The 71,787-nt window shown below is 45.7% G+C and overlaps 1 protein-coding gene across 1 annotated transcript; it reads left to right on the forward strand.

The window, feature by feature from the left end:
* Nucleotides 1-8,203: 8,203 nt before the first annotated feature.
* PROSER2 (proline and serine rich 2) lies at nt 8,204-52,934 on the forward strand. The gene is made up of 4 exons (XM_032349393.1): nt 8,204-8,437; nt 28,366-28,570; nt 47,755-47,995; nt 49,659-52,934. The coding sequence occupies exons 2-4, from the start codon at nt 28,433-28,435 to the stop codon at nt 50,663-50,665; spliced, it is 1,386 nt and encodes a 461-aa protein (XP_032205284.1). The 5' UTR covers nt 8,204-8,437; nt 28,366-28,432; the 3' UTR covers nt 50,666-52,934.
* The last annotated feature ends 18,853 nt before the right edge of the window (nt 52,935-71,787 follow it).

Below are 71,787 nucleotides of genomic sequence, written 5' to 3' on the forward strand. Positions count from 1 at the left end.
GTCTAGAACACCCTCCTCTACTTCTCTAACATATTCAATGGCACAGGGCTTTGCTTTCTTACCCATACTGCAGCTGACTTCCTGCTGCCCTCTGACTCCAAACCAGTACACCTGGCTATATTTCACTTCTCTTTACTTCCCTGAAAATCATGAGCTATGATCCTTTTCATTCCCCCTAAGAACCACTGGTGTTAGGAGATTTGGGAGTAGCAGAGGGAATGCCACACAATTAGTAAACACTTTAGACTTTACTGTCGACATCACTTTCCCAAAGTCCCATCATTCCCACATACAGAATGTTCACTATCTATGTCTCTCCATAGGGCCTGCGCTTCCATCATGTCATCAGCTAGCCCTCCCTGCTTCCCACCCCTCCTGACCCTTCCATTTCCTCTTTTAGGATCCCAATCTCCTTCTTGAGATGCCAGTGGATTACTCCTGTTTCCCATCATGCGGAATGATTTAACTGGGTGTATGTGTGTCTATACTTCTCCCAGCTCAAGCAGTCTAAGGAGGGAGGTTGGCCTTTCACAACCAAGACAGGGTGATGGTGAATGAATTTAATGAATGAGATGCCCAGCACACAGTTTAAAGCAAGGCTCCCAACTGAAACCAGAGTAGCCACTCAGCTTGTTAAGTGGAATGAATAATGCCCAGAGGGGGAGTTTTCCAGATCATCGTCATAGAATATGTGAGGTCAGGCTGATGAATGTCTTTCTTTCCCCAAGGAAAGCAGTGTGAACTCTGATGAAGACTCAACTTTAGGAAAAATATGTAGATTTAATGGGTGATCCCAACCGCCAGAGATTGAAAGCCAGGATGAAAACCAAGAGGACACAGCTTCAGAATGGTCCCCAAGGAAAGCAGTGTGAACTCTGATGAAGACTCAACTTTAGGAAAAATATGTAGATTTAATGGGTGATCCCAACCGCCAGAGATTGAAAGCCAGGATGGAAACCAAGAGGACTCAGCTTCAGAATGGTTGTGGTATTAGAACCCAGATGGTAAAGGTTGAAGAAATGAATGGGACATGAAACGATGAGGGTCATACATATGCGTAGCCTGCTACATTCTTATGTGAATCATTCACATAAGACTTGGAGTAAGCTGCCTGCCACGGGGCCAGTAAGCCAGGGTATGGCTTACTGGCCATATGCGTAGCCTGCTACATTCTTATGTGAATCATTTTCAAAATTAGTACACATTTTAAGAAAAAGCCAAGGAGGAAGAAAAATATTTTTCACCTACTTCTTTGTTCCTGACTGGTCTATTCAGGAGTCTCAACATGTTGGGGCATAAGCATCAATCAGTTTTACTGCTATCAGTATCTGCCCCGAGCTGTTCTCTGTGAAATTCCCATTTTCCACAGACCAGCAGGACATCAGGAATCAGACTGGCCAGGTTTAATAAACTCCCTAACAGTTTTGGTTATTAAACCAGTCTCATTTTAAGATTCAGTTCCGGGCGCCTGGGTGGCTCAGTGGTTAAGCCGCTGCCTTCAGCTCAGGTCATGATCTCAGGGTCCTGGGATCGAGTCCCGCATCGGGCTCTCTGCTCAGCAGGGAGCCTGCTTTCTCCTCTCTCTCTCTCTCTGCCTGCCTCTCTGCCTACTTGTGATTTCTCTCTGTCAAATAAATAAATAAAATCTTTAAAAAAAAAAAGATTCAGTTCCAATTATTACAAAGAGAAAGCAACAAGAGCTGGTGAGGATGTGAAGAAACTGGAACTCACATAGGCACGGCTGGTGGGAATGTACCATGGCACAGCCACTGTGGAAAGCAATATGGCAGTCTGTCAAAATGTCAAACATGGAGTCACAGTATGATTCAGCAATTCCTCTTCTGGGTGAATACACAAAACCATTCAAAGCAGAGGCTTGAACAGATACTTGTGCACCTGTATTCACTGCAGCCTTAGTCACAATAGCCAAAAGGTGGAAGCGACTCAAGTGTTTATAGACAGATGAACAAATAAACGAAGTGTGGTCTATCCATACAACGGAATATTATTCAGTCTTAAGAGGGAAGGAGTTTTTAATATATGTTTCAACATGAATGAACTTGAAAACATATGCTAAGCGAAATAAGCCAGATAAAAAAGGCAAATGTATGATTCCCCATATATGAAGTACCTAGAACAGGCAAATTCATAGAGACAGAAAGAATGGTGATTGCCAGAGGCTGGGAGAGGGCACAATAGGGAGTTAGTGTTTAATGGGGACAAAGATGAAAAAGTCCTGAAGATAGAGAGTGATGATGGTTATACAACACTGTGAATGTACTTAATGCCACTAAATTGTACTTTCAAAAATGATTAAACTGATACATTTAAAAATAAAATAAAATGATAAATTTTATTTTACCACAATAAAAAGAATTTTTTTAAAAAAGATTTAGTCCTAGGCATTTAGAAACTTCCATCTTAAACTCAGCTGCCTGGTTTACTGGCCCCGTGGCAGGCAGCTTACTCCAAGTCTGTCTCTTAGATCATTTCTGTGTTCCTTCAAGTAGAGGCCCAGAAACTGAGAGGTCCTGTCAGTAAATCCTGAAGAGATAGTTCGCTGTTAGTTCCTGGTGATGTCTTGAATTTGAAACGTACGAGATGTTGAGAATTGTCCGCCCTCAGCTGCCATTTGAGGACAAAGGAAACACATCCCCCAACATATTATTACTCACGGTGAATGGTAGCGTGTGGTGCGGTTTCCCTTTTCTTTTCCTGTTGTGATTCCCCATAGGAAGAGTGGTTGTTGTTGTTGTTTTCAATCCTATTAAACAATCTGGATATTGAATTAAAATATTTTAAGCTTATCAAAGGATGGCCGGTAAGATTTCCCCCAACCTCCCCTCCACCAATATTGCAGCTTGGAAATGCAATGGGGACTCAGGGCCTGAAAGCCTGGTGATGCCCAGGTCTGTAAAGCTGGTGGCCAGACCAAGACTTCGCAGCCCCGTTAAGTAATCACGAATCCTGCTGGGTGATTCCTTCCTCCTCACTCTGACTGCAACACTAGGAAAGAGATCACTCACAATTCAGGGAATTCACATCTTCAAGTTCAGGGTCAGATCAAAGAGGAAGTTCTGTTTCAGGTTACAGTGGAATTGTATTTAAAAAGCCCTCAAACTCAGAAATCTGGCATAATGAACTATTTTGACTGAAATGGGCTTATGAAAGCTCAATGTAGCGGAAGCAGAAAACTCCACACACACAGCACTCCACCCACTAGACTCATCTGTCCTTCCAAAAGTGGTACTTGCTTTATCTGTGACAAAAACCAGATTGAGTCTTGCCAAGTCCTGCTCTTACCAGACACTCATCTGAGGCTGGTGTTGGCCCGTGTTCAACTCCTGACACCAAAAGCCCTCAGGAGGAAGCGGGGAGTTCGTGAAGGTTTGGTGGGAAGAGGGTGAGGGTTAACAGACACCTTGTCAGGGAAATCTCCTGAGACTTTTCCTTGAAAAGTCCTTCCCTCAGCAGCTGCCCTACCCCCAGTCTCCTCAGAAACAAGCCATTCCCAAACGCTGTCAGAGCTGTGTCCTCCACCCGTAAACTGAAAACTAGCCGGACACAGATCGGCAGCAGCAAAACAAGCTCTCCTCAGTCAAATTTTAACCACCAATTATGCCTCAGGCTTATCTCTGGCAGCGGGGGAAATGTAGTTCAGCTGGCTACTGTTTTTATTTACAGAATCACCTGTGGATTAACAGACTGTTCGTGATTAACCATTTTTTCACCTGAGTCCTGTCTTTGTCTCTCCAAGTCCTCCCAGACTGTAAATTCCTTGGAGGTGGGGAATTTATCTCTACTCTTCACTGTTGTATCTCCTAGACCTTACCACTGTGGGCTTGCCACAGAAAAGACCACAAAGAATTTTCGGATGAAGTATGGGTAGGCGCCTGACATCCTCTTTCCGTGTTTGGACCTCATTCCCTGGCAGGTCCTAACGCTTGCCTGAGCAGCACTGTTGTTCACCAGGCATCTTCTGGAGACTTGCTTCTCTTCCAGAATGCTTACCATTAAAGCTTAGTAGTAACTTGTTTACTGTTTGCTTCCATAATTGTTTCTTTCACATGTTTCTCCTTCAAAATACTGCCCTGGAATATGGACATCATCTACCTGCTTTCAGGAAATGTGAAACCATTCCACCACATTTTTCCTAGTCTTCCTCTAAATGTGTCACCAAAAAACCTCCAGGTCATAAGTTCTTCATTTGCAGAAGTAGAATAATTATTCATTTTTTTAAAAAAAAATTCTTTTTTTGAATCAAGAAACTTCACCAGGAAATCATACTTGAAGTACATCAATGTCCTTCTTCTCCTCCTGTTGTCTAGCAAATATTTATTGAATGTTTGATGGAAGCCAGGCTCAATGCTATGCACATTGGCATTTACTGTCCCATATAGACATAAAATATCTACTCGTTTTTGTTGATGTATAAAAGTAATAAGAGAAAAAAGTCATAGAAAAAGTCACAACAGAAAATTTGGAACATATACAGTTATCATAAAAAAGAATCACATAATCAGAGATGGAAACACAAACTGCCATCAATTTGACAGATTTCCTTCTAACTTTTCCATACATACATGCATTTTCTACGTATGTGGAAATATATTTCCATGAAATAATAATTTATATACAATTTTGTAATGTCCCCCCCAACCATATATTTAGATATTTTCTTGAGGCCACTAAAAATTCCTCATTTCAAAAAGCTGCACGATAATTTATTTCTCCCTAATTTTAGATATGTGGTTGGTTCTAATTTTCTGACATTTTAAAAAGGGACAATATATATCTTTATGCATTATTTTTGTGATCGGTTTTTACTATTTCTATAGAATCCACAGATATGGAATTATAGGATCAAAATGTATAAACATTTTTAAAGCTGGGAAATATTCTTATAAAATTGTTTTCCAGTAAAGTTATATCATTTTATGCTCCCATTGATAGTATATAAAATGTCCCATTTATTTGCGTTCCTGTCAGTATTAAACATTAGAATTTAAGAAAATATTTTCTACTAGATATATTAGGTATTATTTTAAATTTTTACTTTCCCATTACTAGGTAGTTCAAACGCTTAAAAATATAACAAACAGCAAGAGAGCTAATTACCATTTTTTGAGGTAATTTTCCCATTGAGTTATTGGAGTTTTCATATCAACTTAAGGATATTCTTGCATTGAGGATAAAATTAACTGCCAGATTTGTTCTGCACAGTACTGTAGGGTCTTTTTTTCCTTTCAAATTTTGTTCAGAATATTTTTAGTTCTCAGGATTTAAAATTTTTATGTAATCTAGTCTAATGTTCATTTCATCTATGATTTTTCCACTTCTTTTCTTCCCTCATCTTGAGGTCACATAAATGCCTAAATTTTCTCCTAGCTTTAAAATTTCTTAATGTATCTGAAATTTGTTTTAGCACATAATGGAAGGGTTCTACATCGAGTATTTTTTCAAATTACTAGTTTTCTCAAACCTATTTATCGAGAATCCGCCCCTTTTTCATTTATTTTAGATGACTCTCTTCATCACATCTCAAAGTCTACACTATGTCAATATTATCTTTTTCTGGATTATTGATTCCATTCTACTTTCTCTATTATTCAATATCTGTTGCCATTCTATCATGATACTTTTAAATTATTATAGTCTTGTACTATGTTTCAATTCAAAACAGTGCAATTTGCTATATTTTTCTCCATTTTCGCAATTTTCTTAACTCTTCTCATCTGCCGTGTATTCAGATAAATGTAAAAATAATTCCATTTTAGCCTCCAAGGGTAGGTGTTAATAGCTTCACTGTACAGATGAGGAACTGAGTCTCAAAAAGGATAAGCAGCTCAAAATCATATATGTGGAAGAGGCATAAAATAAATCATTTCTTTTAATCTCTTTCAGCTCTGCCATGCTATAGTTTTTCAGCAAAGGAAACGTGAAAATCATTAGCCCTCCTTCTTTCCTGTGTGCCTCCTCTAGTGGCCAAAACAGATACTGCAGTTTATCAAGCCAATGTTCTACAGTAATTATAAAACATTCCTGTGCCTTTAGCTTAATTTTTAAAATTCACTTTAAAATTAATTTACACAAAGTTCATGATATTATTTGTCTCCAATTTGGGGATCATGTAGTGCCAGGATTTTCTTAACGAAGAGCAGCCTTGGAAGACGTTGATTAAAAACTCAAGTAAATATAAAGTAGAAGTTTGTAAATTCCATGGGTTTTAAAGGAATAAAGATGGTAGATAGAAAGACCCTCCAGATGTTTCTTTGTTTCTTTTTTCCTTCCTTGACGTCATGTTAAGTACTTTTATGAATAACTATTTTTCAATTACCCCTCTAAGCCATTTCTTGTTTTTTTCCCTTCTTGTTGTTCTAGTTCCTCTGTGTTAATGAGTGGCACAAAGGTCCCTCGACAGGGGTGCAGTGGGGAGGGGAAGCCAGCCTGTGTTCAGGTAGTCACTCTGGGGCCTTGGCTAGGTCTACACCAGCCCAGAGGAAGGTCCACCTGTTTGTAATTCCCACAGAGCTCTGGGGTGTGCTAACCTGGGGCTGCTTCACGGCCCCACAGCCATCTGGTTGAAACCTGTCTCACCTTCTTCCCTGTTCATTCTCTGTTTTTTTGATGGCAGTGGTGGTGTTTGGGATTTTTTTTCTTTTTGCCTTTTTCTTTTCTCCTTCTTCCTTCCCAATCCCAACATCCTTCAATTTCTTCTTTCTTATCTCTTCTTCACCTGTAAGAAACATAGTAAAATTTAGTGCTTACTTACTAATAAGTAAAGATAATGTGTAAATCAGAAATTTTAAATAAACTTTAAAGATTAAGCCAAACATATGTGTTTATACATCATGAAAACCCAAACAAGCAAATAGCACAATAATAAAAAGGAAAAAAAATTCTGGAAAGCACTTGACAAAATGCTTTATCTGAAATGCTAAAGAAAATGCTGAAATCCTTAAAGATAGGGTTGTCTATTTTACCTCTCACCTGCGGGTGTTTAATAGTCTCTTTTAGTAAGCCCATTCATGCTAAATGAATTAGTATCACAATTTGGAAAAAAAAAAACATAAACAGCAGAAAGATTAGGCCCATTATTCAACAGAAATTAAGGACTGACAATATTGATTCTCTCCTGGATTTGGTTCAGAAAGAGGGGGTAATAATACTTGCCTAATTAACCAGCATGTTGGGTAGATTAAAGTACTTTGTAAACATTAATTAAAGATGCAGGGAGTTAGATCAGGCCAGTGTGTTATTAGTGAAAAAGGTCTCTCCTTTAATCAGGTATGCCTTCCTGGGCAGGACAAAGAAATGAGCTAAGGACTAAGGTATTGGGGCTCAGCCCTGAGCGCCGCCCGTGACTCAGCCCTGCGGTGCCTCCATCCACTTCCTTCCTCAGTTTTCTGTAAAATGGGGATACGCCACACGTAGCCTTTTGGAATGCAGGTTTTGTAATGTCTGCCAGCGGAGTCCCCAACAAACCCTACAATTAATAAAGCCCGTAACTCTTGCTTTCTCCCTCCCTCCGGACCTGTGCCGCCCGGTGGAAACACTGGTCCCATTAGCTCTCAACAACTTGATGAAAGCCTTCCACAACCGGCTATTAACCTCAGTCGGTATTTCCACCGCGATGGAGAAAAGAAGAAAACAGCACCCAGCAGTGGGGTCAGGAGCTCCGGGAGAAGGTTCGTCGCCTCTCTGAACCACGGGTTTCCTTCCCTCAGTGAGAAACGGCGCGCAGAATCAGAGGCTAGTTCTACGGGTTACGTGAAATAATGGGTATGTTCCATGTCTTTTCCGAGGGTAATAAAAATCCTATGTTTGGGAGTTATTATCACTAAAAATAAAAAGCTGACGATGCGGCGGTGAGGGGGAACAAGCCCCGTCTCCCTCAGAGTTCCAGACGCAAACCCCTGCTGCTCTTCTCGGCGGCTGTTAACTCGGGGAGGGTGCAATGGAGTCCCCAACTCAGACCTCGCGCGGAGACCGAGGACACCCCCCTCCAGAGGCGGCCTCCGGGCAGCAGTGGCGTGGGTGGGGGGCTGTCCCTTTAAATGCCCAGGGCGCGCGCTGTGCGTTTTAGGGGGCTGAGCCCTGGCGGGTAGCGCGCGGCAGGACTGTGCAGCGCGCAGAAGCGGACGCGCTGCGTGTGGGGGAGGGGTGCGGGCGCGGACTGGAGGTGCGGACGCCGGCGCGGTTGCGAGCGCGGGGCGGGGAGCGCGCGGCGGCGGTGCGAGCGCCGGGTAGGCTGGGAGCGCGCGGCAAGGAGTAAGCGGCAGCCGTGGGAGCGCGCGGCGGGGAGCGCGCGGCGGAGCGGCCTGGGACTGTACGCCAGGCGCGCGCGCGCGGGCTGACTGGAGAGCAGGCGGCGTGAGGGCTCTGGGTCGCCGTCCCGGTGGGCACCTGCGGTCCCGGGCGCGGGGGCTCCTTCCAGGTAAGTATGGACTTTGGGATCGCGGACTGGGTCAGGGAGGCGGTGAGCGGGGCGGTGTTTAGAGCCTGTAGAGGGAGGCTTGGGCTCGGGTGGGTTTCGGATAGGCAAGGGTGACCCCCTTTTCTTGTGGCCCGGCTGTGTGCACGTCCCACGCTTCCCTGCCGGCGCCCAGGTTGTGTGGATCTCTTCTCGCTCGCCAGTGTCCTCCACATCGCTCGCCCAGCCTCTTGAAAGTTAGGAAAGACGCGCAATCCGAGGGACCGTGGTCAACCTGGGGGCCTCACCTACGGGAAACCCAGTGCTTCCTTTGGGATTTCAGGGGTACGCCTGCGCCCCAGGTCGGGGAGGTAGGGAGAACGCGGCGATTTTCGGCTCCGAGGTTATCCTATTGGGGGCTGCGAGGTGGTCCGAGGCACGTGTTTAACTTGGGGGCTCAGAGCGGTTACACGGCTCTTCCCGGAGTCCTTCTAGACTCGTCGCCTGACTCGTCGCCACTGCCCTCGAACTCCCGGGAGCTCTGCCTAACACTACGGAGAGGAGGGTGGGAGACGTTCATATTGACAGGAGGTAGCCAAAGCCACCTGTTAAACTTGGTGCAAAGTGACCACGAGATTTTCTCCCTCACCTCCGCTCCCCAACCCCCAATCACCGGCAGGTAGCTGAATCAAGTGGGCATGTGTAGGATCAGCAGTGAATCGAGGCCGGGAGGGATTAAAAAAGAGAAGAAAATGTGACCGATGTGATGCAGTTTAACGAAAGGCAATACAATAAACTCCAGTATTTCTCTGAGGCTTTGAAAGTTTCCCAGTATTGTTTTACGGAGTCTAAATTTAAGCATCTAGCTTTTTTTTTTTTTTTTTAAACCGCAGGAACTAACCTCAGAAAATTCTTAACTCTTTGCGGGGCAGGATAGTGGTACAGAGCAGAAAACTTAAACAGTGAGTAAAAGAAAGTCGTTTTTTGTGCCTCGCCCACTCCCGGCTACCCTCCCCAAAGAAAGTAAAACGAACGTTCAGGTCTGTTGCAGGGAGATTGTAGGAAGAAAGTTCCTTCTGGCTCCAATTTTAATGGAAAACTTTTTTTTTAGATCTGCATTTCTGAAAGACACAGAAACATCAAGCCAGGTATAAGTGTAGACTTGAGAAAGATGCTCACCAGAGAAATGTTTATTAAAGATAATTTTCTACTTTTTTTTTTTTTAAAGCACTGAATACCTAGGGCTCTAGCATACACTAAAAAGTTAGTCCTCAAAGTTCCATGCCTGAATGTTACAGATTGTTTTTCTAGGTGGAGGAGGTATTTCGTTCATGAGGCCAATGTGGAAATACAAACAAATGCCCTGTTTACTTGGGATTGGGTGGGAAGGACGGAAGTTGTCTAAAATCTCTCTTGCCAAACTTGACAGTGTATGTATGGAATCTTGTGTGTTTTCTTGCCCAGACCAATAAGAGCCATTTTTAACTGACTGGATAGGTTCCTTGGTAACAGCATTTCAAGTGAGCTTTTCTTTGAAAATTTTGGACATTGATAATCTAGAAGCAACACATTTTCTCCATTACTAAAAATCAGGAAGCCAAAAATTAGAGTAACATAGGCTAGTAATAATTTAAAGATTAGAAAGATGAGAGATGCTTTTAAGATTTGAGTGTGTCAGGCAGGATGACATCCTTAAGTGGTACAGACTGAGTGCTCTTTAACTTGTGCAGCAATATTTGGGGATTGACCACCTACACCACGCTGAGTACTGAGTTCATCTTTGGGCACACAAGCATATCTAGATATCAGCCATATGGCCCAAACTGACTGAAATCAGATCAAGTAAGCCTTCATCAGGAGCTGAAGATAACACCTGGCCGCCGTTCCAAAGTTCTCAGACACCTAAGGAGTCTAGAGTTGGCACTCTGTGTTGATTTTAAAGATCATCTCAAGTAACTAAATGCATCGAGTAGAAGCCTAGAGGGAGAGAGGTGAAAGGTTTTGGTAGAGCTGAGCTAAGAGCAAGGGAGCCTCTGGAACAAAAGTTCAGGTGCATCTTATCTACGTGTTTGTGGGACAGCCGCCAGGGCACAGAGGCCATTCAGGGGTAGGTGCTAGGGAATCCTAGGAGCATCCCAGAACTTGAGCTCTCTGCTTTGCTGAAGGGCAGCATTGCATTTCAGTTTCCACTGGTGGTAATGCTGGTGGCTTCTGAGCTGATGGCCTGCTCTAAGGAATGATGCATCTTGCCACCCTTTGATACATTGTAGCACATCTGTCCCTCTTGAATTTTGAATGGTCTGCTGACCATTGCAGAGAAAACTCTGTCCACACTGACACAGGAGGGTCAGCGTGGAATCCCTGATAGTACTCTGTCTGCGGAGAGCCACAGTGATGCCCTTGTCCCCCTTCTAGACTCACAGCATTCATATTGAAACCTATTTTAAGAAAGTAAGTGCTGGTTTTATAATCCATGCGGTCAGGATTGGTGGCAAAGAAACTTGTAGGGCAGAACAGTCTTCTTTGTTGGAGAGAGACGGGATAGTGCTTTATGAATGCAGAGCTTCAGACTGGATCTTTGCAAAGATCCTAGCACTCCAAAGACTTGAATCTCTTCATTTTTGTTTTTAAATTGGAGTTAAATATATATAACATCAAATTTATCATTTTAAAGTATACAAATCAGTAGCATTAAGTACATTCACATTCTACATGTTTGAGAATGTTTTCTCTAATTTTTTTTCTGTAGAGGTCTGCAGATATCCATTAAATGAAACTTATTAATTGAATTATTCCTAAGTTTGTGTCTGCTCAAGATGTTAATAATTGAGAGAGGTACAGATTGTCCCCCACTTGACGATTTTTAAACTTTATAAAGCGTATAGATTCAGTAGAAACAGTACTTAGGATTTTGAAGTTGGATCTTGTCCTGGGCCAGCAATGTGTGGTCAGTCCTCTCTCGGACGCTGGGCAGTGAGCTGCAGCTCCCAGGCAGCCAGCGATCATGAGGGCGGGTGGGCCATTCCGACAACCATTCTGTACCCATCACCACTCTAGTCTTCAGGTCCGGCGTTCGGTACATTACATGGGATGATCCACAGTTTATTATCAAATAGGTTTTGTGTTAGAGGATTTTTCCCAACTGTAGGCTAATGTGAGTGTTCTGAATACATTAAAAGTTGGCTAGGCTAAGCTTTGATGTTCAGTAGATTATGTGTATGAAATGCATTTTCAACCTAACATAGATTTATCGGGATGTAACCCTCTCATAAGTCAAGGAAGATCTGTATATTGAAAGATAACACTGCAATGGGGGATTTGTCACTCTCTCTTTGTATTTTGAGCTAGAAAGTATTCTCAGACTTTGTGCATACGTCTTTATATGTGAATACCTAAAAATGTGCATCTGTAAGTATATATTGGTAGATGTACAGTGTCTAATAAGAATTGAGCTTTTATTATTACTTGATTACTCTCATCATTAATGAGGATTTTTGCCTTAAAATCTATTGTGCTTTATGTAATACAGCCAGAAGAGATCCTCTCATTGTTGCTGTTGTGAATACTGGCTTGATCTTACCTTTTCTCATTTTTATTTTCTTCTACATGTCTTTCCTGAGTTATAATAGACATTCAATAAACTGCACATATTTAAAGCGTTAAAAAAGAAAAAAAGGTACATTCACCATGTTGTGCAACCATCACCACTATCTAGTTCCAGAACTTTTTCATCACCCTGAAGGGAAACCCCATTCCCATTAAAGAGTCACTCCCCTTTTCCTCCCACTCCAGCCTCTGGCAACCACTAATCTGCTTTCTTTCTCTATGGATTTCCCTGTTCTGGCTTTTTCATGTCAATGGAATCATACAGCATGCGGTTCTTTGCAGCTGGCTTCTTCCACTTAGCAGTGTTTTCAAGATTCATCCATGTGAGAGCAACCAATGTGAAAGTGTACATCAGTACTTAATCCCTTTTTTATTATTTATTTATTTTAAAAGATTTTTTTATTTATTTGAGAGAGAAAGAGAAAATGAGGGAGCCCACAAACAGCGAGGAGGGGCAGACAGAGGGAGAAGCAGACTCCCTGCTGAGCAAGGAGCCCAACCCAGGGCTGATCCCAGGACCCCCAGATCACGGCCTGAGCCAAAGGCAGATGCTTAACTGACTGAGTCACCCAGGTGCTGCACTTCATCCCTTGAAAGGCTGAATATTTCCTCGGATAGACCACAATTTGCTTATCCATTTATCAGTTCATATACGTTTGGGTCATTTCCACCTTTTGGCTTCTGTGGGTAGTGCTGCTATGAACACCCATGTACAAGTTTTTGTTTGAAAACTTGTTTTAAATGTTTTGGGGTCTGTTCCTAAGAGTTGAATTCCTGAGTAATACGGTAATGTGGTGTGTAACCTGTCAAGGAATCACCAGACTGTTTTCTTCAGCAGCTGCACCATTTTACACATTCTCACCAGCAATGTATGAGGGCTCCAGTTCCTCCACATCCTGTCAACACTTGTGTGTGTGTGTGTGTGTGTGTTTAAATTGCCATCCTAGTGGACATGAAGTGGTATCTCACTGTGGTTTTAATTTGCAGTTCCCTAATGACTAATAGTGTTGAACATCTTTTCATGTGCTTGCTAGCCACTTAGAGGTCTTCTTTGGAGAAATAACAATTCAAGGACGCAGTTCTCTTTTGTATTTGCTTTTGTATTGCCAAAATCTTGCATGTGAGCAAGTGTAGTTATTTTTATAGGGCTTGGTTTGTCTATTATGTTCCTTCTCAAACCTTCGTTCTGTTGTTTAGGGGGTTTTCCCCCTGCTTTCTTTTTTAGACATCAGCTGCTCCTCCTAGGAGACTAATTATCTGACTAGTGCTTTGAAATATTTCATATTCTGCCTATTTTAGGTATTGATTGTTCCAAAGGCCTGCGTTGTTCCTTTGTTCATTCAGCAGTATTTGAAGATTGGCCACCAGCATTGTCTTGTGCACTGAGCTAGTCACTGGGTATACAAACATACCAGTCTTCATGGGCTTCTCTTTTTGATGTCTGTAGATATCTTTTTTTTTTTTTTTTTAAAGATATTAGTAGAGCTTGGCATAGGGAAAAAGAAGAGCACTCAGCTGGAGGTGAGGGAGTCTGCCTCATGTGTTGCAGGGTTCACCAACTTGCATTTCTGGAACTTAGTTTCCTGGTCTGTGAAATTTGGGGTAGGAAATTTGGGGTATGATTTCTCAGACCCCTCTGACCTTGAAACTGATTATTGTAAGTTAAGGATTCAAGACAGTTTTCTTTTGCACACCTAATTCTGTGAAGGTATGGAAAATAGTTTATGTTGCACAGTACACTTAAAGGAACTATCTTGTGTGGGGGGAAAAAAAGAAAGAAGAAGCAGCTTGTGCTCCTTTCCACTAGATGACAAAGGTGGGTTTGGTTGATTGCTTCCTTCCAAGATGGGGCAGTTGGTATTTTCTGTAAAGATTCAGAGGGTTTGAAGAGCTTCCGTGAGCATTTAAGTTCCTACCATGGTAGGCACAACTAGGAATGTAGACATGGATAAGGGGTGGAACTTGCTTTTGAGAAATTCATGATCTAATAAAGGAGATAGGATATATGTCATCGGAGTCCATAGCAGCGACCTTCTGCTCTCTTTTGGGAGCAGAAGACATAGATATTCTTTCCTTCAGGGCATCAGAACATCTCTTGGAGAATGTGATGTTGAAGCTGGATCAACAACGGGAGAATACTGGAAAATCAGAGTAGTAGAATGGTGGCTTGGATTAGAAGGCGGAGGAGGTTAGTCTTTTATCTGGGGGGAATTAACCATGGAAGACTAGGTCTTATCTTCTGGCTTCACTGTAGAATAGACTTTTGTATACACAGGGAGTAACTTGACATTGAATGGGATATTCATTGTTGAGGAGGGAGGATAGAAATATGAGATAAGATGGTACAAACAGGGGAGTTGGCACTGAAAATGTCAAATCTTGATTAGATGTTTTGGTGCAAGAAGTGGTTTTTTTTTAATTTTTATTTTTTAAAGATTTTACCTGTTTATTTGACAGGCAGAGATCACAAGTAGACAGAGAGGCAGGCAGAGAGAGAGGGAAGCAGGCTCCTCACTGAGCAGAGAGCCCGATGCAGAACTCGATCCCAAGACCTTGAGATCATGACCTGAGCCGAAGGCAGCGGCCCAACCCACTGAGCCACCCAGGCGCCCACAAGAAGTGTTTTAAAAAAAGCATTATTCTTAAGTGGAGAACTAGGGATCTAGACCCCGCTCCTTCTGACTTGCCAAACCGACTTAAGGGCTTTGGGCCTCAGTTTCCTCACCTGCTAAATTGCCCTCCATACACACTAGATAAACCAACAACTTTGGTGACTGAGGTCCTGCTAATACTGCAAGCAACGTTACTTCATGAATCAGCTATCTTACAGTGTATCTGAGGTGAATATGTTGTGTAGTGAGCACTTTTTCTCTGCGGACTCCTATTGTGATTTTATTGATCTTTTTTTACCTTATTTTTTCAGGAGGGTAGGGGAGGGGCAGAGGGTAAGAGAGAGAATCTCCAGCAGACTCCATGCCTGACTCAGGGCTCAATCTCAGGACCCTAAAATCCCAACCTGACCCAAAATCAAGAGTTGGAAGCTTAGCAGACTGAGCCACCCAGACACTCCTCCTACTGTGATTTTAGAGGTGTCTTCTGAGGAAAAACATATCTGTATCAACATGTAGTAAATCATACTTAAACCACAATTTCATTTTAAACACATTTCATGTATATATATTTAATATATATTTAAGGAATATATATATATATTCCTTAAAATGAAATATATATGTATATATAATTTGCTATGACTAATTATCAATTCTATTCTAAGAACATTAAATTAACCATATATAATTATCAGTATTCTGCTATTTTCAGCCTATGCATATGGCAACTTCATATGATTCAATCTAACATTAGAGGCCCGGTTGTTAGACTCTCCCCTTTTCAACCATTGTAAGAATGTAGTCAGTGAACTGGAAAATTCACAGAAAAACACAGTGTATTTAAATATTGTGTTTCTTAGCTAATTCCCAGTTTTTCAGGATGAAAGTTCTTACTGACGGTATTCCCAGAAGGTGTCTAAGAAGAGTCTGGGGAGAAGAAGGGAGCCTCTGTATATACACCCACAGCAGCAGGGCTAGAAAAGAAGTCTTGGAAGGTAGGGTTAAAGGTCCAGTGCAGTGGGTTGACCCAGTGGGATGTCTTGAGTGAGCTTTGCTTCCCCTTGGCTTGGAATTAAATCTGTTCAACTTGAGATAAGATATGTGAATCAGATCTCTACTTCCAATCTAACCAGGTGTTAAAATACTAATACTAGATGAACATACTCTACCTCAGCTTTATTTTCATTGTGAGGATGAAAGAAACACTCAGCTGGGGATGCCTGGGTGGCTCAGTCATTAACCTTCAGCTCAGGTCATGATCGCGAAGTCCTGGGATCAGCCCTGCAATGGGCTCCCTGTTCTGCGGGAAGCCTGCTTCTCCTTCTCCCATTCCCCCTGCTTGTGTTCCCTCTCTCACTCTATCTCTATCAAATAAATACATAAAATATTAAAAAAAAAAAAGAAAAAGAAATACTCAGCTAAGAACTTTGAGCTTCTCAGAAAGAAACAGTATCAATAATAAGCCATGATTATTACTTCTAAGTAAAAAGTATGAGTTTTATCTCACCATTGTAGCATGTAGGGGGTACTCTGTTAATATTTGCTGAATACATTCAGAGAACGCACCCAAACTTGTTTAACAAAAGTAAAAGTTAAATGGGGCTTTTCTTCTAAAAAATTTCCATAAGAATCCAGAAATCCAGAAATAGGCAGTAGGCATACAGAATGTCAATTTTCTTCGTTTTGATGAGCTAAGAATTAAATTAGAAGTGTCCATCTTTGTATACATTTGTATATAAATAAAATTTGTATTTCATCAGGTAGAACTGGATTTTCTCTTGTAGGTGTTTTTTTGTTTTTGTCATTCCTTCTTGTTGTAAGGAACTTATCTGAAATCTAGTCAAGGTTGTTTTCAGGTGAGGCTTCACTTTAGGAAAATCTAATTTCCATGCCTTCTGTTCAGTGATAGGAAACAGGTAACAGGAGGTTTCTTCCCTTAGGCCTGTTAACCTAGCCTAGCTAGGTGAGGCCTCAACCCTGAACTTGTTTGCTTAAGTGTAGGCACATCAGTTACTCTCAGGTGCTGCCAGGCCCTCAGTAAATTACCATCTCCTATAAAGAGCTGAAACTGTTCACAGTTGAGACAGTCTGAAATAAATCTTGCTTTTCAACATTGTTCAGAAAGAGCTTTTTGAAAGAAAGAAAAAAGTCTAAATGAAAGCATGACAATTGTTCTGGAAAAGTAAAATTACTAGCCTTTAAAATGTGTAATTGTATTTAATACCCGTGAGTGCCAGTTAGAGTTTAAGGTCCTAAATTCTTACAGCAGACGTTTCAGTAGTAAGGGAAAAAACCCAACTCAGAGAAAAAGCCAAAAAATCACATGTAAGGGATGCCAAAACCGTTGGATGCATTAACATTTTAAAATTTCAGGGGTGCCTTGGGGGGCCCAGTCAGTTAAGCATCTGCCCTCAGCCCAGGTCCTGATCCTCAGGGTCCTGGGATAGAGCCCCCATAGAGCTCACTGCTCTGCAGGGAGTCTGCCTCTCCCTCTCCCCTGCTCATGCTTTCTCTCTCTCTCTCTCTCTCTCATTCTCTGTCAAATAAATAAATATTTAAAAAAAATTTTTTTTTAATTCCAGAACAAAACTAAATCTCTAACTCCTAGCACCAACCAGCTTCCATCTGTAGAGGACTTCCTCTGATCTTCAGGGCTGGGGACTAGTCATAGTTTGCCAGTTGACTCAGTGAATATTTTTTGAAGCTTTCTTATCTTTCCAAGGTTTTTGTTTTCTTGACATTGAGAAAGAGCCCATGCTGAAGAATAGTAACTACATATTTCTTTTATTTCAGCTGTTTATTTGTTAGAGTCTTATTTTTTAAGTTGATCTTGGGTATAGATTAACGCCTATAGTTGTACACATGCCTGCATTTATACTGACACGTATTACATGTTAATATTGGGGAGCGGTACTGGTTTGTTACGCCTGGTGTATTTATTAGTGCTGACTTTTTAACACTTGTGAATCTAAGTGAAACGTCTCCTCAATGGCTGTAATTTAAAGTCACTTCCCCTGTGTTCTCCATTTGTCTTTGATTGAAATAGATAGGTTGAATGAGAGTAATTTCATCTAAATCTGACTGCTTTGGTCTTTCAGTCTGAGAGAGGGATAAAGGATGGTCCTCCCAGTGAAGTTACCGTGTTTGAAAGGACTCCTGAGTGTGGAAGCCTTTTGCTTAGATCAAAGGTCTGTTTTAAGGATAGGACTTAAAAATAATAATAAGATGGTTTCAAAATATGAATGTTGTGAAATACTGAATAGCAAGTCTCCATTTGGTGACACATGTTTTCTGAAGTCCTGTGGCTATATTGAAAAAAACAAAGAGAGCTCTTTGCCCACAAGAAATTGGTTAAATCCCTAATTAATTTGAATAATAGGAAAGAGAATATCAGCATTCAGTTTTCTTCTCACATATGGATTGGGGTAATATGAAACAATAGAAGGGGCACCCGGCTGCCTCTGTTAGGGGAATGTGTGACTCTTGATCTTGGAGTTGTGAGTTTAAGCCCCACGTTGGGGGTAGAAGTGACTTAAAAATAAAATCTTTTTTTTTTTTTTTTTAAGATTTTATTTATTTATTTGACAGACAGAGATCATAAGTAGACGGAGAGGCAGGCAGAGAAAGAGGAGGAAACAGGCTCCCTGCTAAGCAGAGAGCCCGATGCAGGGCTCGATCCCAGGACCCTGAGATCATGACCTGAGCCGAAGGCAGAGGCTTTAACCCACTGAGCCACCCAGGCGCCCCTTAAAAATAAAATCTTAAAAAAGAACAAGAGTTGGTATCATTCATAACTCCATCTTCTAGTTAATTTCTTGTTATAAATAACTCATTTTTAACACACACTCTTTACATAAAAATAGGAATCAAGACAGAACCAGACAGAAACGATAAAAGTAGGACTCCTGTCTTTTTTGTTCAAGTAAATCAGTACAAAGTGCCTATCACATTCGTTGGTGTTCACATGAATGAATGTTGTCAGGAGCTACTAGCATTAAGGCCAACAATGGCTATTTTATATTTACTGTGAGTTTCATCTAGGAGTGTGTACATTCCAATAAAAATGGCTGTTCTCTTTATTCTCACCCACTGCTTAACCGTATGAAAAAGCCCATTCATGATAATGAGCTGTGGTGACTTAGAAACCATTCCCACTGTGAAACTGCTTCGTTTTTAGTGTTCTTGAAGGTCAAAAATAAAACAAAACAACCCCCCCCCACACACACACATGAAACCAAAATACCAACAGCCCATACCTTTGAAAGCAGCTTGGCTGTTAAATCATCGTACTGAGATTTCTCAGGCTATAGCTTTAAAGGTCATTCCTTTCCTAGGATTGTTTTTCTACGTTTCTGAAAAAGTCTTCACAGAATTCCTGTGCATGGAAGCAGGAGAAACTGAGTTGATGGAGCAATAGGACTCGGGTGGGGAGGGATCCTGCTCCTGTTACTCACAGATGGGCACACCGACCCTCCTGCACAGCCTGACGTGGGAAAAGCCTGACGTGGGAAAGGGGCCGTTTCTAAGATGACTTGTACCCCTTTTCCAGCTCAGCTGTGCTTCTGCTGACTGCATCTTAGCACTGTTGGGTAACGGTGGTATCTGGACAATGTGTACGGGTCTATAAATCACAGATCCAGGGGCTTAGAATCCTAGGATCCAACCTGGACCTTTTCTTTCATAAGGAGTTTACCTTGGCAAGGAGCCGGAGCAGTTTTCTTTTTGAAGTGTCCTGTAGGCACGCTGAGCAAAAATTAGTTCCACATCATTCGGTTAAGGTGGATAATTTTTCCATTCATGTTCAGAATGAACAAAGGCAGTAATCACTCTCGTGATTTTGTTCAGCCTGTCTGTAGGGCATCTAAGCCTTGTAAGGTATGTTTCCCTGCCCCCCACCTTGTAGGTACAAAGCCCAATAGTTGAAGGTGAAGGAACTTCATATACTTGTTCTAGCTTAGATGCAGCAAACTGCATCAGATCAGCCTTTCCCTGGTTAATTTCAGGCTAAACCGCAAACCAAGAAAAGTTTATCTTTGTGGTTTCTCCTTCCTTTGAAAGCACTTCCCTCCTGCATTGCCCTGGGGTTTCTAGATTACATGTCTTCTCTTCCTCCCTCATTAAGTCCGAACTCATCCGTCTGTCCTGCATCATCTCCTTCCATGCTGGACCTTGACGACATCTCCAGGGTGCTAAATGATCTGATACATTGTTACTCTTCAAACTTCCAGGTCATCTTTCTTTTCTGTCTCCCTGGCAGTGGGAGGTAGGTGGGGCCCTGTTGTACCTGCGACTGGCTTGTCCTCTGGGTATGGAGATAAAACATAGTGTTGTGTGTTATACTTAAATAAATGGAATTGTGTTAACAATCTGACTATAACTTTTCACTCAAAACATTTTAGGACATATGCATGCCATTGTCCAGTCGATTGCTTTGGGCTGAGGCACAATTTTCCATAGTAAAAGCATTTACCAGGTTTTGACTTATTCTGGGAGTTCGTAGTGGATAATGAATAGATTCCCACCAGCTCAACTCTGCTACAGGCAAAGTTCCCCTGTATTCCTGGAAAATTCCCATGGAGTAGACCAAGCAGTGGGATTTTTGGATCACGGGGCATAGTTTCACCGTGCTGCCCCATTGCTCCATGGAGAGGTCGGATGAATTTCACACCCCCAACAGTGAGTGGTACATGAAGTTTCCTGTTTCCCCACATTCTTGCTGGTGTTTGTTATTTTTCAGTTGTCTAATTTGTGCCAATCCAGTAGGTATAAGCTAATGTCTTACGGTACTTCTAGGCTTGTATTTCTTCTGTTTCCCGGTAACATTGAACATCTCTCACATACCTCTTAGTCACTCGGGTTTCCTCTCTGTGAACTGCTTAATCATATTCCTTGTACTTTTTTTCTCATGAGCTTCCTGTCTTGTTCCTGTTGGTTTACAAGAATTTTTTGCATATTCTAGCGATCAGTTCCTTTTATGAGACCATGCACATCTCCCACCGGCCTGCCTCTTTTCTGTTAACGTGGCCTACAGTGCCTTCCATTTTTACATATAATCATTGCAATTTTCACCTTAGGACTTGTGGTTTTTTGAGTCCTAATGAACAGAAATATCAATGGAACAGAACAGGAAATTCAGAAATAGAAACTACCACATAACCATTTAGCATAAAATAACATTTAGTACTTCAAGGCAGCGGAAAAGATGAGTTTTCAACACTTGGCATTTGAGTAATTGCAGAGCCATTTTAGCTTGGGGATGGAGAAATAGATCTCTCCTTCACACTTCACACTAAGACAAATTCAAGTTGGGTCAGATATTTAAATATGAAAAGTGAAACCATAAAAATGCTAAGTAGAAAATATGAGAAGTATTTTATTTATATCCTTAGAATTTTTTTTTTTTTTTAGTTCAAGTCTTTAGTTCAACTCAGGACCCTGAGATCAAGATTCAAGCTGAGACCAAGTGCAAGATATTTAACTGACTCAGCCACCTAGATGCCTCAGGAAAGGCCTTTCTAAGTTTGCAAAACCCATAAGTTATAAACCAAAAGATTGATGAAGTCAACTATATAAAAACAAATTCTCCAAGTCAATGCACAAGTTAAGAAAACATTTTTGCAATTTATGTTAAGCAGTTTCTGGGTTTTCTAGTCTGTTCCATGGGTGTGTTTACTGATCTAGCACCAGTACCTGTGTCTGGATTACTCTTACTTTATAATGATTCTGGAAGCTTCTTTAGGAGCTTCCAGCTTCTTTCTTTTGAAAGTTCTTCCAGCTTCTTTAGGAGCTTCCTGGTTGTTCTTATCTCTTTGTTTTTCCCAATACAACTTTCTCCTTTTGTTAAGCCCCTAATAAGTTTAAAAACCAACCTACTGGATTTTTCCAAAAACAACCCTGTTGTGATTTTGATGGCTCTGTTGGCTGCACTGTCCAACAGAACTTTCTAGAATGATGGAAAATTTCCATTAATTAATACTTAAAATATGGCTAGTACAGCTGAGGAACCGAATCTTTTAATTTAATTTTAATTAAATTTAAGTAACCACACATGGCTAGAGTTTACTGGATGTCTATTCCTTCAGAGCAATTCAACTGTAGGAGACTAGCTCATCTTAGTGATATTGACTCTTCCAGTCCTGAATATGGTCTCTTTATTAGTTTTTTATTGACTTTCAATAACATTTTATTATTTTTTTCCAAAAAACTTCGCACATTTTTTGTGCAACTCTAATATAATATATATGTATATGCATACATATGTTATGCTATTTTATTTTTTATTTTATGCTATTTTAAATGTTTTCTTAGTTATTGTTTGTGGCTAGCCTATAGAAATTGGTTTTTTTATATATTGATTTATATCCAGTGACTTTATAAAAAACACGTGGTTTTTTTTTTTTAGGATTTTATTTATTTATTTGACAGAGAGAGAGAGAGAGCAAGCAGGGGAGCAGCAGGTAGAGGGAGAGGGAGAGGCAGGCTCCCAGCTGAGCAGGAAGCCCGATGTGGGGCTTGATTCCAGGACGCCAAGACCATGACCTGAGCTGAAGGCAGACGCTTAACCAACTGAGCCACCCAGGGGCCCCAGAAAACACTTGTTGATTCTAATAATTTATGAGATTCTTGGTGTTTTCTACAAAGATCACAAGTATCTATAAATACTGACATTTTTGTTTCTTCCTTTTCAATCCTTATACATTTTTTTTCTTGTCTTATATGTGGGATAGGACTTAAATAAAATACAGTATAGAGGACAGCAGTGGTGATAATGAGAATGGCTTTAATGTTTTGTCACTAAGTATAATGTTTACTGTAATTTTTCATGCATATCTTTTATTGGGTTAGAAGTTCTTCCTTCATACTTTGTGAAGTTCTTTAAAAAATTATGCCTAATATTAAATTTACTCATTGCTTCAGATATTCAATCTTCAGTTTACCCCATCCACTTGAGTTTTTAAATTGCTATTAACTTTTTTTTTTTTTTTAAGTTCAATTTGGTTCTTTTTCAAATTACTCTGGTCATTTTTTATGATGAGATATTTTCCTTCTGTGAGGAAGAGAGAGTGGTCAGAAGTATTTTTCATATAGCATTCCACATCTAAAACTGTCCCAATATACCAGCCAGGCTGTCTTATCCACCAGACTCTGGAAATGAGGGTTTCTCCATGGGGCTGTTACCTTCTCTTTTCCCCTTAGCTCATCAATAGGCTTCTCCTCTCCTTAAAACAAAACAAAATAGATAAACCAAACCAGTAACTGAAAATAACCTTTCTCCAACCCAGTTGTCCCTGTAGCTACTGTCTTTAATTTTTTCTTTTTTTTGCTTTCCCATCACATCTCAACTTTTTTTTTCCAAGGTTTTATTTTATTTCATTTTTTAAAAGTGGGCTCTATGCCCAGTGTGGAGCCCAACATGGAGCTTGAACTCATGACCATGAGATCAAGACCTGAGCTGAGATCAAGAGTCAGACACTTAACTGACTCAGCCACCCAGGACCCCTTGAGTTTTTCTTTTAATTCCAGATAGTTAATATACAGTGTTATATCAGTTTCAGGTATACAATTTAGTGATTCCGCTGTTCCATAATCACGACAAGTGCACCCCTTCATCCCCATTACCCATGTCACCCATCCCCCCCGCCGGAGAGCACACCCCCAATGACACGATGCACACCCCACTTCTCCCGTCCATGCCTTGGCCCACTCTCGGGGGCTTTGGATCATCTCTGCACTGCTCGCTCATTATAAGGTCAGTGAGTTCGTTGGGCAGTTTTTAGTCCTTACTCTGTTGCACCTTTTGGCAGCCAGAGTCCCCCTCTCTTTTGTTCTGAAAATACTCCTGCCCTGCCTGTTAGTCATGAAAATTTCATACCCTTTACCTCTTAACGTTTTTTGCCTTCCAAACTTACAGCCACAGTAGTTTCCAGGTTTTTATCATTTCTTATGTGAACTGGTAAAATAACTTGATAACAGCTTTGATTGCTCCAGAGATAGATTATTTATTGGAGAGTGAGTATGTGCAGCATTTGAAAGACAGAAAAGATCATTTGGTGAAAGCATCATCTCTACTCTCGCCTCCTGGCCATCCCTTTCTCCCTCCTTGCAGACAATTCCCCTGAGCATCTTTCTGTCTATCCTTCCAGAGAAAGTTTCTGCATAAATATATTTTCTCACTGATTTCCCTATTCCAGTGGAAGTATACGCCAGGTTCTGTTCTTTCCCTTGCTCTTTCCACACACAAACTGTGTCCTGGAAATCACTCAGCTGCCCCTTCTTTTTCCCCCCAAAGATTTTATTTATTCATTTGAGAGAAGGAGTGAGACAGAGAGAGGGAAGCAGATTCCCTGCTGAGCAGGGAGCCCAAAAGATGTGGGGCTCAAACTCAGGACCCTGAGATCATTACCTGAGCTGAAGGCAGACGCTTAACCGGCTGAGCCACCTAGGCGCCCTGCACATACCCCCCCCCCTTTTTAAACAGTGTTTGATATTCCATTATCCTCATTACCTTTAAGTTCCTCTCCTGGGCTGTCTGCCCATCAAGGTATCACCTGAGTTACCTGTGTGTTATGCATGGGATCGTGGCACTCTGCTGGGGCATAAACCTCCTTGCTCCCCCTCCTCCACCTGTGAGCAAGTCACTTCAAAAGTCAGAGGCCCGGGCGCCTGGGTGGCTCAGTGGGGTAAGCCGCTGCCTTTGGCTCAGGTCATGATCTCAGGGTCCTGGGATCTAGTCCCGCATCGGGCTCTCTGCTCAGCGGGGAGCCTGCTTCCCCCCCCCTTCTCTCTGCCTGCCTCTCCATCTACTTGTGATTTCTCTCTGTCAAATAAATAAATAAAATCTTAAAAAAAAAAAAAAAAAGTCAGAGCCCCTTTCCCTCTGGTCACTTTCCCTCCATCTGCACTTCTGTCTTCCTTTCCCAGCTTATTTGGTCCTATGCTCTAGCCAAGCTCAGTGCTTCACCCCAGTGCCCACCACTTCCACAGACCCCGAGTGGGGCCAGGCCTTTGCTCAGTCCTTCTCTCTGCTCGGAATGCCCATCACAGTGTGTATAACCGATAGTCTCTTATATCTTAAACATCTCTTTAGGGTTTGGCCTTGTTGCCACCATTCTGTGAAGTCTCTGAATCCCGCTGGGCTTAATGGCACCCCTTGCCCTGTGCTCCCATTTTCCCCGCAATGGCGCTGAGCGTAGCCTACACTTCCGTCTTATGTGGGAGTCGGTGCTGCGCAGCAGAACTGTTTGCAGCACTTTTAAAAAATACATGTGCTCAGGCTTAACTCCTGTATGCACATTCAGTCTGTCTGATACCTTATGGACTTAAGAACCAGGGCCTCCATCAAGTTCTCTGTGGAAGAAGTGGTTTTTACTTGTCGGTTATTGCCTGAGGTCAGAAAATGGCAAATATCTGGAGAATATGCTGGGGCTAGAAGGGAAGATAGGCCTCAGATTGAAGCACGTATTGATTGGTAGGAACTGAGACAGAGTGGGGTGATGGTGAGGGAGGCCTTTGTGCTTGATGCATCTAGGTCATTCTAGATCTTGCTGGAATGTAGGGGAAGATGAAGAAAAGGAGTTGTCGTCCTCTGTTGGCTGCAGTGGACTCACCTGAGGGCGTTCACTTGCCCAGCTCCCACAGACCCACCAGGTCCTTCAGCCTGGATAGCTGCTGTCCTTCCCACCTGCCATGCTTGGCAGATGTACATTTCCTAGGACTGTAGATCAGCAGTGGCCTTGTCCTTGTTCTGTCTGCTCAACAGATAAACGAGACCTTTCCGAACAAGGACACTACTAGTAAATAATGAGAAATAAACACAGGAAGTCTAAGAAAATAAACAGAAAGTGAGCACATCGGGGCACCTGGGTGGCTCAGTTAAGTTCTGACTCTTGTTTCAGCTCAGATCATGATCTCAGGGTCATGAGATTGAGCCCCACATTGGGTTCTGCACTGATCATGGAACCCGCTTGAGATTCTCTCTCTCCCTCTGCCCCTCCACCCACTCTTTCTCTTCAAAAAAATTTTTTTTAATTACGTTAAATTAAAGAAAAAGAATTAAATTAAATTGAAGAGGGGAAAAAAAGGAAGTGAACACAGTGGCTCAAATTTCTGCTCCTATGGTGTCAGACTTGCTGGGACCTCAGCAAGCTCCTCTGGTAGAAATCACCTTCTTCACCTATGGGGCTCTCTTAGTCTCGTTTGTTCTAAACTTTACTGTAAACCCAAAGAGTGAACCCATGATTGGACAAGGAGACTAAATATTTTAGGGTGGTAATGACCCTCCCAGACTCATGGGATGTGGGGAGTCACTCCTGTCAAACCTGTCTGTCCTATTCCCTTCCCAGGGCAGACCAGAGAAGAAGGCTGCGTCTTTGCCCTTCCTCTCCAGAAAACTTTGCTCTCGCCACAGTGGACCACCTTGGGATTCTATATTTTTAGTTCCCAGGGACCCCGGATGAGGGGAGCCCCTCATTCTTGAGGTCTTAAGAGATCACAGAAGAGTTGCACCTTGAACTTGGGAAGGATGTTGAACCAAGGTGTTCACTTTCTCCCCGACAACTTCTGCCTTCTGGAGAATTATGGTTAGCTTCCTCACATTCTTTCAAGGTAGTAATTTGTAAAAATCTAAATGTTATAGTTTTACAGTGTCAGAATAGCTTTTCAAATTGTCGTAGCACAAGAAAAAGGTGTGTTCTCGAACGATCTGGTAGGTTACTGCCCTCTGGCCATGCTGGGGCTGCCTCAGAGCGCTGTTCCTACTGCACAGACTTGTTGCAAAATTCCTGGCCCTTTCCCACAGACAAGGCACATCCGCTGGGTTCCTTCCTCATGTGGGGCTAATGAGCATCTCACTTCCCCATCTTTCACCTCCTTGTTGTGTCAGGGGAAGACTTACTGCCCCACATCTCCCTCCTTTCCCTGGAGCAGTGACTTGCTTAGTTCAGGAATGAATTAGCGTTCATGAGTCCACCTCACCAAGGCCCCAGCTACTCACCGGCCCAGGGATGGCGCATATTATTAGCTACATAGATGGTTAGATGGTTTAGATGATGTCTGTGCACTGTTTAGGCTTGCTGTTACACAAATTTTAAAACCTATAACATTTTGGGGGGGTGCCTGAGTAGCTCAGTCAGTTAAGCGTCCAATTCTTGATTTCAGCTCAGGTTGTAATCCCACGGTCCTGGGATCAAAGCCGCTCCAGGCTCCCTGCTCAGCAAGGAGTCTGCTTAAGCTCACTCTCCCTTTCTCCCTGGCTGTGCTCGTTCATGCTCGCTCTCTCTCTCTCTCAAAATCAATCAATCAATCAAGCTTTAAAAAAAAAAAAGAAACACCTTTAACACATTAAGCTTTTTTTTTTTTTTAAACCATTTGGAATAATGGCGACTTCCAAAAAGTATGTATATGCTCAGAATCTTCTGCTCCCTAGCCTTGCTCTTAAACTGCCAGTTAACATAAGCTGACTCACCTGAAAAATGAAGAGAAACCAGGCGAGGAGGAGTTTCTTTTCTAAGCTGTTCTCACACCTTCAGGATTTCCCTAAGAAGATCTTACACTAATTTTAGAAGTTTTAAACAACACAGTCCACCCAAAAGTATTCCATACTGATTGGGTTTTCTCCACAGATGGTCATGTTTCTATTAAAAATTAATGCACAGGGGCGCCTGGGTGGCTCAGTGGGTTAGGCCTCTGTCTTCGGCTCAGGTCATGATCCCAGGGTCCTGGGATCGAGGCCCACCTCAGGCTCTCTGCTCAGCAGGGAGCCGGCTTCCCTCTCTGTCTCTGCCTGCCTCTCTGCCTACTTGTGATCTCTCTCTTTCTATCAAATAAATTTTTTTAAAAATTAATGCACACACACAGTTCTGCCAATGGTTATCTGAGCTCACATGCCCCTCAGTATTCTTAAAGGGGTTCGTAAGGCCACCTGACAGTATTTTCAGTTTAGGAATAAATGACGTGGGCTTGTATCTCTCCACTTGCCCTAAGCCTCCACAAGAGGCTTATTCCCTTATTCCCTATTAATCTTGTTTGGTCTTCTAGAAGGTTTTGTTCAACTCCATTGTCCATTGTTCAGAGACTGAGTTGAATTTCCTGCTAAAAGAGTCAGAGTATGAAACTAAGGGGCTGGTAGGGGAAATTTTGCTATCTTTGTTCCTGAAAGTAAAAAATACGAACTTCCTTGTAGTGGTAACTTACCATACCTTAGAATATTATGTAGAAATTGCAAAAGCCTCTCAGCCCCCAGAAAGCCTGGAATCTCAGAGATGTCAACCAGACTTTAATTCATGATTTACTAGCTCTTTTCACTTCACTGAACTCTGAACTGCAGTGGAGCTGGAAAAAGAGCCATATGGTGGTGTCTAAGGTAGAAGAGACTAGCATCAATAAAGAGCACAAGGAAGTCCTGAATCCACGTGGGAAAGAGCATGACAGTACAGGTCCTTGGTGCAAAGGAGGGAGCCAGAACATTATCCTCTTAACTTTTCAGCGACAAAGTAATTGTTAGTCCATTCATCTTTTCCTTAAAAATGATTCACATCTTCATGATGAAAAGAGATATAAAGGAGAAATGAAAATGAGCAGACACATTGACTTAGGGGCTCCTAATTCCCTTTGTTTTGATGGTCGAGGCTGCAGATCAAGATGATTCTGACCCATGTTGAGCCTTTCATTCGGAGGGCTAAGGCATTCATTGTGTGGGCTCTCTAACAGCTGTCCCCCTGTGCTTGGTTTCTCCAGAGGGAATGGGATCCTTGCCCCTCCCCCACTTCCTGTGACTGGGCCAGCGGCGGAGGTGTGTGTGGGGATGCCTGTGAACCGCCAGCAGTCAGACTCTTCGGAGATGGACTCAGATGTGTCCCCCAGCTGCGGTCTCAGCGACCTGAGCAGAGGGGGCAGCCTGGACAGTCGAAGCAGCAGCTCCCGCTCCAGGAGTTTGACTTTGGTGAGTGACTGCTTTCTTTAATGCTCTGGCTGCCTGGTTTTGTGCAGCCCCCGCCTCTTTGAGGAATAGCTTACGTTCTTGGGTTCACAAGCTTGATGTCTCGACATACTTGCTTTGTGGAGTGGCATTTCATTTGTAATCATCTTAAGATTTGCACAGATGCAGAACGTTCCACTCAAATCAGATCTCATGCTGTGGCCGGTAATCCGGCTGCTGAGACTCGGAGAGGACCGTGCCTGACATCTGTAACCCACCCAGCAAAGGCCCACTGCCTTTCCGCTCAAAGGGCTGAAAGGAGGGGTGCCTGGATGGCTCCATCGGTTTGATCATCCAACTCTTGATTTTGGCTCAGGTCATGGTCTCGGGGTCGTGAGATCGAGCCTCACATCAGGCTCCAAGCTCAGTGCAGAGTTCACCTGAGATTCTCTGTCCCTCACCCCTGCTTATGCTCTCTCTTTCTCTCTAAATCAATCAGTAATTAAAATCTTTTTTTAAAAGGGGTTGAGGTTGAGGGGTACCTGGGCGGCTCGGTTGATTAAACGTCTACCTTCAGCTCAAGTCCTGATCCCAGAATCCTGGGATCGAGCCCTGGGGCGGGCTCCCTGCTCAGCCCTCCCCCTCCTCCCTATCTCTGTGCCTATCTCTGTCTCTCTCTCAAATAAATAAATGAAAATCTTTTTAAAAAGCGAGGGGGGATGTTGGAAAGAGAGAAGCATTTCATGGGGCAAAACTAAATTCACTCTGAAACCGATTTTTACCTCCTTTGCAAATGTTAAGTGCTATTGTATCCCTTTGTCTCAGGATCTAGGCCCTTACACAGCATCAGAAAGCTTTGGCAACATTTACAGAAAGGGTCTTTAGTTTTTACGGTGACTCTTCTGCACCCCTTGCCCCTCAAGATATTCATCTTTCAGGAGAGAGACCTTTTTATTCACAGAGGGAAGGACAGGTTAACGTTGGGCCCACGGAGAACTGTTTCGGTTGTTCATCTCAGTCCCTTGGAGTGGGGGCAAAATTTCCTTCAGATACACTGAGTCCTAAAATTAAATTAAGATAACTATATATGGCAAAGAGGGCAGTTAATAGTAATGATAGAGCCTTATAGATTTCCACTTGGATCTTTTCTTAAACCATCACAGTAGTATGAAATAAATACTATCTGATTTGATTCATCCAAAAAAAAAACATATATTACAAATTACTCCCTGAATATCTGGGGACCTAGAAAGCCTTAATAAAGGGTAATTTGGGCTGTTTTTAATTTTTTTTTAAAGATTTTATTTATTATTTGACAGAGAGAGACACAGTGAGAGAGGGAACACAAGTAGGGGGAGTGGGAGAAGGAGAAGCAAGCTTCCCACTGAGCAGGGAGCCTGACGTGGGGCTTGATCCCAGGACCCTGGGATCATGACCTGAGCCGAAGGCAGATGCTTAACGACTGAGCCACCCAGATGCCCCTGGGCTGCTTTTTAAATTTAAGTTTATACAAAGGACCTATTAAAAGAATATGTAGAGGGTCACCTTAGTGGCTCAGTGGGTTAAGCCTCTGCCTTTGGCTCAGGTCATGATCTCAGGGTCCAGCCCCACACTGGGCTCTCTGCTCTGCAGGGAGCCTGCTTCCCCCTCTCTCCCTGCCTGCCTCTCTGCCTACTTGTGATCTCTCCCTCTCTCCTTCTCAAATTAAAAAAAAAAAAAAAATCTTTTAAAAATAAAAGAATATGTAGAAAAGACAGATGAGGGGTGCCTGGGTGGCTCAGTGGGTTAAGCCTCTGCCTTTGGCTCAGGTCATGATCCCAGGGGCCTGGGATCGAGTCCCGCATTGGGCTCTCTGCTCAGCAGGGAGCCTGCTTCTCCTCATCTCTCTCTCTGTCTGTCTCTCTGCCTATTTGTGATCTCTCTCTCTGTCAAATAAATAAATAAAATCTTAAAAAAAAAAAAAAAGAAATTTTAGGTTCAAAGGTGGGAGAGATTACAAATTTTTTACATTTATAAATATCAGGAGGTCAAGGTGGGTAGAGTGAACAGCATTAACTATCTTTGGGGAAGGATTTCTGAGCCAACAGTGTTGGTCCAAATAGGTTTTACAGTATCTTTGAATAGGTATCAGCAGGACATTCCCCAGTATACTTATAATTTCTCTGAAATCAAAAAAAACCCACATTATGCATGTTTCAAGTTGCTTCCCTTTTACTAAGCAGTCTGTATCCTAAGAAACTGCTCAACATAGTCATAAACACAGCATATTAGTGACAGGCCTGAGTTCAAATTCAAATTCATTGCCTTTGGAATCTGGGAAAGTTAATCAGTCACTGTGTTCCTCAGTAGTTTTCTTCCCGAGTTACAAACAGGGGTGCTGGGATAAGAATTCTTCCCCAGGGTGACTGTGAGGACGCACCAGCCAGCACATAGTCCGCCCTTCCTGACCACAGCCTCCTTGGTGAGTGCCCACTTAGCTTCCAGGCTGTATGTGATTCTGCCTCATCCCGCCCCAGCTTCTGGTGGGATCCATGCTCTCCATGTCGTGTCTCTGTCTTACCAGTAGTCTTCTGAGTTTTTCCTTTGGCCACTAATGATGAGATGGGAAAGGGAGAACTCCTCTCCCCGCACCAAGCATCTCACACACTTCCTAATTCTGGCGATCTCACTCTGGGGCATCACTTTGGAGTGAACTTCCAGAATGCCTATCCTCCGTGTTGTTTCCTCTCTGGTACCGTCCTGCAGTGGGACTGCAACATGCCTGACTCTTTTATTCTCTGGCAGCGCCCAGCACTGTACCCAGTGGAGCATAATTGTGGGAACGGCATGGCAGATTCTGCTTTCAAGAAGGGCGCAGTGAAATTATATTCTCAGGATGCGTGGGTGGGTGGGTGTGGCCACGTAGTCCTGCCACATGCCCCACCTGGCTCCCTGTTTCTCGGTGTCTGTAGGAGGACACATCCCAGTCTTGTTCTAGCACCTTCTTTGCAGACCTCTGCTTGCTTGCAAGTGTTTTCCTTTCTGGAAGATTCTCAAGCTGACTTGAGCTGCCATCTGTGTCCTCTTACAGTTGTGTGTTCTCCTTAGAGAGCAGTGGCACGCTGAGAAAATTTGGCATTTTGATTAGGACTTAACTTTAATGAAGCACTGCCTCGGCAGCCAGCCCCTTTCACCAGTGAACTAGCCACACCATTACAAAAACGGGTGAACTTTCAGGGAGTCTGAATGTGCAGAGGAGCTCTTTATGTTTTGATTCTACATCATCAGGGCTTCTTATGACTCGTTTTTTCGGAATGAGACTCAACCATAATAGTTACCCTTGCCTCCCTGAACCCCCTAGCCTCATGAAAGACTAGTCAGGGACTGCGCTTTCAGGCCTCTACACTGTGCGCTTTCAGGCCTCTACACTGTTTTGTATTCCGTGTACCTCTTGGAAGGCTCTTTAAATAAGAGATCACCTAGTTTTGCCTTAGGGAAACATTTCTTTTAAGCAAAGTTACTTTTTAAAAGATAAAACACGAATGCCTGGTGTTAAATGAGAGTATCCTAATGTTCTCAAACACTGGTGGAAGGGTTGCCTGGGTTGTAACAGATCTTTACACAATGGAAACTTTTCTCCTGAGCCAGTGCAAGCTAAAAATGAAAATAGATGCTTCAGTAGGCTTGTTCTGGCTGCCCACATGGCCACCATGACGACCCGGGCTGTTCCAGGAGGGCAGAGGATGTGGTCTTTATTACCAAGAGGCTGGTTGTATTTGGATATGTACTTTATTTCTCTTGTAAGGAATTCTGCCTCTGAACACGTTTTAATGAAAGACAGAGCTAGAACGAGACCAGATTAGCCAAATCTTGAAATACTTGAGTAAGAAGATACCTTTGAACGTGTTTTTTCTCCCTCTCTGGAACTTGAGAAGGATGGCTAAATGCAACGCAAGGCAACATATATTCACGAATCTGGGAGGATGGTTCTAGAAATTTATCCTCAGTCTGTAATGCAGATTCAGGATAAAAGTTTTAAGAAGAATCTGGAGACATTCATATATGATAGCTGTTTACGGAGCAAAGGAAACTTTGGGTGTAGGGTTCCCTATATTCTTAACCCCTTCAAGCTGGGTTGGATCTGGAGCACCCATCTCACGAAATGCCCAGGGAAAGATGGCTGCCCCCTGCTGGTGTGCTTGGGTGCCACTGCTGTGTGCGGCCCTGCAGCCTGCAGGCCTCCTGGGGCTTCTTCTAGAAGAGAAAGTGACCACCTGCTTGGAAAGAGTTGGAAACTCTAGCTCGGAAGGGACTTGTTAATGCACACGCTTCTTTGAGGGCAGATTAGAAGCACCTCGAATCCCCAGGCATACCTCCTGTTCATTTTTATCTCTAACTTGGGGCCAAACAATGATCCAGATTCATTAGCACGTGTTTGGAGATGATCTACTCAGTGCATGGTCCTACAACCCTCCCTTAACCCTGAGTTAACAAACATCAGGGCCCTGTAGTCACATAATAAGCCTGTGGTCAGGCAGCAGTTGTCAGCTCCTGATTACCCCCTTCCTTCTCCAAAGCCTTTGATTGCCTTTTGGCCTCACCCATTTGTCATGGAATAAGAAGGTAGAGCAAGCAGTGGTGAGCTCTGCCTGCGTGGCTGGGTTAGGTGAAGTCTGGGTCATACATGGCAAAGAGACACATAAGGGGTCGGGTGATTGCAAGGAGAGGAAATAGAACCTAGGATGGAAAGAAGAAGCAGGGGTGCCTGGCTGGCTCAGTCAGTTAAGCGTCTGCCTTCCACTTGGGTCATGATATAAGGGTCCTGGGAAGGAGCCCCACATCGTGCTCCCTGCTCAGTGGGGAGTCTGCTTCTCCTTTGTCCCTTCCCTTGCTCATGTGCGTACTCTCTCTCAAATGAATACATAACATCTTTAAAAAGACTGGTCAGGCGCCTGGGTGGCTCAGTGGGTTAAGTCTCTGCCTTCAGCTCAGGTCATGATCTCAGGGTCCTGGGATCAAGTCCCGCATCGGGCTCTCTGCTCAGCAGGGAGCCTGCTTCCCTTCCTCTCTCTCTGCCTACTTGTGATCTCTGTCTGCCAAATAAATAAATAAATAAAATCTTTTAAAAAAAAGACTGGTCAACAATGAACCCATCTTCCTTTCTATACTGGCCTCACTTGCCGGTCAAAGCAGCCATTTTATGACAAAGCACAAATAGCTTTTGTAAAAGTTCAATTCAGTAAACCCCAAAGCCAAACTACCGCTATGGTAGATGATGAGCACAAGGCGGTTTTCAGCCTTGCAGGAACTCGCAATTGGGTGCCATGGGAGGATCTGGGTCAGCACTGCGGGCTCCGGAGGGGTCTGGGGTGGGGGTGGGGGCTCAATGGCTGACCCACGCCTGGTGGGGGTGCATCTTCGTCAGGACTCCTTCCTGATGCTGCTGGCGGAGGGAAGTTACAGGCCGCAGGGAGCCCAGTGGTGATCCTTGGAAGCCTTGAATCTTCAGATCTATAATCAAAACTGGGTGCACATCTGGTCGCCTACTGGTCAGTTTGTGTCTCTTTCCGGCCAGAAGTACAGGGTTCAGTTAGTGCTGGGGAAACCTCACTGCAGGGACGCCTAGACCATAATGAAGCCCTTACCCCAGGCTGTGGGGCACGCCATGTGCACTTCTGCTCTTGGGGTGGGGGTGATGGGCCCAGGTCAGCACAGCACGCACAGCCACGTGGAGAACTGCGCAGAGGCCGAGGCTGATGTGCTTCTCTTTGCCACCGGTTCCCTTCAGCTGCGGGGGTGGGGGCATCGCTCCTCAGCTTAGGTCAGTGAAGCCCTGCTCAAGTGTCTGGAAGGTCATTTTGGTGTGTGAAAATAGCAAATGCAAGGCTCAGTTTGTTAGACGTCTGCCTTCGGCTCAGGTCAGGATCACAGGGTCCTGGGATCCCCCTCACTGGGCCCCCTGCTCAGTGGGAAGCTTGCTTCTCCCTCTCCTATTCCCCCTGCTTGTGTTCCCTCTCTCGATGTCTCTCTCTCTGTCAAATAAATAAATAAAATCTTTAAAAAAGAAAAAAAGAAATTGGGATTGGGGCACCTGGGTGGCTCAGTTAGTTGAGAGACTAATTCTTGGTTTCTGCTCAGGTCATGATCTCAGAGTCCTGAGATTGAGCCCCGAGTCAGGCTCTATGCTCAGCACAAGGTCTGCTTCTCCTCCTGCTTCCCTTCCCCCACCCCCTGCACCCAGTCGTGCTCTCTCTCTCTTAAACAAATAAATTTTTTTTAAATGAAACAAAGAAATTTGACTTCACTGCAGGTTAAGATAATGTGGCAACTCCTTGTGAGGGAGAAAAAAAAACCCTATAGAACTCATATCTGTTCTAGACAAAAAAAAAAAAAAAACATAAACAAGATTATGACATCTAAAAATATTCTTGAGAAGTTCTCAACTGCCTGTCTCTTAGGTAGGCAGCCTATAGTATTTATTTTGGCAGAGTGTGATCTGATATTCATATTTGCTTTTTTTTTTTTTTTTAGATTTTTTTTTTATTTATTTGTCAGAGAGAGTGAGAGAGCACATGAGAGAGACAGCATGAGCAGGTTGGGGGATGGACAGAGGAAAAGCAGGCTCCCCACTGAGCAGGGAGCCCGGTGTGAGGCTTGATCCCAGGACCCTGATATCATGACCTGAGTTGAAGGCAGACACTTAATCAACTGAGCCACCCAGGTGCCCCACAACCCCAATTTCTTTGTTTAAACAAGAAACAAAACAAGGGGCGCCTCAGTGGCTCAGTCAGTTAAGCTTCCAACTCTTGGTTTTAGCTAAGGTCATGATCTCAGGGTGCTGAGATCGAGCCCCACATCGGGTTCCGTGCTGAACATGGAACCTGTTTGAGATTCTCCCTCTTCCTCTGTCCCTCTCCCCACCCACTGCTTGCACTCTCTCTCTCTAAAATAATAAATAAATCTAAAAAAAAAGAAAAGAAAAAGCTTCAAAACTTAACTAATTCAGTACTTTTTTAGGTAGGTGTTTAGCATGAGTATTTTAGGCTTCCTTGACTTTTTTGTTTAATCAAACAGAGATATTTTTTGTCCTCTCTACATTTTCCCTTGAAATGAAACTCTTGTCCCAAATCTGCACTCCTATAGGCATATCTAGGACTGTTGACAACAGTCAGCTGTTGGTAACATTTGCTATAAAAGTCTGTCATCCAGGGGCACCTGGGGATGGCTCAGTGTTTGGGCTCAGGTCATGGTCTCGGTGTTGTGAGTTTGAGCCCCTTGTCGAGTTCCAAGTTCAATGCAGAGTTTGCTTGAGATTTTCTCTCTCTTTCTCCTTCTGCACCTCCCCCCACTCATGCTCTCTCTCTCTCTCTCTCTCTCTCTCTCTCAAATAAACAGATAAAATGTTTTTAAAAATAAAATCTTACAAGTCTGTCATCCAACTTATCAGGATATTTCTCTCAGAGCTCTGATGGGACTAGATAGACATTTCTTCTGTCATCTTTATGTAGGAGTGGACAGACATCCACAAGACCAGGACTTTGTTCTCTTTATGGGAGACATATATAGTAGTTGTGATTACTTTAGTAGATTTAGCACTTGAATTTTCTGGTTCGAATATAATAGAAATTATTTCTGCACAATTATAATATACGTATTAGGATAGAAATATATGTATTTTCACATTCTTGAAACAAAGTGATATTTCCCTTGGAGACTTATAGACATTACCTGGAGTCAGCATGGCAGGGTAGAATCTTTGGGGGGAGAGGTATGGTTTTCTAGAGAGTTCTTGTAGATCTGGAGATTAGTAGCCCAAATTGGTACATTAAAAACACCATTTATAGAGGGGCATCTGGGTGGCTCAGTGGGTTAGGGCCTCTGCCTTCGGTTCGGGTCATGATCCCAGGGTCCTGGGATTGAGCCCCATGTCGGGCTCTCTGCTCAGCAGGGAGCCTGCTTCCCTTCCTCTCTCTCTGCCTGCCTCTCTGCCTACTCGTGATCTCTGTCAGATAAATAAATAAAATATTTTTAAAAAATAAATAAAATAAAATAGAAACACCATTTATAGAAAGGGGATTATAAAAAAAAAATGTTCTGCTGTCAGCCGACTTCCTTGCAAATACTAATACAATTCCTTAATTCCCTCTTCCAAAGAAAACTGCTGTTTTCATTTATCTTCATTTCCTATCTACTTAGTTCTTTGGAACTAAGTTAGCAAATGCCACTTCTAAAACCCCACCAGCAAAGCGGGGCCACCACCGCCAGGGCTCCCTCCCTCCTCCACGGGCCCACGAGGCCCTGCCTTCCTTGTTGTTTTCACTGCATGACAGCTCTGTTGAGATAGTCGCATACCAGACAGTCCACCCGTTTACAGTATGCCCGTCAGCGGTTTTTAGTAGATTCCCAGAGTCAGGCAACCATCCTCACAGACACATTTAGAACATTGTCACTGCCCCCAAAGAAGAAACCCCATGCCCATCAGCAGTCATTTCCATTTCCCCCAACTCCCGCAGCCCTGAGCAAACACTCACCTACTCCCTGGCTCTGTGGATTTGCCTATGCCCTCTGCTTTCCAAGCTCTGCCTCTTCCCCAAGGCCCGAGTCTTCCTCTCACATCCCTGTCTGAGGGAGACAGCGCAGGCATCTCCTGGGACGGGAGGAGTAGATAGGACCTCTCTTGCACAAGGCCATGCGCCCCTTTTCTGGCCCTGAATACTGTTTCCCTGCCTGTGGCTCTGGGGCTTTTTTTTGGTTTCTGCCTTCTTTCCTCTCCCAGGTGTAGGCAGAGGGGACTTCATATGGAGGGCAGCTTCTTATTTGGGGAATTAGGCAGCAGACCAAACACACAGCTGTTTTTTTCCTCTGCCCCTGAGGTCAGTGCTCAAGGCCAGGCTGAGCTCAGAGACTATGCGTGGGAATCCACACCAGCCTTCCTGCCAGCCTATACGTACTCCAGCCTCTAACTCTGGGGAGAGACCTTGGATGGGTTGAGGATGCAAAAATCTGAGTCTTCCAGGACCCAGGCTTCTGATCTTGAATAAGTATGTGATTAAAAACAGAAATGAATAGGATAAAACAAAAAAGCAAGAACAGACTAGGTCTTGTCTTAGCCACTCTACTGAGGAGTTGTATGACCCTTGGGGTCACTTCATTGGCCCTGAGCCCAGTGTTCCCATCTTCCAGTGAGGGAGATAGGCTGATTGATCTATGTGTTTTATCTTTCAGCCTGTGGGTCCCACAATCTGTCCTAGAACACAGAATCCTTGTGTAGGAGCTGCCCTTTCTAAGCCCATTTTTTTTTTTAAGATTTTATTTGACAGACAGAGATCTCAAGTAGGCAGAGAGGCAGGCAGAGAGAGGGGGAAGCAGGCTCCCTGCTGAGCAGAGAGCCCGATGTGGGGCTCGATCCCAGGACCCCGAGATCATGACCTGAGCCGAAGGCAGATCTAAGCCCATTTTTCAAATGAAAACTTACGCTGGGATTTCTTGTTCTGAGGTTGGATTAGACCCGTGGGGTTATTGGGGTACCCGAGTGGCTCAGTCATTAAGTGTCTGCCTTCAGCTCAGGTCATGGTCCCAGAGTCCTGGGATCGAACCCCACATGGGGCTCCCTTGCTCAGCGGGGAGACTTCATCTTCCCCTCTCTCTGCCTGCTTCTCTCTCTCTCTCTGTCAAATAAATAAATAAAATATTTTTTAAAAAAAGACCCATGGGGGTTATATACTCTGTTCATAGTTTCTGCCCCTCGCTCAGTGTGGGAAGTTGGCATGTGTCTTAAGCTGAAGGTGTAGTTGCAGGCCAGCTGCCCATTTAATTCTGCTGTCTGTATGCCTAACCAACGTAGATTATCTAGAATTCTTGTGCATAGCTTTCCTGAAACACTGAGTTGGGAGAGGAGAAGTAGGGGAAAGAGGGTAGAGAGCATTAATTTATTTCTGTAGACATTTTGTGTGGTTATGGCTGTTATCATCATCTCGTCATCCTAACAATATCCGTGATGGTTGTAATTATTAACTATGGGGACCTTTGTTATGCTAAGAGCCCTAATGATTTTTAGACTTGGAATTTTTTTTTTTCCCTCCAATTACTGAGCTAAACCATTCTGCATGGATAGGAGAAACATTTGAAATGTCTTTTGGTGAGTCTGGGAAAGGAAGAGAGTTAAGAGCGTGTGTGCTGAATGGTTAGGGGACAGTTTGGTCTGGCAAGAATAAGGTGTGTAGGGGCGCCTGAGTGGCTCAGTGGGTTAAGCCTCTGCCTTTGGCTCAGGTCATGATCTCAGGGTCCTGGGATCGAGCCCCACATTGGGCTCTCTGCTCAGCGGGGAGCCTGCTTTCCCCCCTTCTCTGCTGCCTCTCTTCCTATGATCTCTCTGTCAAATAAATAAAATCTTTAAAAAAAAAAAAAGAAGAAGAAGGTGTGTAAAGAAAAGATGAGGCAGGAATGCCCTACACCATCCATGGTGACCCTCCAGATGATCCCACCAGTCTTCAAAAAACTCTAGAAAAATCAGAAAATGAACGGCGTCGCTGATTTCATATGAAGCTTTCCTGTTCTGGTTGCCAGAGGGACAAAGTAGTCAGATGTGGTAAAGAGACAGCTGATGCTTTGTTCACAGTGACAGGATAGCCTGTAAACTCTGTGGGTGGTCCGGGGGGGTGGGCAGCAGCTATATGAGGCTCCTCTTTAAGTGTGACAGCTAGTAGAGCTGAAAAGCTGGATGACGAAACTATAGAAGATTTAAATGAGGAGATGATTCTACATTTTATATCTCTCTGAAATCCCACCTCCTCCTTTCTCTTCCCATCACCCTTGCTCTAGTTTAGGTGACCTTGAAGTCTCGTCCAGATTGCTTCCCACATCCAATATTTCCCGCATGATAGCCAGCATGATCTCTGAAACACAGATCTACCTACCCCGTGTCCCTTTGTGTTTGAATCTCACCCACTTCTTTCACATTATTAGCAGATACTATATCCTTGCCAAAGTGTTCCAGGTTAGACCACTTCCCCAAATGTGTGAATTGACACCCATTTCCCTAACAGGAAAGTCACCTCATTGGAACCATTTCCAGACTCTGAAGTAACTACCTCTTTTCTTATCTCAAGCCCTCATTAGACGGTCAGGTAGACTTTTGTTACATTAACATTGCCTGATGCTTAGTAGATGCTCAAATATTTGAATGTATGATTCAGTAGATGTTATGGAGAAGACTGGAGGTGTGGTGGTATTGGAGGCGTGGTCACCATGGAGGATAGGTAAGATGTGACTATGCAGAGACAGGCACTGCTGACATGAAAACAAGCATAGGAGACGGCAGGTGGTTTGATGTGTACACAGCAAGACTTGGCAGACCACAGCCTACAAGCCAACTCTGGCCCCCAACTTGTTTGTGTAAATAAAGATTTATTGTAACAAGGTAGGCTTTTTCATTAACACACTGCCTATAACTTACACACTACATGGCCAGAGTTGAGTAGTTGTCACCATAAAGCCTACAAAGCCCAAAATATTTACTCCCTGCCCTTACAGAAAAAGGTTTATGACCCCTAAATAGAGTAGAAAGGGCAGAGTGGTAGGAGATGAAATATGAAAAGTAGGTAGGGCCAGATCCTGAAATTCTCAGAATAAAGTGTAAATTCTTTAGTCACATGTTATGTAGATGATCATATTTTGGGTTTTATTTTTATTTTTTTAAAAGATTTTATTTATTTGTTAGAGAGAGAGAGAGCAAGCGCACAAGCAGGGGGAATGGCAGGCAGAGGGATATGCAGGTTCCCCACCGAGCAAGAAGCCCAACATGGGACTCGATCCCAGAGCCCTGGGATCATGACCTGAGCCAAAGGCAGATGCTTAACTGACTAAGCCACCCAGGCATCCCTGTGCTAGGTATTTAAAAACCCATTTCTCTTTTCCTTGGTCCAGCACTCAATAGAAAGTACTCAGTCAGGAACACCTGGTACACATTTTCCCTCATGGTACCCTGCCCCTCTTCTAATACCCCTTACCCTGACCATGTTCTTAGAGGAAGTATTGAAGCTCTCAGGGAGTGTCTACTGCTAGGTCTGCTGATAAAATTACACAGACCTAGTTAAAATGAATCTGCTCTCATTTCAGCTGGAGAAAAAGTATTCTGAAATTCTGTCTCCCCCCGCCTCCCCCAAAAAATATCTCAGGAAAGGTGGAGCAAAAAGATAAGCTAGGAACTAAAATTAAAATCTTAGGGCAGGCACATTGTTTTATTTATAAGTTGACATTTTAAAAAGAAGGGTGTACAAAACCCGATCACAAAGAAAGGAAAATGACAAGCCAGTCTGTCTGGTGAATACACAGATGCCGAAATTCTAAACAAAGCATTAGCAAATCAGATTCAGTGATGTATAAGAAAGATAACATCACAACCAGACTGGACTTGTTCCAAGAATGCAGGGTTGGTTTAATATTTGAAAATCAGTCGTCGTAATTCAGTTCATTAGCAGAATAAAAGAGGAAAAGCGTACGATCCTGTGTCCTCAGCCTCCTCAGCCAGATCATTCTTACTGTTTTGTTTTTTTTTAAAGATTTTATTTATTTATTTGACAGACAGAGATCACAAGCAGGCAGAGGCAGGCAGAGAGAGGAGGAAGCAGGCTCCCCGCCCAGCAGAGAGCCCGATGCAGGGCTCGATCCCAGGACCCTGAGACCATGACCTGAGCCGAAGGCAGAGGCTTAACCCACTGAGCCACCCAGGTGCCCCCAGCCAGATCATTCTTTCTGTGAGGAGCTGTCTGGTGCCCTGTGGGCTATTGAGCCCTCTACCCGCTAGAGACCAGTGACACCCACCCAGTCGTGATAACCAAAAGTGTCTCCACACATTGCCAAGCGCCCTGTGAAGGGTAACAGCACCCCCAGCTGAGTATCACTCTAATATGTAAAGAAAATGATTTGACAAAATTCAAAACCCATTCATTATATTAAAACCAACACGCTCAGCAAATTAGGAATAGAAGAAATCTTTCTTAATCTGATGAGAAGCCTTTTTTTTTTTTTTTTTTTTAATCTACAGCAGGGGTGCCTGATGCTCAGTTGGTAGAGTGTGGGACTCTTGATCTCAGGGTTGTGAGTTTGATCCCCACTTTGGGGGTCGACTTTACTTAAAAATAAGTAAACAGGGCGCCTGGGTGGCTCAGTGGGTTAAAGCCTCTGCCTTCAGCTCAGGTCATGATCCCAGGGTCCTGGGATGGAGGCCCACATCGGGTTCTCTGCTCAGCGGGGAACCTGTTTCCCTTCCCCTCTCTCTGCCTGCCTCTCTGCCTGCTTGTGATCTCTGTCTGTCAAATAAATAAATAAATAAAATCTTTTTTAAAAAAAGAGTAAACATACAAACAAACAATAAAATTTAAAAAAAGAAAAAGAAAACCCTATGTCAAACATTATACTTAATAGAGAAATATTGAAAGCTTTCTCTCTGATACTGGGACCAAGACAAAGAGGCCACTTGTATTCAGCCGACTTGAGAACCCAGCGAGATAAGGCAAATGAAAAAATGGAACAGGACATGAGCAGAATGGAAGGAGGGGGGAAAAAAAAATCTCTCATTTGCAGACACCATTGTGTGTGTAGAAAATTGAAAAGAATCTACAAATAAGTTGCCAGATTACACAACAAATTGTTTGAATTTATTTATTACAAGATGAGTGTACTTTATATTTCTATATACCAACAGCAATTAGAAAAAATTTTGAGTGACGCCATTTAGGGGCACCTGGCTGACTCAGTCAGTGGAGCATTCAGCTCTGATCTCCAGGTCATAAGTTTGAGCCCCACGTTGGAGGTAACCTTTACTTTAAAAAAAAAAAAAAAAAAAACCTAAAAGTTTAAAAAAAAATTTTTTTTAAGTGACAGCATTTATATTAGCATCAAAAAAAAACATCAAATACCTAAGAAGACATATAATGACAACTGCATAAAATCTCAGACTGGAAACCCCAAGACATTCTTGAGGAACGCTGAAGAACCAAATCAGTGCCTAGCCAACGTTAGTGCATCCGTATTTCCCAGAGCATATGTTAACGCACAGACTCGAGGCCCTTAATGCTTTACAAAATTCAGCCCATCTGAGGTAGGGCCCAAGAATTTGTAGTTCTAAGTGCTGTGCTGAGCTCCTACGGTTGCTGGTAAAGGCCCACAGCTTGAGAGCCACTAATTAAATAAGGGAGGATGTATGCCATATTTGAGGATTCAAAAAACATTGGAAAATTCAGTTTTCCTCATTTAAGGAACTTCTGTATAGTTCCAAAATACCAGCAGAGGTGTGTGTGTATCTGGGTGTATGGAAAACTGACAAGCTGAATCTAAAATTTACATGGACATAAAAAGGACCAAAAGAGCTAGCACAGACTTAGAGAAGAACAGCAAACCTGGAAGGCTTTTAAACTGCCAGATAGTGGAAGGCTTTTAAACTGCCAGATAGTGAAACTTATAATTAAAACAGTGTTTAAGGCACGTCTGGGTACCTCATTTGGTTAAGCATCCGACTCTTAGTTTCAGCTCAGTACGTGATCTCGGGATCATGAGATCAAGCCCTGTGTTGGGCCCCACACCGCACGGAGTCTGCTTGAGATTCTCTCCCTCTGCCCCCACCCCTGCTCTCTTTCTCCCTAAAATAAATAAATACATCTTTAAAAGTAAATAAATAAAAAGTAAAAATGGACAGTGGATTGAATAGACATTCTTCCAAAGAAGGTATCCAGATGGCCAGCAGACACGAAACGATGCTCAACATCAGTCATCATCAGGGAAATGCAAATCAGAACCACAGTGAAGTATCGCCTCATCCCTGCCAGAATGAGTCGTACCAAAAAGATAAGAGATAAGTGTTGGCGAGGATGTGGAGAAAAGGGAGCCCTCATGCACTTTGGGTGAGCATGTAATTGTTGCAATATTATTTATAATAGTCAAAATATATGGAAGCAACCTGGGCTCTTGGGTGGCTCGGTCAGGTTAAGTGTCTGCCTTCGGTTCAGGTCATGATCCCGGAGTCTGGGATAGAGCCCACATCAGGCTCCCTGCTCAGCAGGGGGCCTGCTACTCCCTCTGTCCCTCAGCCCCACCCTACCCCTGCTCACGCTGTCTCTCACTCACTCTGTCTCTCAAATAAATAAAATCCTTTAAAAAATAGAACTGTTTAATTGGTATATGAATAGACAAGTAGGCAGGTAAGAGAATTGATAAACAGACCCAACACGTGGACCGTCACCTGACATAGAACCAGGGGGACCTGTAGGGGAGAAAGGACGGTCTTTCCAAGGCCTGGTGCTGAAACAATTGGGTATCAATTTAGAAAACAATGACCCTTGACCACACCATACACAGAGATTCATTCCAGACTCACTGTAGCACTGAATCGCAGAAGCCTCGCCAACCAGGATGCCCGTCCAATTGCTAGTGAATAGCAGGGAGCAGCCCGTGAATAGCAGAAGATATTCGCAACGAGTATATCCTACAAATGATGTCTGGCTAGTACTGTATTTTTTAAAAAGACAACTTGATAGAAACGGGAACAGGCGGCACTTCATAAGAGAATCTCCAAACAGCCAGTGAAGTATTACGGGGGGGAAAAAAAACTGCAGCACTGTCTTCTTGGTCTTCTTGGGAGCGGATGGAAAATCACAATAGGATGCTGGCCCACGCCTGCGGGGGAGGGAGAGTCAGAGGCGGAAGCCCACCAGGGACCAGCATATGAGACAACTGTCTGTCTGTGTCTACCAAAGCAGACGCATGGCTGTGACCCAGCCCATGCCATTCTGTCTGTCTGCCCATTGAACCCGGCTGCAGACCGTCCCCTTGCCCAGAGTCGTCCTGTCTTCGGGATTAAGCTAACATAGCCTAGGCAGCTTGAGAAATTTGCACGTCTTCTTGGTTTAATACCAAAAACAAACAAATGCCTTAAATGGTCTCTAAATTTGTGAAGCCTGCAGGCCCTTCTGTGGGCGGCCTGGGAGTCAGGGGCTTTGGGTGGGCGAGCATTTGTCATTACCTCAGATCCCAGTGTGAAAAGCATTCTCCTGCGCCACCGAGGTCAACAATTTTTTTTTCTTTTTTCTTTTCTTTTAAGCCCAACATGAGGCAGGCTTGAACTCAAAATCCTGATATCAAGACCTGAGTTGAGACAAGAGTCAGATGCTTAGCCATTGGAGCCACGCAGCCACTCCACCCTGGTCAGGTCTTAATCACATTTGCGTCTACCACTTTTTCTGTTGTTTTATCAAAGTTTGCACTCATAGAGGATCAAGCAGTTTCATAGGGTTATGAAAACACGCTCCTCCCATTTCCTACTCACTAGAAGACGTGACTTTTTTCTTTAAGATTTGTTTATTTACGTGAGCGAGGGTGTGCATGAGCACAAGTAGGGGGAAGGGCAGAGGGAGAAGAAGAGTCCCCTCTGCGCAGGGAACAGAGGCAGGACTCCACCCCAGGACCTTGAGATCACTATCTGAGCCAAAGGCAGCCTCTTAACCCACTGAGCCACGCAGGCGCCCCTAGAGGGCACAACCTTTAACACACCCTGTTCCTCTGTTACTTACCTTTATCCTCCTTCCACTGCCACTATCTACCTTTTACTCTTTGTCCCATCAGTATTTCTTGTGTGGGGTAAATATTAAATATGCGTATATTTAAGTCAAATTGAGACAGCTCCATTTTTCTATCTGCATCTTTTTCACTTAGCTTTATATTCTTTTGAAAACACCGTTTATAACATTCCATCTGTGAGCATGCCTCAATGTGTTTAACTACACCCTTATTGTTGGACATTCTGTAGTTTCTTGTTTTGCTTGTTTTCTTGCTACTGTGAATACAAATATAACTCATATATCTATGTGTATGGATGCTTATTACTGTAGACAAATGGATTCAGAGACATGCCTTTTCTCATAACTTCAGTTTTCTGTGGTTAATAACTGTCCGAGTTTTATTTGCTTGTTTTGTGTTCTTCCCCTGCTGGTGTGCTCTGAACTAGACTGGTTGTTCACTGCACCGCCGACATCCTGGGAATGTCACTGGCCTCCTGGGATTCCTTTTGGCTGTCTCTCATGCTCTCTTGGGTCCCAACTCCCGTGTCTTTTCTTGGTTTCCTCCCTTGTCTAGGGGAGCAGCCACACTATCCCACCACCCTGAGAAAGGCATACGTGGGGGATCCATTGTGTAGTCCTCACGTGTCTTAAAAGCCTCTTTATTTTATCATCACCGTAATTTGGTTAGGCATAAAATTCTAGTTCTCAGTTCACTCAGAATTTTGAAGGAATCCTGTTGTTTGCTTCTTGCTTCCAATGATATCACTGCTAAGAAGTCTGTTGCTATTTCAATTCTTGGTCTTTTGTTTTGTAACCTGATTTTCACTCTGGGAAGATTTTGGGATCTTGGTCTGTGGCATCCTGGGATTTCAGTCTGTTTTGTTCTTGTTCATTAGGTTGTCCTCATGATGACTTCCACCATGCAAACTCTGGAAACTCAGAGCCTCCAGTTCAGTGGCCTCTCCTTGAATTCTCTTACTTATTTATTTTGATACTTTCCCCTCTACTTTTCTGATGTATCTTTTGGAAACCTCATTATCAGATGTTGGCCCTCCCATACTTATCCTCTAATTTTCTTGTCTTCCTTCTTTTAATTTTTTTTAAAATGTCTTATTTGTTTTACTTTACTCGTTTCTCTACTTTCTCTTGTAGGCTTTGATTTCATTTTTCAACTCTGTTGTCCTGGTGTTAATTTATAAGAGCTGCTTTTGGTCCTCTGGGTTTTTTTTTTTTTTTTTTTAAGAACATTATATTCTTTTTTTTTTTTTTTTAAGATTTTATTTATTCATTTGACTGATAGAAATCACAAGTGAGCAGAGAGGCAGGCAGAGAGAGAGAGAGGAGCAAGCAGGCTCCCTGCCCAGCAGAGAGTCTGATGCGGGGCTCGATCCCAGGACCCTGGGAACACGACCCGAGCTGAAGGCAGAGGCTTTAACCCACTGAGCCACCCAGGCACCCCAAGAGGATCATATTCTTGACAGGTTCAGTGTCTCTTCATCTCTCTGAGGGCATTCATAGTCATTGTTTGGAAATTGTCATCAGTTCTCCATAGTTTGTTTTTGTTAAGTGCTTTCTTTTTTATTTGTTCAGGTATGTCTTTCATGATAAAGGTTTTTCTCAGCTGCTCGCTGATCCTTCTGCGTGTGCACATATTTAAGAGAGGAGGTTGAGAAGCTGATTAGAAATTCTGTGTGGAGTTTGTTGACTGTGGTCTTCATCTGTAGGGAGATCGTACTGAGCTGCTCTGTTGGGGAACCCGTGGGGCCGACCCCTTTGGGCCCTTGGACGTTCAGATGCCCCAGGAAAGCTTCCAGGTTTCTGTCCCTAGAGCATCTGTTTGGCTTCATTTACTCACAACCAGCTCTGCTTCAAATCCCTCTCTTACCTTCTTTAAAAAAAAAAAAAAAAAATCTAGTTTTCTGCCAGGGTGCCTCATTCCTGCTGAACCAATTCTGCTCTTTCCACCGTCCACTTGCTGCCACCCCTCCCAGAACTGCTTTGTACCTCCAGTACCTGAGCGGGGGTGGGGGCCTGAGGGGAGAGTCCCCTGTCCCCAGCAGGCTGGTCCCTGGCTTTCCGCGGATGCTGGCTGAAACTCAGCTTCCCTGGGTCTTTGGAGTCAGTTACCTGTCCTGCTGCCGCCTGACTTCCCACATTTTGTGGCCGCCGTCTCCTTTCCTATTATTTTTGTCTTTGTGATTTGTGCCTTTAAAACAAATAATAAATCCCATTGTTTTAGAGAGGTTTCCGGTGGAAGAGGACATAAATATGTCCATTCATGTCACTGTCTTTGACCAGAGATGTCCCCCGCTGCTCTTAGGGAAGACATCTGAGAGCAGTCAGTTGAGAACACTGGTCCAAGGAGGTTTGAAGAATTATTATTTTTCTTGTCATTGACTCATCAGGAACCATAGGCTAGAGCCTGTAATAGGTTCTAAGATGCTTTCTTGGCTATAGCTTCTTGGCAGCGTTCTTTTTCATTTGGTAAAATGGGGAGGGACACGTTGGTCCATGGGGCCTCCCGAATGGCAGACTCTCCCCAGCAGGAGCTCCAAGGGGGCTGTGGATCCTATCAGGCGCTGGGTGCAGATCCCGACTTTGTCTTGTTTTCTCTCTTGAGCGAAATGACTGTTTGTTTTTTCCCTTTTATTCCCAATCCCCACACCTGTCGTACAGGATGACGAGAGTCTGAAGTACCTGACGCACGAGGAAAAGGATGTCATCCTGTTTTTCGAAGAGACCATCGATTCCCTGGAAGACGACTTTGAGGAGCAAGTCCTGTGTGACGGCCACTCTCCGGGGTCTTTGGAAGAGCGTGCTTCTGGTCACTCAGAGCCGGGAGAGGTGATCGACTTAGTGCAGCCAGCGCCAGAGGCGGGAGAACCGGAGTGCCTCGCAGCTGGGACAGCAGCAGCAGGTGAGGACGTCCCCTGTGTGTGGCCAGAAATGATGCTGTGGGGCACATCGGGTTTTTGCAGGGTAGAAGCAGGGTCTCGCTAGTTTGAGTGTCCAGCCAAGCAGATGCTTTCGTAGCGTATTAGGAGACAGCCTCTGAAGGGAGTTTCCGAAAGGGCCAGGATAAAGAATGACACTAGCTGGCCACGTGAATCGATTCTTACGTGAAGGAAGGAAGGAGAAAGGAGAGAGAAAGGGAGGAAGGGAGGGCGAGGGAGGGGGAGGGGAGAGAAAGAAAACTGGAAATGAATTCCAGGTGTAACAATTCATTCTACGAAGAAAACAGACGAGGTACTTCTATTTTAGCCCTTGGGTTTGATCTCAGAGTTTGAGCAATCTTCTATCCCTGTTTCTCTAGCATGACTTTCCAAAGTAGGAGTATTTGAACTGAGAAGTCTGCTGGTTCAGGAAAGCAGGAAAAGAGCAGACAAGAGTTTGGCTCAGCATCTAGTAGGTTGTGGGTTTGTAGGTTTGCTTGATTCGGGGTGGCCTCCAAGGAGAGGCACGAATTTTGTCTTTTGAATCCTGCGAGAAGACCAGACAGGACGGATGAGGTGGGATTGTCTGGCACTGTCCTTCCTGATTGGAAAAGATCCTCGAAATAAGCTTCGGCAAGGACATGAGGATTGGAAGGATGAGGGAGAAACAGAAGGGAAAGTGTTCGGGCTCTTACTACAAAATACTGCCATCTGCCACAAGCCTCTAGAAATATATTTTCTATCGTGCGCGCACGTGTGTGTGCGTGCGAGCTACGTGCTCAAGGCGGGGTGTTACACCAGACTTCACAGACTGGGGTTCTCGGCTCCCGTGTGGAGCTTTGCCTGTAGCCATGTCAGCAAAGAAGAGACTGAATAAGAATTTCCCGTTTTTATCACACTTCTTTGAAGTGTGTTTCCTAACGTTAACTTGAACCTGCTGATCCTTTAAAAATGCCAGATTGTATACTAGTGCCAAGGGAAACACTCACCGAGAGAAAGCCGCCCCGCCCACCCGTCTCTACCGTGACATTCTCAGGGCAGTGGCAGTTGCCTTCTCCGGCAGGCGCTGTGTGAGAGTCTGAGACTAGGGACAAATAAGAGGCGGCGCGCAGTTCTGCCACGAGGGACGGGTGTGTGGATGTAGGTGCCCACGGTGTTGGGTGGCCTGTAATCCATATCTGTTAAGGACATCGTAAAGGCTCAGCGGTGTATTGAGTTTGACCCAGGGCATCTGACACAACCAGCTGGTCTTCATCTAAAAAAACCTGATGCAGGGGTGCCCCCAACCTTCCTGCCTCCATTTCCCCTCAGCAACACCGCCTCCTGAGGTGGGTTGTTATTCTGTCCTGGTCCACACCTCCTTAGAAGCCCACATGCTCCGTGTGCATCCCAGGGGCTGAGCCTTCAGACTGGCGTCTTCTACCGTCCCTGACGCGTCATTCCTTCTCATAACTCACGGGGGTGGTGAGACTCACGGGGCAGGTTCTCCTTCGCTGGGCCAGGGAGGTTAGCCGACAGGATGCTGACATTGCTGCTGATGTTGGCTTTATGTCCCTTGTACGCCCTCAGGAATCCAGTGGGAAGGCAGTGGGATGCATTTATTTTTACCTAACATGGTACCTGATGAGGATTCTGCCTCCTTTTCAGGGACTGGCCCTGTTGGGAAGGAAGACATTCCTGTCCTTGAGGGCAGGAAACCAGAAGCCGGGGATCCTCCCTTGCCAGACCCAGCAGCTCCAGAGGCCCCTCCTGTGCCGCCCTCCCCGCCTGTGGCCACAGCAGCCGCGCCCCCTAGGAAAGAGCTGCTGGCCCCGGCTCCCCCCTCAGAGCACCCCAAACTGCCCCGCTCCGTTCCCACTCCCCTGGTAATCGCTCAGAAAATGTCTGAGAAGGTGGCAGGGAATGAAGGGTTTCCGCCTGTGTCCCCCTCCAAGGAGAGCAAGCCAGGGGACTGGAGGACACTACCTTCGGGGGCCCCTCGGCATGGGGACACTTTCCTGTGGCACAAACACACAGCCCAGCCCGTGCCCAAGATCCACCGCTTCCCAAGCAACATCAGCGTGACCAACAGCGCGGGGAAGGAGTTCAACAAGACCATCTCCAAAGCAGCTGTCAACGTGCAGGAGCGGAAGGCCCGGGTCTTGGCCAACATCAATGGCGTCTCTTTCCTGGCCGCGGGGGAGGTGGAAGACCGGGCCCCCAGGGCTGAGGTTGCCGAGCTAGGGACGCGTGGCCAGAGCAAGCCAGGCCCCATCCACGATGCCGCGTCCACGCGGGCGGGCAGCCACACTGGCACTCTGCAGTCCAGAGGCGTGCAGACGGAACAGTGCCTGCCATTGGCCAATGGCTTCCAGAGCATCCACGACGTCCTGAAGAGTGAGCCCAGTGCCTTCGTCTCAATGGGGAAAACTGTCACCTTCCGTCCAGACCCGGCACTGGCCGGCAAACTTGCACGGCAGAATGCCAGCAGGAGCCTTTACGAGCACCGGCAGCCGGACTGCAGCCAGGATGCCAGGAAGCGGTCGGGGTCGCTGCCCAGGGCTGTTGGGTTTAGGCCCCAGGGTATCACTGTCCAGTTCTCTGGTCGCGGCTCCACGGAGGAGGCCCGCCGGGAGGCCCTGCGCAAGCTCGGCCTTCTGAAGGAGAACTTGTGATGGAGGGTGGGGTGGGGCTGGAGAGGCAGGATGGCCAGGCCCATGTGGCCTAACAACAGATGTGCCCGCGTGAGGAGCAGTGGCCACGGTCCCAGGGCTGTGCCCTGTGGAGGACAAGAGATGACAGGAGCCAGGACTGCGCGGTCCAGGCGGAGGGAGTGGGGACAGGAAGTGTGCCCGACTCCGCTGCCAAGTCCAAGCAGGGCGAGCCTTCTGGGAGAGTCCGGCCTCCTATCTTGTCTTCCTTTTTCCTGGAGTTCAAAGACGAGCCCTGAAAACCCTAAATGCCATATCGTTTTTTTTTTTTCTTTTTTTTGGATTTAGAAGGAAGGGGATTGGATCTGATCTGTTTACTTTTCAGTCTCTCACCTAGACTTATTCCAAGGAGGGGACACCCAAGACATTTAGATCTCTTACATTTAGTTATCCATGAAAGGGATTGCCTCTTCCTTTTCTGAGAAAATAAAACAGAAATGCCTGTTCAATCTTTATAACATCTCAGAGCATCTCCCTTGGTTTTTCTGTTTGTTTCTCAGGGGTAAATGTTGGTGTGTTGGCCCTAGATGTGCCTTTGTTTCTGGCTATAATTTGGTTTACCCATGTGTTGCTTTGGGTTTTTTAAAAATTGAATATTGAAGTGAATCCTTCAGAATATGTAATTTTGAGTTACAGGAACGGAATGGGAAGGCCGGATTTGGAAAAGGTGGTAATTTTCAGTAAGTCCCATCAGACTATGGGGGCTTTGTCACTGGGAGATATGTGGGTGAGCGTGTATGGTGTATATACCTGTCTGTGATGTGTGTTTATGGAAACTTGTGTTCACACGCACATATCTTCGTGAGTCCACATCCACCAACGTTTCAAGACCCTATCAAGTAACTAGAGGATGTAAGGTAAGCCCTTCCTACTCTCTCGATGGACGCAGCCGTCCCAGCTACAATGGGAGAGAGAGAGACTGGAACCTTTAAGGACACATCTCCATCATCTCCATAATCAGAGTGCTTCTTACTCACCCATGGGTCGCTCTGTACCCAGGGAAGGTAATATTTCAAGTAGGCTTCCAGAGAAGCAAGATAGTTTTTTTGTTTTGTTTTGTTTTTTTTAAGTGAAGAACATTTTTAAGGATGTATCCCCTAATTTTAACCTGATTTCAATTTATCACCCAATTTTACTTGTGCGTGTTGCAAGGTAGCTAGTGAACAGAAGGAAATGAAAACATTCTTGAGATCCCTCGTGTTCTGTGAGCAAGATCTCAGGTTTAGTTTTAAAGGGGAACGAAACCCCAGCAAGCTAAGTTCCACAGTTCTTGAGTACTGCTTTTCTCCCAGACTGTGTGTTACATGCTGAGTTGTAGCCACAAGCATGTTATTATTAAAACTATTTAAGGCTGGAGTCTTAAGCCTCTAAAAATAGACTGGGAAGGGCCCCAACTGCAAGTCACGCCCTTTTGTTATTATGTCTCAGTGAGTGTCACAGACTTGGTTGCCTCCTGTTGAGTATTATTTAAATTAAAACTTTTAAATGTGCCGTAAAGCACATCTTTCGTAGTGTTCAATTTGCCTTGTAAATTACATAAATTGATTGTCAATGTTTCCTTAGAACTACAGTATTTAGTGTCTCATCCAGCCCATGTCCTCCTAAAATAATCTTACAGATTCTTGATGGTCTTAATTTAAATAGGTGCTTTGATTTTACAGGTTTTCAAAATAGTTTTTATTGTGTTCCTATTTATGTTGGATTTTGTTTGAAGAATTCTTGAGGGCTATATTACCCTTTCATAAGGAGAGATGCCATATAGTGTTTAAAAGAGGGTCTTTTAATGGTCTTTTATGGCTAACATTTTAAATATCCTTTAAATATGAGAATTATCTCTTGTATGCTATCCTATGACTTCACTGTGATTAAGGTCAACATGACTATAAGTATATTGTTCTCATGATGACGGTTTTGAAAAATAAATTTAGAGATTTGTCTTAAGTAGAAACAGCTTTGTTTTTGCATTTTATACTTGCATCCAATTATTTTCTTTTAAATGGTTATATCCTTCCCTTATATTTATTCATAATTATACTGGCTATTACTCTGGCCATTTCTTGTGCCCAAAACCCTAGTAATTAAAGGCATGTGTTTTGTACAAGATTCAAATGATAGCTATTAATGCTGTAACCTGTATACGTTTCATGTTAATAAAATCATCTAGTTTGGGAGCCCCTGGATGGCTCAGTCGGTTAAGCACCTGTCTTTAGCTCGGGTCGTGATCCTGAGGTCCTGGGATGGAGCCCCACATCGGTCTCCCTGCTCAGTGGGGAGTCTGTTTCTCCCTCTGCCCCTCACCCTGTTCGTGCTTTCTCTCAAATAAATGAAATTAAATTAACCTCTAGTTTGCAGTGAGGCATTAGTTCCCTTGTCATAACTATGTGATAGGACATTCACAAAGGCTCATCTTCAAGGGAACGCTAACGATCACATTTCAAAGCAATATTGTAATGAAAAGAAAAGATTAATCTCCAGTGCCCAGGGTTTTTTTTTTTTTTTTTCTTTTCAAAGTGATACCTGTAAATCACATTCTGTTTTTATGAAACTCTTTATCTTAATACTTAAAAATGGTAGGAAAGATTTCCTGCTTTTCGGAAGGTATGTACACATGCCACTGAAGTCTCCTCTGCACACAGTACTACTTCGCAGATACCACAGCAACAATCCATACACAGTACTACTTTGTGGACTCCAGAGTCACAATCCACACATAGTACTACTTCACAAATTCCAGAGAAACAATCTGCACACAGTACTACTTTGCAGATACCAAAGTAACAATCCACACACAGTATTACTTCGTGGATACCAGAGTAACAATATGTACACAGTACTTCTTCACAGACTCCAGAGAAACAATCTGCACATAGTACTATTTCAATAGCAGAGTGACAATCTACACACAGCACTACTTCACAGATTCCAGAGAAACACTCCACACACAGCACTACTTCATGGATTCCAGAGTAACAATCCACACACAGTACTACTTCATGGATACCAGAGTAAGAAGCCCCACACAGCACTACTTACCAGATTCCAGAGAAATAATCCACACACATTAATACTTCACAGATACCAGAGTAACAATCTGCACACAGCACTGCTTCGTGGATACCGGAACAACAATCTGCACACAGTACTACTTCATGGACTCCAGAGCAACAAACCACACATAGTACTACTTGTGGATTCCAGAGAAACAATCAACACAGGTATCTGCTTTGCAGATACCAGAGTAACCATCTGCACACAGTGCTACTTTCCAGATACCAGAGTAACAATCTGCACACAGTACTGCTCTGTGGATTCCACAGTAACATGCACACACAGCAGTACTTCACAGATACTAGAGCAGCCATGTCTGTTCCAGTCCCCCCTCCTCCCTGCTCCACTGTGCGGCTCGTCTGTGCTCCCTAACCTGCACAAACGGGGAGAAAGTCTGATCTCTGCTCTTGTCCCCCAGCTGGCATTGTTCTCTTTCAAGACCCGTTGAGGAGAAAGACAGGGGGTGTCCTGAGTCTGTCGAGGTACACACGGCGGGGTTCGGGCCTGAGCCCGCTCCTGCTCTTCCTTCCCTGCGCAGCACACACGGTCATGGGCGGTATAGGATTCTTCACACAAAATTCCTCGTGGGGGGCTCCTAAGGTCAGCTCCCCATTTTCATGAAGAGGTTAGTGGAGTTGATAAGTGAGGCCTCAGGAGACCCTCAGGATTGGTCTTTTTATTTGTAAAGAAATCAGAAAGGTATTCTCTTCCTTAAATTCCCACAGCTCTGGCTATGAGGCCTTTGACCCTTCGGAGGATTTGGTGGGGATGTTTTTGATACAGGTGATCTAAGAAATCAGTTCTTGATGTTTATTCAAGAGGAACGTAGAGAGAGAAATAAGATAAATATGAAAACAATACACTCTTATCGAGAAAGGCGTCCCTGCTGGGCCGGGTCCCTAATGGAGGCAGCAGAATGAGGCATTGTTTCCCTAGGAGTGTTTCTGACCACCTGGAAAAGGTTTAATACATTTCTCTCCCTCAGCTGTCCCTTGAGATCTTAAATGTTTGTCATCAAACCCTGGTGTTCCCTGAAGGCTCGGAGCTGGTTTGCTGTGTTTTTCCTCTGCTCTGGCCTGTGACCCCCGCTGTCTGCCTGGTGGGGGAGGGGTAGGAGGAAGGGGAGGTGTGTGAGGAACGCTCACCTGTGAAAGGTTCGTGTTGTCATTGAAATGACAAGCCACCAAACAGGTTCTGTTTGTTCTCTTCACAGCAAGGCTTTCTCGGGCTTTCAAGTATGGGAACAAGTTGGCATATCCTTTTCTAATCTACTCACTGGACAAGCCCTGCTTTCAGATACCTGAGAAAAGAGAAGGCAGGGCTCTAAGCCACCGAGTCCTGGGAAGATGGGGACTGGAACTGCATTGGAGGGGTGGGGGTGGGGGAGTGGCTGGGCCAGGAATGCAGCCACCTGCTGCCTCAGCTGACCAGGCCAGTGCAGCCCCTGCTTCCCTGCCCCTCGCCAGGTTCTCCCTCTTCCCTAAGAGCAAGCAGTGCTGCTAGGGGAAAAAAATCTATCTGTCTGCATGAGAAAAGGCAGGATCATGACCTAAAGGCACTTCCCAGCCCACGCTTTTCAGCATAAAAAGGGTCAGCCTCTGTGTGTGAGGTTTGTGGTCCTTCTAAAATGTCTCTATTTTAAAACAGATCATGAAACTCTTCCCTGCATATTCCAAATTCATGAGACTTAAGAAAGGCCAACCGCTGCCGTCACCAGCAGGCTCACTCGCTGTCCTGGCTACTGTCCTTCTAGGGAGGCCACTGACGACCCCAGAAGCCAGGCAGTGCCCGGCCCATGCGATACCATCGGCGCACCAACCGGGCCAGCACTGCTGTGTAAGGATCTCCTTTAGGCCCGCTTATCATCTGAAGCGCAGGAACTTTCTATTCAACAATGAGCTAAAGGCGGGGAAACAGGGTGATTTTCAGAAATGGCCCAGAAAGCCAAAATGGCAAACACGTGTTCGCTAAGCTGGGCAGGGCAAACAGCAAATGGCCCTGAGTCAGGGGTAGGGTCCACCAACGACACCCCCCCACCCCAACTCGGAGAACGGTGCAATCCTGGGGCGCCTCCTAGTGTTGCTTTCTGCCTTCCAATTCCCCCAGTGCCCAGACCTGTGTGCCATGGGCTCCCAAGGGCCCTTCTGCTTTGGGGGCACGCCAGGATCTAGAGCAAAGCCGAGTCAGAAGGAATCTCCCTGCCTCCATGGCCGAGTTCAATGCAGGTTTTCCTGATTCCCACTGCTTCTTCAAGACACTTAAACCAGCCATTTCCCCAGCCAACCGTGTTTCTGAGGTTCAGAGAGTATTTCCAAAGGGGAAACCCACCCTCATTTTGTGGAGGGCCCCGGGGGTCTACTTTCTGGGCACTGGAGCTCCTAGTGTGGCCGCTTAGGTTCGGAATTCAGCAGTCACCCCCACCCAACACCCCCTGCCTGCACTCAAGGTGGGGGCTGGGCCTCTCCGGTCTGGGAGGCCAGAGGTAGGAATTCACATTCAGAAGCAGAGGTTAATGGAACTTAGTCCTTGATAAACATGTCACACTTCATAAACCAGCCTCTCAGTGTTTGTGGGTCAAGCACAGCTGCCAAGGATAACAACCAAAGTTCTGGAAATAACCTTTAAGGGGTGGGGTGAGTGAGCAAGGAATCCGTGTGTCAGGCAGAGAGGCTCCCGAGCACAGGGGCCCTGTGCGTACACACGTGTGTGTGCTGGCGGGAGCATGCACACGCACTTCTAGGCGACAGGTGAGATCCGTCCACGGGATTCGCTGATTGCCGCTGAGTGGCGTGCGCCCCTCGAGTGGGGGACATGCAGTGGGAGGCTGGCCCTTGTTATTAGAGATGCGTTCCAGCCTCCGTGGTCTTTGTGCAATCACATCACACCGATGGAACCCACATCTCGACGTTATTGGGGTGGTAACGATAGAAGGTTCTCTCCTGCTTCCAACGGGTCTTCCTGTGGTACGTGGCTTTCCAGTCCATGGGATAGGACAGAATTTATCCTGTCACTTAGACATCCTTTGGTGTCTATGCATTTTGAAGTTGGGGGGAGATAACCTTTGCTTTGTGAAGACAATGTCAAAGAGGAGGAAGGTTCAGGAAGGGCCTCCCTGGCCGGCCTTGACATACCAGCCGGGGAGCCTCACCTCCCTGGGGCTTGCTTTCCAAACCCAGCTTGGGGCACCTCGGCAGGCTCTTCCCAGCTCATCATCCCTGGTTTTGTGATATATCTTCTAAGGCCCTTTATTCTCCAGCCCGATCGTAAAAACCAAAGGAACTCAACTGAAGTGTTAATCATGGACAGCAGTTGTCCAAAACTCGTAATTCATGCAGCTTAGGAGGAGAACCAAGTGGTGCTAAATAGGACTGTGTTTGCCGATTCATCCAGCGAGTCTGTGTGTCCCTCCCTGTGCCCCACACTGTGAGTGGTGCTAAATGTCACCGCCTGTTCCTCATGACCGCCTGTCAGGCGGCTGCGAGGACAACATTCACAGATGAGAAAATGCAGACTCCTCCTCTTCACAAGGGATGCCCGGGAGGGGTGGGGGTGGGGGATTAGTGGTCCATACCCTGGTGGCATGGAATGCAAACTCCCTGCTTCCCGCACCTTCTGTGAAGCTGCCCAAGCCTCACCAGGCTGATGCCTTTCCAGCTACCCCTTCTCCCAAGTGTGGAGAGGGCTGACCCTCTTCACTGTCACCGAGAGAGGCCACCATCTTGTGTCTCCTCTGCCGAGCCCTTCTTGTCTCCCATGCAGCCACGTCCTGCGGTGTTCTTTCTGCCCCCTACTCGCTGGGGCCCATCCCCAGTTTACAGCCGTGCCTCAGTTTACAGGGCCTGGAGGGCGGGGCATCGCTAGAGAAGGAAGGGAAGGCAGGTGAGGACTGTCATTTCCACAGTCTGGCTTGGTTGAAAGAGCATTCCAGTGGGCGGAACAGAGCTGGAAAGAGGAAAGGGAAGTGGGTTGTGTTCCCGGGCCTGAGAAGGGCCCTTCCACGGGGGCGTGGGTTGCTTGAACCTGCTGCTGCATGGGACCTCTGCCTCGGGGGATCCAGTTCAAAGCAGATCCTTTGGCTCCATGCCTCCACTCCCTCCTTCAGGGCTTGCTCCTGGAATCCAGAATTGCCAGTCGTGGTTTCCAACACCCCCGTGTGCAAGCCTCCCACGCACACGCTGCACACCCAGCTAGCCAAGTTCACTGGGGACATTGCCCAGGCTGCTCCTTGGCAGTCCTTTGAAGTTGTGGTTGGTACTGGAAAGGCAGCCAGGCTTCAGTGGAAAGTCTGGGACTCGGCTGCCCCAAGCATCAGGGCTCAAAGCAGGGCAAGGCCCCGCAGAGGCCCACACCCGGCCTCAGCCTTTCCCCCTGCCCGAGGCCACCCAGCTCTGGGTGGGAACCCTTCCGGAGGCCGCTGGGGCTAGACTCGGCCTCACCATTCTAAATCTCTAGCCGCAGTCCACTCAGGACACAACTGCAGCACAAACTGGTGGTCCTTCCCCGATCGTGTCAAGAATTATTGCACGTCTGTCAACATTTGGAGGTGACACTGAAGTTTTGTCCACCTTTCATTGGGATGAACCAGCTCTCAGAGAACTGGGCATCTCCTCACCTTGAAAGGCTCGACATTTCTTCTAATAATGACTGTTGCTGGTGTTTATTTTTTAATTATTTTTAAGGTTTTATTTATTTATTTGAGAGAGAGAGAGAGAGAGAACAAGCAGGCGAAGCAGAGGGAGAGGGCGAAGCAGGCTCCCCGCTGAGCAGAGAGCCCCACGCGGGGCTCCATCCCAGGACCCTGGAATCATGACCTGAGCTGAAGACAGATGCTTAATGGACTGAGCCACCCAGATGCCCTGTTGTTGGTGTTTCAATTGTGTTTTGGTACATTTCTTCCAGGAGTAACTTCTTTCAGTGCTAGTTTGGACCAGATCTAAAAATCCCTCAATTTTATCTTTAAACCAGCTTTTTTTCTCAGTTGAATTCCAAACAACCACTTGCTATTTCTAGAAATCAGATCCACCTTCAAAGGTATATTTTTCCCTAATGCATTCTGCCTGATTCCAGACTCCACACTGAAACCCAAAGGGCTTCATGAGGAGCAGAGACCACTGACAGGACCGAGTGCATCCAAACCTCAGAGAGAAAAGACTTGAGAAGCAATGAGAGCCACCTCCAGAGGCTTACAGGGCAGTCAGAACAGGGAATCTGAGGCAGCCACAGAAATTACATGGGACAGATTTCAGCTCCAGACAGGAAACGTTAGGGCCTTTGAGCTGAGTGAAAGGGAGAGAACTGTTCATGGGAGTGTGAGTCCCATCTCCATGGAGGTGTGTGAGCTGACACCGTGCAAGTGCTCTGGGACAGGAAGGTGTCAGGAATTGTACTCGGTGTTGCCCCTTCCTCATTCTGAGATCTTGTGATGTGTTCATATAGACAGGCTTTGTTGATACTCTGACCTGACTTTGAATCCCAGCCCTATGATTGTTGGCTATATGACTTGACTTCTCTGTGCCTCACTTTCTTCACCTGACAAAATGGGAGTGACCCATACTCCCCTCATAAGGTTGTTGTGGGACTGAATAAAATCACATATGCTAAGTGGAGGCCTGGCACACACAATCACCATCACCACCATCACTATCATTACTACCATTACCACCATCATCAGTATCACCACCATTACCACCATCACCTTCCCATTGTCACCATCACAACATCACCATTAGCACCATCATCATTACCACAACCATCATCATCACCATCAGCATCACCATTACCATCAGCATCACCACCATCACCACCACCATTGTCACCATCACAACCATCACCATCAGCACCATCATCACCACCACCATCAGCATCACCACCATCACCATCCCATTGTCACCACCACAACCATCACCATTAGCACCATCATCATTACCACAACCATCATCCTCATCACCACCATCATCAGCATCACTACCACCACCATCATCACCATTACCATCAGCATCACCACCAACACCACCACCATTGTCACCATCACAACCATCACCACTGTCACCATCACAACCATCACCATTAGCACCATCAGCATCACCAGCACCGTCAGCATCACCACCATCACCACCAACATTGTCACCATCACAACCATCACCATTACCATCACTACCATCATCACCATTACCATTCTCTTGATCACCATCATCCGTACCATCTCCACTTCCATCATCATTACCACCACTAACTCTGTGTCAGAATGCCTATGTAATCTTCTGGAATGGCCCTGGGCAAGTCTAGCAGCAGGAAGGGTGAGCAGGCACCAGCCTAACAGCCTCATTTAGATACCACTGCTCACCACGGTCCCATTCCTACATGTAGTCCGGTGGTTACTTCAGCAATGAAACAAGTTTTAGATTTAAATTCCACTGCCTACTGAGAAACAGAATTTTGCAACTTTCTAAAAATAAGTCTCCAGGGTTTATTTTCCTTCCCCAGAACTGGGTAGGTCTGGCTTCCTGCTTAGATACACAACATCAGAGGACTCCCTCTTCCAAGTTCACACTTTTCCATGTCTCCTTTCCTTTCCCCATGGGACTCACAGAGCTCCTCTCAGAGCTGGGCTCTCCTGCCACCTCCCAGGGCCTCCTCCCAGGGACTCCTCCCAGATTAGGAAGTGCCCAGCCCAGCCTCGCGCCCAAAAGGCTCCAGGGAACACTGGGGAATTGTCCAGTCAGAGCCCCTTGGCCGCCTCACTACCCAGGAGGAAATGCTTATTTTGAGCTCCTGGGCTGGCCAGACTATGGCCATCAGACTTTCCACCCTACACAACACACTCCCAGCCAGTCCTGGCAGAGGGAGGTGCTAGGGCAGAATGCAAAGAGGGGGTGCCTCTTCAGCCAAAGCCTCCGGGGTGGGGCCACCGGGAAGCAGGTGGAGTGATCCAGGCCCAGTCTCACCTGCCTCAAGTCAGAAGGCCCTGGGCCAGTTCCTTTCCCTCGTTGCACTCCCTCTGCCTTGCTCTGCACTAGCTCTTGCACCAAGTCACGGTTGTTCAGCCCACTGTGACCCAAGCCAGGCCTCCTTCCAGAGCACATTGCTAGACCCTGCATCCCTCCCTCCAATAAATAACCTCCTGGAATTTTCTTCTGCAACACAGCACCCCCTCCCTCCTAACAGACCCATCATAGCCTTCTCAGCACTCCTGCGGCAATGGGGATGGCAGGTGACCCTGGTGCCATGGAGAGAGGTGAGCGTTCCAGGAAGACCTGGGCTTGAGGATCCACTACAGGCATGCCCTTAACGTACTCAGGTGAGAGATTCTGAAACACTGAACAAGATAACAGATATGCCTAACTTCGGAAAACTGCTAGTGCTGTAGTGTTGGGCAGTGGTTCTCCAACTGTGTTTCCCCTGGCCAGCAGAATGAACACCATCAGGCACTTTGTTAGCTCCTGGAAGGTCACGACCATGTCCTTCCATGTGCCTCCCCACTGCTGGGTATGGCAGCTGGCACATAGCAGGTGTTCATTTAATAGCTCTTGCACAGAATAGGTGTGTGAACCCTGAAAGATAAGACTAACTCAGAAATATTACAATGAATGTATGTTATTTTTATCACTGAGAAAGCAGATAACCTCATTTGAGAAAGAGAGGGGAATGAGAGGAGACAGAAAAAATAGTAGACAAGGCCCATTATCTTTGGCCTGCCTGTGATGGCTACAGGGGAGAGGATGACTGGGAAACATCCTCTAGAAAAAGGGCCTCCACTCCCTCACTGCGTCTCTGGGTCTCCCTAGAATGGACCAAGAGGTCACACGTTGGCTGTGATCAGCGTCCATTGGTTCATCCTCTGAGTATTTGAGCACCTGGGATGTGCCGTTCTAGGGGCTAAGGATAGTGCGGTGAGTAGGGCACACACAGTCCCATGCTCCCAAGCTGGCAGTCCAGGGAGAAGACTGGCAAATAAACACAGTCACTGTAAGAAAGTAGAACAGTATTGTGACAGGGAAAGTAAGGGGACTAGGGGACAGAGGATGGGGCAGCGGGCAGGGAAGGGCTCTGCTTGGGGAAGGTGGCCAGACTGACTTGAAGGGCATGCAGGAGTTAATGGGACTACAACCAGTAGAGCGTCCCAGGCAGAGGGCACAGCCGGTACAAAGGTCAGAGGCAAGTGGGCACAAAAGCAGCCAGAGTGGAGGGCACACTTGAGATGCTGTCAGTGCCCTGGTCCTGGCATAAAATATGGTGTGAGGCAGGGGTGCCGTCCCTGCCATTCAATAAACACTCTCCAGATGCTGGAGAGACAGCAGACCAGAGACAGAGCCCAAAATAAGACCAAGACCCTTAGGGGCTTAAGTCCTAGTGGCTGAGACAGAAACAAACCATAAGACCAAGAGCTGTGCTTCAGGGCAAGGGGTAAGCAGAAGTCCTGGAGGGAATGCAGGTGGAGGGGGAAGGGCTGGTGCCCAGGAAGGTGACGGTGGTGTCATGGCAGGTAGGTAGAGTCAGGAACACGTCAGCTCCCCTCTCACATCACCCCACCGCTCGGGGCTCTGCGATTTCAGCCAGGTGGTTCCAGAATGCTGGTTTACAATCAAAGAAAGGAGAAATTGCCAGGCTTTCAGGGGAAACTGGAAAAAAGACAAAAAGAGTACTATGCGGGGCACCTGGGTGGCTCTCTCGGTTAAGCCTCTGCCTCCGGCTCAGGTCATGATCTCAAGGTGCTGGGATCGAGCCCCACATTGGGCTCCCTACTCAGTGGGGAGTCTGCTTCTCTCTCTCCCTGTGCCTCTCCCCCACTGCTCGTGCTCTCTCTGTCTTGCTCCTTCTCTATTGCTTTCTCTCACTTTCTCTAAAAAAACTAAAATCTTTAAAAAAAAAAAAGATTAAAAAAAAAAGATTATACCATGCCATATACCATGCCGTGCTATAGTAATAATATACATTTTGTACATACTATACCATATATACTACACAATGCTATATTAATTCTATACATACCATACTGTGTTATACATATTATACTGTACATACTTTAGTAAATTGTATATAGTATAGTATAGCATAGTATAGCATGTACAATATAGCATAGTTTACTATAGATTACACTACATATGTCATACTTTACATACTTGACTATGCTATACTGGTACTATAGCATAGTACAGTATGTATAATATAGCATATTGTACTCTATGTACTACACTAAGCTATACTGTGCTATATATATACTATACCTACTATAGCATACATACTAGACTATACCATACACAATTATACTATATTAATATACTAATATACCATATGCTATACTACAAATAATGTACTGATACACTGTACTATACCATACCATGCCATTATACCATAAAGAACATACTATGCTACACTAATGTTATGCTATGCTATACATATACTATACATACTATGCTAATATTGCACTATACCTGTTAAACTATACATGCTATATTCTATGCTATATTAAGCCCATACTATTCATACTATACTATAGTATAGCCTAACGTGGGACACGTAATCCATGCTTCATGGATGTTTGTGAGACTGAGCTAAGGCTTCTCTAGCTCATATTTGGGGAGGGGGTCCTCTTTTTTCTGCTTGCCTTTCGGACTCAAGTTCTACACCCTGAGAGTATCACTTCTAAAACTGCCTTTCCCTCCCTTCAGTCTCAGACCTGTTTGGATACGCTTGGAGGGAAGCGGTAAATGGGAGCAGGGAGGGTGCTTGTGGCTGAAACATCAGCCAGGGTAATGACAGTTAATGGGAGCCTGAATCCCACACCCCAGTCATACCTGTTGATCCTCTGATGAAGGAGGGTGTTTGGTGGGCGTGCCTGCTGGGCTAGTGGCCTCAGAAGACCTCACCATGAGTGGGTCGTAACCAGTTATCTTCTGAAATGGGGCTTGGAACAAAAGCCACCTTGGATTCAGACTTTATTCTATACTTCCGGAAAAGTGTCAGGAGACAGTCTGCATAGGGAAAATGAAGATGGGCTCTTGGCCTGGCTCTGCCACTAACATGCCTGGCCCCGCCACTAACATGCTATACAAGCTGGTCCCAGGCCACCTGCCACATCTCGGCTGCCTGGTCCCAGTCCACCTGCCTGTGTTAGTCAGGATAGGTTAGGCTCTGCTGTGGTAACAACTGAACTCCAGAATCTTAGAGGTTGAGCAAATAAAAGTTTCTTTTACTAAGTCACCTTGTGGGCCAGGCAGCTCTCCTCTGTCATGTCCTACCCGATCTGGAAGACTTGGCCTCCAGGGTGCCCTTAGCAGGGAAGGAAGAAGCTTCTGGAACGTCTTGTCTAAAAGAGGCTGGCATCCCTCCTACCGCACACACATCCCACAGCCACACCCCGGTGTAAGAGGGCCCAAATGCAGTCCCTCCCCAGGAAGAGAAAAATGCATGGAGAGTGCACAGCGTCACCTTCACTCACTCAACTATTAAATCCAGAAATTACTTAATTATGTTTTGGGAGGGGTACCTAATATGTACCATGGAATTAAGTGTTAGAGCTACAGAGATGTCGGTCCTCAAGAAGTTCAGTGCGTGAGCAAGACTGCATGGTTTATTGTGGGAGCAGCAAAAAGAGGCAAGCAGCCCAGCCTGGCCAAGGAGTGGACCACGGTGCATGCATAAGAAGAGTCATTGCCTATGGAGATGTACACATGTGTATCATGAACTTTCCTGATGTCAAGGACATGCAGCATGCAATTTATAAACAATGCTGAAATACACAATATTCTACACTGTGCATAGCCAACAGATTCTCACAGAATGCCTTCATTGATCTTTGCCAAACCCTTGCATTCAGCCCTGGGTTGACAAGCAGGCTTGCATTCCAATCAGCTCTCTCCCCAAGAAACTTACTGTCCTTCAATCTGCTCATAAACTATCTCTCCCTTTCATCCTAATTATGTCTATTAAACCGAAACATTTTTTAGAAGATTTATTATCTATTAGAGAGAGAGAAAGACAATAAGTGGGAGGGGCAGAGGGAGAGCAAACCCCAAACAGACCCACACTGAGCACAGAGCCCGGTGCGGGGCTCAGTCTTAGAACCCTGAGATCACAACCTGAGCCGAATGGAGTTGGAGGTTTCACCAACTGTGCCACCCAGGCACCCCTAAACCAAAACCTCTTCTAATATGAGCAACTTCTTCGCTAAATCAGTTAAATTTTCAAATGCTGAGAAATGTTCCCTCTATTTTTTTGTATTATTCATCACATAATGGCTAGGGACCCCAAATGTGCTTTTGAGTTTAACCTGCATTACCAACATTTTCTTTCTTGCATCACTTTCCGAAGTATAGACAATCCACAAATCAAGGCTTGGTTTCTAGAATTTGCCATTTCAGTGGTGTGACTACTCCAACGGTGGCCACTTCCCAGCTATAGAGCTGACATCGTTGAAGACAGAGTCGGAAAGCAAACGGCGGCAGGAAGCCAGCCCAGGGGTATTTCCACCGGACAGAGAGAGAGGACATAAATCATATCAAGAGCCTAGGATATAACAATGTAATTAAGAAGCGATGGATTTAGAGTATTTATTGCCTTGTTGAATGGTGAGTTCATGTCATTTAATTTGGGGTGATGGCTGCGTTGAACAGTTGGCCTGTAAAAGTCCTAAAAACTTCACAGTCTGTCCAGCCAGGCAACCTGGCAATTGCTGACACCCTGAGGCTGGTCCGAGGAGGCAGGAGCTCGGCCTGAGCTGAGTGGAGGCAAGCCTGGGGCTTATTCCAGAAGAAGGAAGAAGAAGGAAAATGCAGGTTGGTGGGAGCATCATCTGAGCCAGAGAAGGCCGGAATGACTAGAGGTGGAACAGGTGACCACCTAGCCTCGCTTGCCCAGGAAGTCTCTGCCTATGCTCACAGTCCCCTTTTATTTTCAGAAGTGCTTGGTTTGGGACAAAAATGATACAGCTTCCCTCTACTAAGAGCTGCGGCCCTTCTGGGACCCCAGGATCTCAGTACGCATGGGAGGAGGGGAGGAAAGGCTGGTTGGTGGGCAGGGAGGACGGGTAGCTGGGTGGGGAAAGGAACTAGCGGTAGGGACCAGGGAGGTCGCATTCTGGAAGTCAGGATAGAAAGGGAAGGCTCTGGGATGGCAGGCAGGTGGCTAGAGAGGCTTTCTTTATGGGAGGAGCCGATCTCCAAGGCCCAGCCAGGGCCCAGGCAGGCTGGCCTCATCTAGAACCAGTGGCCATGCTGTCGGTTGCTCACACAGCTGGCCAGCGGAGAAGCAAGAAATGCACATGAAATTCCAGTATCTAGCACCTGGCTTCCTGACAATGAGGGAAGAGGTGAGCAGGATGGTGCCAAGTGGGATCACAATTCCCTACATGGTCCACCTACTGCGGGAGGCTTGAAATTCTCAGGACAGGGGCACCTGGGTGGCTCAGTCAGTTAAGCGATCCTGGGGGTCCTGGCATCAAGTCCTGCATCGGGCTCCTTTCTTGGCAGGAGGCTGCTTCTCCCCCTGCCTGCTGCTCTCCCCGCTTGTGTTCTCTCTCAGACAAATAAAAAATAAAATCTCGGGGCGCCTGGGTGGTTCAGTGGGTTAAGCCGCTGCCTTCGGCTCAGGTCATGATCTCAGGGTCCTGGGATCGAGTCCCACATCGGGCTCTCTGCTCAGCAGGGAGCCTGCTTCCTTCTCTCTCTCTCTGCCTGCCTCTCAGTGTACTTGTAATTTCTCTCTGTCAAATAAATAAATAAAATCTTTAAAAAAAATAAAAATAAAAATAAAATCTTAAAAAAAAAAAAGAAGAAGAAGAAACTCCCAGGACAAAGCAAGAGTACCCTCTGTTAAGAGTATCCTCTGAGGCTAGTATTGGGGTTTTTCCCCCACAAAACTGGTTCATATCCTCCTCACTTTCGCAGCCAGCAACCCCCCTGAATGTCCTAATCCTTCCTGAGCGACCCAGTCCTTTCATTTTCTCCCTCTTCAAGACAGAGGACAGCAGGCCCTTCCCTGGGGGACAGAGCCGGGAGGCGGCACAGCCCAGCTATTAGCCCTCTGCTTCCCCGGGCAGCCGAGGCGCGCACAGGATCCCATGTGTCAGGGCGCGTCCACGCTGCTCTCTGGCAAAGCCGCCCAGGACCACACTCCCAAACTCTTAATGTCCTGAAACCTTTATGAGTCTTTCAAACCTTCCATAAATAAGGCAAAGAAGTGAAGGAACATTCTTTGGCCGTGAAGAATGAGGGGAAGACTGAGGGCTCTCCAAGCTGCGGGCCATGTACTTTTCATGGCTGCGTTGCATAAAAAGCTGAACGGAGGGAGGACACGTCTAACGCTCTTCCGGGGACTCCTTCTGTGTCTGTGTTTCAGAGGACAGGTACGTAGGTAGGTAGATAGATGATAAAGTTCACACGCACAGATGAATGTACTGAACCTCACGTCGGTCCTCAGAGGTGACTTCCAGAATCCCACAGCTAGCTGGCAAACGTCAGAGCTGAGATTTGAACCCGGCCACTCTTGCTCTTGACTGCGACACGAGGCCACTTTCCCATACCTGGAGCTGGGGTGGGAGGGGAATGTCCCTTCACTGGACCTTTCCCACCCCTCTGGGACACACAGGAGCTGGGAGTCACATCCCACGTAGCATTAGACCCAGGGTAGGCCCAGACTGTGGGTCCCACAGCTTAGACAACTTGGGGGGCGGGGGGTCCTTCCTGAAGACAAAGACTTCAGAAGTGTGACTGCAAATCACGCAGGCTGTGGAAGAGGCTGAGCGGCTGCCCTACAGCTCTGGGGCTGTTAGACTCCAGTGAGCTATACTAAGGCTTCCTGAAGTCTCTTCTGTCCACTGGCACCTTGTCTGTCTCCCCCCATCTCAGAGGGGAATCTGCAAGGGATCTGAGGGAAATCCTAAAATAGCCTGTACCCCTCTCAGCTCAGCTGGGGGGAGCGCCGGAGGCTGGGAGCCTGGTGGTGCTCAGAGAGAGGCAGACCGGAAGCTGTGGGCACTGGGCCTGCGTCCCGAAAGCATGAACAGCCAGGAGGAAAACGTGGAAAATTTTCTGACCAGCCCCGAAACTGGTGGGATCATTAAAATGTAACCCATCCAAGGTCACTCATGTGGCCTGAAGCTCATGTGGAAGGACAGAAGGAAAAAAAGACCTGTTCTCTCTTGACTGCCACCAGTGGCTCTTCTTTTTTTTTTTGAGATGCAGACAGGGTCACAGATGACCCAAGTCAGAAAGCCTCAGTCTCTAGGGAACGGTCTGTGTGAACATTGCCACCGGTTGTCTTTGGTTCCTAAGTTTCAGAGACCTTCACCGCTGACTGGAAGATTCCATCATCAAAGGTTCTCATAGGCTCTTCCTCCCTCTGCCTTCCCTCACAGCAAGGACAGGCAAAAGCCAGAAGGTAGGGAGGAGAAGGTGAGGTGGGGAGGGGAAGGTGAGGCTCCATGGGGGAGGGGCCAGGCTGTAGGGGAGGCCCGGGCAGAGAGGGGTGTGGGGGGCATTGCGGGGGAGACGGCTGTTGAGTGTAGGTGGTCCAGCAGAGGGTCCCAGAGCCAGGGAGGGTCAGGGGATGGCATCCTTGTGGAGGAGGGGACAATGTGACAGCAGGTGAGTCACACACAGCGGGAATCAAAATGTTAAGGACCGTGAGAGCCAGCTTTGTCCATGTCTGAGAAGAGGGCTACCCACACAGAAAGGAGAAAACTAGAAGGAACCCTGTGGTGTTGGGTTGGAATCAGAGATGTTGGATGTTTCCAGTCGACATCAAGAAAAGTAGAATAGACGGGCCGTAAGCATGTGTGCACACAGATTCGTGCATGCAGGTTCCCGTGTTCTGCCCACAACACTACAGTATCCGCAGCCATGCGTGGCACATGGACGCAAACTTCTGAATACCACTCTAAGAGGAGACTGGTCTGTGACACGTATTAAAGATGGGATGGCGGGTGACTCGGGGGTCTGTGGTGGGGGAGACTAATGAGACTGGACCCCACTCCAACACAGAGAAGTCAGGGTGAGGGCCATTCCCACCCGATGACCCCACAGAACTCTTGCTGAGTGCAGACCAGGGGGCTAAGGGGTCCAGGTTGGGGATGAGGAATTTGACCAGATGGCCAGGGTGGTTGGTGTGGGCCCGAGGGGTGGTGATAAACTGACTTAGCATGGTTCTTGCTCAAAGTGGATTCCACAAGGACAGAGAGGGAGCCCACACTGGGCCCAGCAGTGCAGAGTTCAGAGGAGCCCAAGTAAAGTTATATCAAGGGGAGTCTCTGTCACCATCCGCTGTCACCTGGAAAGACTTGGGGCTTTTGAGGAATGGCCGCTCCAGAGCTTGGGACAGGAAACTGCAAGATCAGCCTAAAACGTACTTTTGTGCCGGAGAATCTGGAAGTGCTCAGAGAATGACAGGGACATGCCAGAAAGACACAGAAGCCATCTGGAATGGGCTCCTGCTGACCACACTGGGGACAACTGGAGCATCAAGACACATGAAAATAATAATGAGTCAGAACCCACAGGATGGACGCGGAAACCACAAGTCCACACGTATGCCAATTAGTTAATTATATCAATTAGTTATCATAATCATATTTAGAATTAATTAACTCTATTTGAGGAATAAATGGATATTTCCATGGTTTCAAAGTGCCTCCCCACAAAAATACTGAATAATCACAAACGCAATCCGGCTTCCCACGAGGACCTGACAGACCGACCCTAATCAGGGAATCAACGTTCCAGGTGTGATGGAGCAAGGGGAGACCACGAGGCGCCGAACCCAACGCCATGACCCGAATCCCTGAGGGACACCCCACACACAACGGAGTCTGCGGTGCTTAAAAGTCTAGATACCAGGCAAGCGCACGAGACCCTTACTGATGGCAGGAGACGGAAGAGAGCTCACAGCCAGATGATTCTCTGCTGGATACATCTGGTCAGAGGCCACTAGTGGGAACAGTGGGGGGGTCTGAAGGGGACAGAATGCCTGGGCGGTAGGGATGGAGTGGACACATCTCCCGATTTGACGGGTGCTTTGTGACCATGTAGCCGAATGTCCTTGTGTGTGGAGATGACAATGCTGAAACGTCCAGGGGAGAACGAGACACCATGTCAGCCGTTTCTCCCCACGTGGACCTGGACAAATATTTACAGCGTGTTTGCAACTTTTCTGTAAAAGTTTGAGGTCATTTCGAAATGCATCAGTCAGCCTTCCATAAAATTATGGTTCCTGGGGATGGCAGGGAACTCGACAGATTGGTTAGTCAGTCCCCCTGTCCTGGGGCCTGGATGGGTTTTATTACCCCCATTTCACAGAAGAGATAGTTGAGACAGAGCAGGAAGCATAGTGAGACTTTGGCCCCTTGTTTCGTAAATGGGGCTAAAGGAGGGGATGGCAGCAGACATCAAACAGCCCAGGCTGCCCCTGTACCTTTTCAAGGAGCGCCCCTCCACTACAACCCTGCATTACACCATGGGGTCCTTTCCTGGTCCGGAAGTCTCCACAATGAAATCAGAAGAGGAAAACGTAACAGAATTAAGTGTGGACTTGACAATCAGGGCTAAACCCAGATGGTCAGGGACCTTCCGTCGATCTTTAAGTTCCTCTCAAGAAAAGAAGCTGCCTCTGTGGCCTATTTAAGTGCCAGGGGCCCGTGGGTGCAAGGGGGTTGGGTGGAGAAGGAGTTCAGGAGAAGCCTTCTCCAGGAGAGAGGTAGAGATCGCTCGTGAAAAGACACTGATTATAGGAGAGACAAGGATGTGTACTTTAGGGGAGGGAAGAGCTAGAAGGTGAGGCCTTGGGTTTGGTGGAAAGGAGCAGGAGACCCAAGGAGGCTGCCTGCGCTGCTCTGGCCCTCGACCGTGAGATGGTCTCCTCTGTGCCACCCAAGCCCCATAAGACCACAAAGTCAGAAGATGGAATGTCATGTTCATGATTTAAAATGGAACACAGGGGGCGCCTGGGTGGTTCAGTGGGTTGGGCCTCTGCCTTTGGCTCCGGTCATGATCTCAGGGTCCTGGGGTCAAGTCCCACTTTGGTCTCTCTGCTTGGCGGGGAGCCTGCTTCCTCCTTTCTCTCTGCCTGCCTCTCTGCCTACTTGTGATCTCTGTCAAATAAATTATTAAAATCTAAAAAAGAAAAATAAAAAATAAAATGGAACACGCAAGTTGCTGAGGTCCCGTGACTGCTGTGTGACAGGCGGGATGGCTCCAGGGATGCAGGAGGGGCACTGGGCTGGAAATCCTTACATCAAAATGTGGAGGGGCTTTCCCTTTAAGTCAAACTCCTTGAGACATCAAATCAAAGATGGCAGTCTTTTTTTTTTTTTTTTTTTGGCAGTCATCTTTTAAAAAATGCCATAGACTTGGATAGAAAGAATGCTCCCAGGCTCCTGAGGGACACACAGGGTGTCAAGGCCCTGTGAAAAGGGGCTGCTGTCATTCCTGTTTTTACATATAGAGAAACTGGTCCAAGGCCACTCGGCAACCTGGTCAGGACCAAAACACAATCCTTACCCCGCCCTTGGGGTTTTTCTTCCTCTACCAGCTCTTTCCACCAAAATAACCTCAGTTTGAGGGGCACTGGGTGGCTGAGTCGGTTAAACTTCCAACTCTTGATTTCCACTCAGGTCATGATCTCAGGGTCTTGAGATGGAGCCCCGCCTCGGGCTCGGCACCCTGCATGGAGTCTGCTTGAGATTCTCTCTGTCCCGCTACCTCTCACCTCCACCTCGTACTCTCCCTCTTTCTCTAGAAAATGGTAACAATACTAAAAATAACCTCAGTTTGAATGAAACAGAACCAGGTCTGGTCCCACTTTTCTTTTCTTTTTTTTTTTTTTTTTTTAAAGATTTTATTTATTTATTTGACAGAGAGAGATCACAGGTAGGTAGAGAGACTGGCAGAGAGAGAGAGAGCGCGGGAAGCAGGCTCCCTGCTGAGCAGAGAGCCCAATGTGGGACTCGATCCCAGGACCCTGAGATCATGACCTGAGCCGAAGGCAGCGGCTTAACCCACTGAGCCACCCAGGCGCCCCTGGTCCCACTTTTCTAAGAGCATGGACAG

This window comes from Mustela erminea, chromosome 6 (assembly GCF_009829155.1).
Source record: "Mustela erminea isolate mMusErm1 chromosome 6, mMusErm1.Pri, whole genome shotgun sequence".
Classification (NCBI taxonomy): Eukaryota; Metazoa; Chordata; class Mammalia; order Carnivora; family Mustelidae; genus Mustela; species Mustela erminea.

Excerpts from the sequence above, each read along its gene's own strand:
- PROSER2 (XM_032349393.1), top strand. The coding sequence starts at position 28,433 with ATGCCTGTGAACCGCCAGCAGTCAGACTCTTCGGAGATGGACTCAGAT. Across the intron at positions 28,571-47,754 it reads GCTCCAGGAGTTTGACTTTG|GATGACGAGAGTCTGAAGTA; the intron begins GTGAGTGACTGC and ends CCTGTCGTACAG. Across the intron at positions 47,996-49,658 it reads AGCTGGGACAGCAGCAGCAG|GGACTGGCCCTGTTGGGAAG; the intron begins GTGAGGACGTCC and ends CCTCCTTTTCAG.